The sequence below is a fragment of the Rhinoderma darwinii genome, chromosome 3 (assembly GCF_050947455.1).
Source record: "Rhinoderma darwinii isolate aRhiDar2 chromosome 3, aRhiDar2.hap1, whole genome shotgun sequence".
Classification (NCBI taxonomy): Eukaryota; Metazoa; Chordata; class Amphibia; order Anura; family Rhinodermatidae; genus Rhinoderma; species Rhinoderma darwinii.
The window spans coordinates 428,817,906-428,889,994 of record NC_134689.1 but is presented as its reverse complement, the minus strand read 5'-3'; the positions used below and the strand labels follow the sequence as shown (position 1 = coordinate 428,889,994).

General features: G+C 41.1%; 1 protein-coding gene across 1 annotated transcript; it reads left to right on the top strand.

Moving 5' to 3' along the window:
* The first annotated feature begins 48,739 nt into the window (after nt 1-48,739).
* Nucleotides 48,740-50,290, top strand: LOC142750749 (olfactory receptor 5G9-like). The gene is made up of 2 exons (XM_075859728.1): nt 48,740-48,748; nt 49,349-50,290. The coding sequence occupies exons 1-2, from the start codon at nt 48,740-48,742 to the stop codon at nt 50,288-50,290; spliced, it is 951 nt and encodes a 316-aa protein (XP_075715843.1).
* Nucleotides 50,291-72,089: the final 21,799 nt, after the last annotated feature.

Sequence of the window (72,089 nt, the reverse complement as noted above, 5' to 3'; positions counted from 1 at the left end):
ATCGTTTAACTTCTATACATTTTTATATTGGCAAAAACGTAAAAAAATAAAGTTCCGCTGCAGTTTTCTTTATTATTTTTTTACACCATACACCTATCATCATAAATATCATTATACATTTATTGCACAGGTTGTTATGGATGTGGGGATACCAAATATGCATATATTATTTCATGTTTTGGGATTTATATTTTGAAAAGTTTATTTATTATAAAAAATGTGTATCTCTGTGTATTTTTCTTACAAATTTTTTTTTTATTTAACAAAACTTTGTTTTTATTAATTGAACTTTTTCTTTTAATCCAATAGAGGGATATATAGATATCTATATGCCAGTACATTAGCCTGTATACTGATTGTACACAGGCAGTTGTTAGGACATACCTCAATATGTCCTAACAACAGGAATTATCCTCAGACAGCCCTGAGGTCCTTCAATGGATCCTGGGCTGTCTGCCCACACCAGGTATAGCCATTAATCGCGTTACAGGGATTTCCTGTGACGCGATCAAAGGGGAGACCCCCATCTCACTTTAGCATTGTATGCCACGATCAGCTTTGATTGCGACATTCAAGGGGTTAACGGCAGAGAGAAAAGGTTTCTCTTCTCTCCGCTGATAGAGCGGAGCTGTGGCTGTGTTTTACAGCCATTACAGCCGCTGCTCCACTCCTCGTCGCACGCGGAAACTGGCTGTCACACAAGACGAGAATACTCGTCCTAATGCGCCATGTACCCACCGCTCAGGTATTCTCGTCCTGTGTCAGAAACCAGTTAATTATGTAGGCAAGACCATTTTCCAATTCAGGTGACACATCCTTGACCATGTAGGGAATATTCTTAGGGAAGAGAATCGCCCCATAGCCAGACATGTGTGGCAATGCCATGGGGGGGGGGGGATCCTGGCTGTTTGAAATTGTAAGGTATAGAGAAGATGCGTCCTTCACACAGGGGGGCAATTTAGACAATCATCTGTTGCGCAAGGATGCCCAATGGACGTTCAGAATGAAATGTGTGAAGCCTTTAGGACTCAGATTTTTTATCATTCACCCATTTTACTGTGTAGCAAGGATACCCTTCTACTCATATAGTACTCCTGTTAGGGATATCCCCAGTTTGAAGTCCGGTCGAGTCGTTATTGAGCTTACGTTGTTTATTTGATAATTAATTGTCACACTATGATACCGATGTGCCAATTTTTGTGCCAATGGTGTTCATTTTATACTTAATTGTTACACTATGATATTGATGTATCACCTATATGTTAGGATGATATCTCACTAATCCACTTTTTATCAACTAGTTTCTTATCTAATGTCACCAGTGTAGAATCATTACTGGTGTTGATGCCAGTCCAAACTACAAGGGTGGAGGACAAGCGGGCGACGAGAGTTGAGTTGTTTTCTTTGCTATGACATCACTGCCTCAGTCTGATGCACTACGAGCCGGCAATGTTGTATAGGGAAGATGTTTCCGGCTATGCAGCGTCTTGCTGCCATAGTGACAGACGCATCACCAATTACCACGCCCACACGAGCGCGTCAGGCCTATCAGAAACGTGATGACGGGTACAGTGAGGTTGTACTGAGGAGTGTGGTCTAGTCTTTAAAGAGTTGGTGTCCTCGCCTCCGCGCGAGGCTTTACATCGAAGAGCTGAGTCCACAATCGGTGCTCAAGCTCAGCAATTTTAATTGCTCACCAATACAGCAGTCAAATTGCAGTCTTTACTGCTTTCATTGAAAATACTCTATCTTTACATTAAAAATACTCCCTTTCAAAACATGGGGGGGGGGACAGGTAGAGAAAAGAAAGCATGCTGCTCACCGAGCATAATATAGTGTTTCTTCAATGCAGTCAGCTGTATATAGGGATATAGCAATCCAATGAGTGTACCAGTCTATCTAGAGAAAGGGCGGTAGCTGTTCTGTATGGTGTTGTCTACACTCTACCTAATCCTGATGGACTGTCTGCCCTTATTTACCCTATTTATGAGGACATTAGTGTAGGCAATATCTTACAGCAGTTCAGTATTATTATTACATTGTGTATAATATCTAGGTGTGAGTAAAGGATATTTAAAAATATTGTAACGTGCAAGCCATTTAGACTGCCAGTGAATAAGTATACAGTATATCACTATAGTGCTGCAGTCTATTCAAACTAATAGGGATATAATTTACTCCCTGGACTACATAGACCCTTGTCTGTATCTTAGTGTTTCTGCTCATCATCACGTGTCATTGTTTGGTAATTGTGTAATATGCACGGTACATGAGCTATTAGTGTCTGAATATCAGTCACAGTTCATCATTTCGTGATTGAATATCAGTCATAGTCCATCGTGTTGCCACTACGTTTTATTATACATTTATTAAAAGTTACATTTACATTTTTACACAAATTTCTGTTTTTGTCTCTCTGCCTTTCAGCAGCCATAACTTTTTTATTTTTTCATTGACGTGGCTGTATGAGGCCTTGTTTTATGCGAGAGAAATAGTATTTTTTTCCCCCACAGCTTGGGGGTAAAAAAAAATTTCTTTACGGCGTGAATATAGGAATAAGCGATTCTCGGCCTAGTTGTTCTTGTTTATTTTTTATCCCGTTCTTGTTTCACGCTAAATAACCCATTCGATTAATTCTTCAGGTTATTACGGTTGTGTAGATACCTAATATGTATAAACATATGTCTCAACAGGGAAAATTACTATGTGGGCTAGGTCACCAGCGAGTGCGGAATTAGACCTCCCCAATGTCAGAATAGAAACTCCAAAATACATTAGAAAAACACAAAGAATAAGGAGTCATACACTATTAGAATATAATTTGCCAAAGGCATAGAAAAATAAATTTTATTAGACAATACAGGTTACATATAGATTAAAAAGTAGACTACAAATCAGACAACTGTATACCTCCAAATAACGTAGGAGAACAAAAAGGAACCACTCCTATATAGCACAAAAGAAGGAGGAAAAAACTTCCAATAGAAGATGTAATGTGAACTGTTTCTGAGAGGAAGATTTGATAGCAATGAATGACACAAAGCAGGAAACCAAGGTACGATATCTAAATAGATCGTATCACAAATACAGCCAAGCTCATAGTAATGTATAAAACAGAGTACGAGGTAAGTATCATCAATAGCACAAGCCATGCTTGCATGTATGCAAAGCGTCAAACAGTAAGTTCAAAATAACTAAGCCTAAGTAAGGCACACAAATCTTCCCAGAGTATAGTAATAAATATAAAAACGAGTGAATCAATATAGGGCACAGCAAGTAACGTTACTAACCCATGTGGTTCCTATGATCCGGTAACTTTCCATATGTGTAGAGACCCAACGCGCGTTTCGCGTGGATAGCTTTTTCAAGGAAATTATACAATTGCATTAATCTAAAATGATCTTCCTAAGAGGGTTTGATTTTGTCGATAAATTCTTCCAACTTCCCAACTTTTCTATTCTACCACTTATAAGAGAAATCTTCACATATGGAACACTTAACATAGAATCCCTTTTTTTTTTTTTTTTGATAGGCGTTACCATATATTTGCATCAATTTGCTTTTGACTTCCATTTTTTAAAAAAAGTAATCATTCATAGAGGTCCTATATTTTGCCAGGACAGCAGGCAGCATGGATGTTTTTAGGGGCAGTTTTTTGTTTCTTATTTTATCTAAAGCCAGAATTTGATTCAAAAGAGCGTAGAAGTAGAGGAAGGCCTTATATTTGTTATTTTTCTTTAGAATCCTCTCTGTATTTGTCTAAATACAAATTGCCTCAACACTATATTTGCATATCCGGCCTTATATTTATAGTGCATGAGAAAACTAAAAGATGTACAGAGACCCTGAGCAATTGATAAATATAAATTTCTGCTTGTGAGCGCACCCTACAGTAAATTTCATGTAGCTAAGAATAGAAGCATCAGAGTACATAAAAGTATAATTGCTGCAAATCTCTGCCTGAGGACCATAGGTTAGAGGTCCCTATGGTTGGGCCTGAATTTGTGGCCAAAATAGGGTTGCGCTTACTGGATATAACCTGGATAGGTCATTGTTCTACTTATCTTTAAGACAGAAGAAAAATAAATTAAATAAAAGTTAATTAAAAATTAATTTTGTCCAGGGATTATCAACAGGATTAGAAAATTAGATAAATTACAATAATCAATAATAGTCACTAAAACTATTTTCCTGTAAACATTTACTCAACAGAACTTACATCTGGTCCATCCTCTGAAGCAAACATTTCCTTATAGATGAAACATTTAATTGCAATTACACTTTTGAAAAAAAAAATATCCCAGGATGTAGCTGAGGACTGTTGAAGATCAGAAGCTTTCCAGTGTAATGAAGTCATGTGATATAATATATAGTGATCAGACACATGGTCATAGTAATAATGTATGAAGCATAAAGTGATGACTACCTGTATATATACACAGAATGAACACAGGTGACGTGTAGATCAACTCTACGGAGATGGTTTCTTTTGTTGTCTTCTTCATAATTAACTTTCACTTTACTTTTTTGATTCGCAGAACAATTAATTTCATCCTTATGGAAATATAGTTTAACATCAAGAGGAAAAAGTTTAGAAAGTAAAACACTAATTAGAATAGGAAACTTTTATTGAGTAAAAGTAAAACGTTTGAGCATTGTTGCACTAAAAAAATCCATATAGATTAACACTGTGAACAATTAATAATAAAAAAATATTTAAAATAATCATAAGCCTCATGTACACGGATAACAAGGCTCAAGATGTAAGGAGGCTCAATATGACATGAAAAGTATTCTATGGCTCGTCACTATACTTTTCGATGCCTTTGATCTCATACAAAGGTTTTCTGTTGGATTCAGGCATAAAAAAAACTTGTGTGACGTTACATCAGATGTTACATAGTTACATAGTTACATAGTTTGTACGGCTGAAAAAAGACACATGTCCATCAAGTTCAACCAAGGGACGGGAAAAGGGAAGGAAAAAATGTTCTACACATAGGAGCTAATATTTTTTTGTTCTAGGAAATTATCTAACCCTTTTTTAAAGCCATCTACTGTCCCTGCTGTGACGGCTCCTGCGGTGTCTACTGTCCCTGCTGTGACGGCTCCTGCGGTGACTATTCCATAGATTCACAGTTCTTACAGTAAAGAAGCCTTGTCGCCTCTGCAGGTTGAACCTTTTTTTCTCCAGACGGAGGGAGTGCCCCCTTGTTTTTTGAGGGGGTTTTACATGGAACAGGATTTCAACATATTTTTTGTATGTGCCATTCATATATTTATATAAATTAATCATGTCCCCCCTTAGTCGTCTTTTTTCAAGGCTAAATAGGATTAATTATTTTAATCTTTCCTCATAACTTAAATTCTCCATGCCCCTAATTAGCTTTGTTGCTCTTCTTTGTATTTTTTTCCAACTCCAGGGCATCCTTTCTATGAACTGGAGCCCAGAACTGAACTGCATATTCTAGATGAGGCCTCACTAATGCTTTGTAAAGTGGTAATATTACATCCCTGTCCCGCGAGTCCATGCCTCTTTTAATACACGACAATATCCTGCTGGCCTTTGAAGCAGCTGATTGACACTGCATGCTGTTATTGAGTTTATGATTTACAAGTACACCCAGATCCTTCTCAACAAGTGAATCCGCCAGTGTAGCGCCCCCTAGGACATATGATGCATGCAGGTTGTTGGTACCCAGATGCATAACTTTACATTTATCTAAATTAAAGTTCATCTGCCAAGTGGATGCCCAAATACTTAGTTTGTTTAAATCTGTCTGCAATTCACGAACATCTTCCATAGACTGAACTATATTACATAGCTTGGTGTCATCTGCAAAAATAGAAATAGTGCTATTAATCCCATCCTCTATATCATTAATAAATAAGTTGAATAATAGTGGTCCCAGCACTGAACCCTGGGGTACACCACTTATTACCGGAGACCATTCAGAGTAGGAATCATTGACCACAACTCTCTGGATACGGTCCTTGAGCCAATTCTCAATCCAATTACAAACTATATTTTCTGAACCTATAATCCTTAATTTACCCATTAGGCGTCTATGAGGGACAGTGTCAAATGCCTTTGCAAAGTCCAAAAACACTAAATCCACAGGGGCCCCTCTGTCTAGGCTTCTGCTCACCTCTTCATAAAAACAGATTAGGTTAGTTTGACAACTTCTGTCCTTAGTAAAACCGTGCTGGCTGTCACTTATAATACTATTTATTGTCACATAATCCTGTATATAGTCCCTTAATAGCCCCTCAAACATTTTCCCCACGATGGATGTTACTGGTCTATAATTACCCGGGGAAGACCTAGAGCCGTTTTTGAAAATAGGCGCCACATTTGCCCTGCGCCAGTCCCTTGGCACTATACCAGTCACTAGAGATTCTCTGAATATTATGAAAAGGGGGACAGAAATAACTGAACTAAGCTCTTTAAGAATTCTAGGTTGTAACCCATCTGGTTCCGGGCCTTGTGCACATTTATTTTATTTAATTTAGCTTGGACCATCTCTACATTCATCCAATACATTATATCAACTGATATATTAACAGCTCTGGCACCGGCTACATCAGCTTCTCCTTCTTCTGTTGTATATACAAAGCTAAAGAACCATTTAGTAACTCTGCCTTCTCTTGATCCCCTGTGACCAACTCCCCATTACCATTATCTAGGGGTCCTACATGTTCAGACCTTGGCTTTTTAGCATTTATATACTTGAAGAATTTTTGGGGATTTGTTTTACTATCCCTGGCCACCTGCCTTTTATTTTGTATTTTTGCTAATTTTATTACCTTTTTACAGATTTTATTAAGCTCTTTATATTTTACAAAGGCTGCAGATGTATCCTCAGATTTGTATTTTTTAAATGCCCTTTTTTTGTCATGTATTGCCCCTTTCACAGAAGGTGTAAGCCATGTGGGGTTTAATTTTAGTCGTTTATACTTGTTACCTATAGGAATAAATTTTGCACTATAATAACCCAAAGTAGATTTGAAAATCTCCCATTTATCATTTGTCCCATTATTTGACATTAGTTCTTCCCAGTCTATATCCTGAATTGCAGCCCTCATCCTGGGGAAATTGGCTTTCTTAAAATTAAATGATTTTGCCCTCCCAGCCTGCGTTTGTTTTTTACAGTATAGGTAAAATGTAACTATATTATGATCACTGTTACCGAGGTTTTCACGAACATTGACATTCCCAACAAGATCTGCATTATTAGAAATGACCAGATCCAACAGAGCTTCACCTCTAGTTGGGTCTTCCACAAACTGGCCCATAAAATTTTCCTGCAACATGTTGAAGAAATGTCTCCCCTTTATCCCGGAAATGAAAATCTCCCATCATCACTACAGTACCCGCCTGTGCAGCCCGCTCCATCTGTTTATATATCTGACCTTCCATCTCCTCAGTTATATTGGGGGGTCTATAGATTACACCAAAAGTAATTTTTTCAGTGTTTACCTCCCTTTCTAGTTCCACCCACAAGGTTTCAACCTCCTCACAGTGTTCACTCACTATTGTCTCTTTCACACTTGCCTTCATATCATTTCTCACATACAGACATACACCACCGCCTTTCCTATTTGTCCTGTCTTTCCGAAAAAGTGTAAAACCCTGTAGATTTACAGCCCAGTCATGTGAAGAGTCCAGCCATGTTTCAGCAACACCAACTATATCTATATTTTCCTCCAGTACAAGGCCTCCAGCTCCCCCATTTTGCTTGCTAGACTTCTGGCATTTGTGAACATACACTTTAACTTGCCTTTCAGTTTTTCCACTTTTATTATCAGAAATGTGATTTGACATTATTTGGGCATTTTTATTTTCACTGGTGTTTTGTAACAAAAGGATCTCCTTATCCTGTTGTCTAGTCCTCTCCCCACATTCTGTTTCTCCCCCCACCAATATAGTCTGACCCCTCTCTAACCTGGCTACCCCTTTTTTTTCTACATTGACCTCCCTCCTCAGCCCTAGTTTAAATACTCCACCACCCCAGCTAGAATTCTCTCCCCCAGCACAGCGGACCCCCTTCCATTTAGGTGCAAATCATCTGCAGAATACAGTTTGTACCCCAATGAAAAGTCAGCCCAGTGCTCTAGGAACCCAAAACCTTCTCCTCTACACCAAGACTTAAGCCATGCATTTAACTCCCTGAGTTCCCGCTGTCTTTCCTGTGATGCACATGGCACAGGCAGTATTCCTGAGAATACAACCTTGGAGGTCCTTCCCTTCAGCTTGTAGCCTAGTTCTTTAAAATTATTCTTAAGGCTCCTCCACCTACCATTTATTTTGTCGTTGGTACCGACATGGACCACGACAGCTTGATCATCGCCAGCCCCTCCCAGCAATTTGTCCACCCATTCCACCACATGCCGAACCCTGGCACCAGTGAGACAGCAAACCATTCGGCTGAGGTGGTCTTGGCGACAAATTATTCTATCCGTCTTCCTGATTATAGAATCCCTCACGACTATCAATTGCCTTGGCTTACCTGCATTACCATCCCGCCGACTACTAGCTGGGCTGTTCTCCCGGCTGTTAGGGAGATCAGTATCCACTAGGGCTGCCATTTCTGAGATTGACACCCTCGCATCATCACCCAACTTGGCAATTTTGCTTGGAATGTAAGAAACCGGATCGGCCTTCCTTTTCTTTGACCCCTTTCTACTGCCCCTAACTACATTAACCCAGCTACTTGCCTGATACTGCTCACTCATGTCTTCACCCTCCAGTTCTAACCCACTAACTGCATGCTCCGTGAGCAGCAAGCTCAGCTCAAGATTGTCTATCCTCCTCAGTGTTGCATTTTGCTCCTCCAGATCTCTAATGCGAGCTTCCAGGTGACCAACATGCTCACATCTGCCACAGAGATATTCACCCTGGAACTCAGGTTCCAGTCATGCATACATATGGCAAACTGTGCACTGAAGAAAACCTCCAATCTTGCTGGCCATTATCCCAGTTACAAAAAAACAGCGAACAGTTGTTAATGCAAAAAGAATAGAAGAGTACTTACTGGGGCTTTAATTCCTCTTTTGAACTCCGGTTTTTGTAACTCCACTTGATATACAAACCACTTGTTTTACAAGCCCACAGAGCAGGCTCTACAGAGCACTGAGGCCTAATTTATACCACCTGGGACCAGCTAACCCCTCCCCCTAGTCAGCTGCACAGCAGGAAGTAAGCTGCAAAGAAAAAATGGTTTTAAATGATGTCACTTTTGCTAACTTTTTAGCAAGCAAGCAATCAATACATATATCACATACAATGGCCCCCCAGTTTGTCACACACAACACAGTAAGTCAATCCGGTTTTTGTAACTCCACTTGATATAATATATATAGATGTAATATTGTGAGGCATTGCTTCTAGGATGAATAGCCTCGTAATATGGTGCCAAATGCAGGCAATCTACCATGGCATAAGCAGACATGGAGTGCCTATGGCTCTATATGGACTCCATACACGCAGCTCTGTGCATAAGACATGACCCCGGGTGACATCTGATGTTTTAAAATATTCATTGAGATTTAAGCTGCAATTTTCTCCTTGTAGTTGGATATTACAGATGTAGCATTCCTTATCTTGACTCTGATATCTTGCTGCAGTGTGATAACTTATCACTTAAGCCATTCAAAATCAATAAAAAGTTCAAGTTAAAGTTTCTTACCACTATGTCTAGAATGCATTAAAAGTCAAGTTAGATATTCATATGTACAGTTTATGAACTCGCTGTTAATGATGAGCTCATCCTGTTTGGTCAAGGGTCCTAAATGCTATAGTGAAGTTCTTATAGAGCAGTGCCGATTGTATTTCTACTATGGCAAATGACAAGGAACCGTTTACATAGTTTCAAGAATTCACTTGGACGATATAATCTACAGAATCCTTCAAATATCAGAAATTTGTTGGGTAAACCAGGTCTTACTATACCAAGAAGGTCCTGGGTTAGATTTTGTGGGTACAGAGCTCGCCGTATTAACGGAGGTTTATAGCAGAAGTTACGTTAGTGAGGTAGATTTAGGAGACAGGGGGAGGTTATGAATGAGATCCAGGGCTTGCAGGTGTTCATGTTCTTCCAGTCTGAATATGAAGTCCATTTTAGTTACCACATCTGCAGTGGGAACCTCTTGTTTGCTCATAATTAGAGGGATTAGTACATTAGCTTCGGCAATCATATGGGAAGCAAGGTCTCCCCATTAAGGTCAGAAGAAGTCTTTGGGGACCAACAGCAGAATTAGGCAGAGGTGAGTAAGACATTTGTGTCACAGTCTTTATAAATTATGCCGGATATGTTTCCCCAATACCGCTGAACTTATGGGCAGTCTCACCAAACGTCGGAGAAAGGCTCAGAACAAGCGCTGAACCTCCAGCAATTACCTGAATGGTTCAGGATTAGTTTGTAGTGCAGAACTTTCATACAGCAGATTTAGTTTGTAGACCACCTAGTGAGAGTTTTATAGGAGTTCTCCTGAATTTTTAACACCTGGAAAAGACGTGAGATTGTTAAGAAATAAAGGACACTTAGTCTCTGGAGAAAGACATCTTCAGTTCTCTTCCCTGAGTCGGAAAATAACAAGGTTTTTCTAGGGCTCTTCTCAGTAGTAGACCCATTTATTTTAGAGAAAAGTTTGGTAGGAGCACCAAGTATTAGCAGAAAGGCGTCTAGGCGTGAAGATTCTCGTACTGGGAGAAATTTGTACTTGAAGGTGCTTGTAGGTCTCTGCAAAGTTGTGTAGAAACAAAGAAAACCCCCTAAACATTTGTAAGTAGGGCTGGGTGCTCATGGCTACTATTGAACCCCCCTATGTAACTGATAGAAAAACTTCACCAGAGGTTTATTGCAAAACATAAGAAAAAGAAGAGTTAAAAACTATCATGTATCCCAAAAAATACCACATTCTATTAAATCACTTAGAAAACTGACAATATATACTATAAGACTAGAAAAGAGGACTCCAGTAAGAAAATCACATTGCTACACAAAATAAGTGGCTACAAATCAGCGTGTCCATACCATATCTATCTAAATCATATGTTAAGTGAAAAGGTATCATGGATACATCATGGAGGGGACACTAGGAAATGTATCAAGCATATTAGGTGGACTATACCAATAAGTGCACTACATCTAAGGCCACAAAGCACGTCTCTGCTATCAAGAAATGCTGCGTCTTTCCAGAACCCCACATAGAGCAAAGTGTTGCTTATCATTACTGGCACAAGACTCAAGAAGTAGTGCCAAGGCAGAGAAAGCCTGTGGTGGTGTAAAGTGTAAGGGAGAAGTCCCTAAGTTAAGGAGAACATTTTATTTTTCATATCCTTGTATTTTGGGCCCTCTGTGGCATTGTAAATATTAGGAAAGGATAATATTGCAGTGTAACCTTGAATGTGCATTTTCTGCTATTGTTACAGTTTGTGTAAAGGATTTGCTAGACACAGGTTCTGTGTCCACGCCCGTGGGCAATCAGTCTGCACCTGCTCCTATGTCTGTGAGACTGACTCCATCTTCCACCACTCAGGATGGCAGGCTTAGGAGTGGGAGAGCCTATCACAGCCTGGCCAGACGGAGCTAGTTCCCGCCCACTGTCTATTTATACCTGCCTTTCCTGTTCCTCCTTTGCCTGTGATTCTTCTATGCTTGTTTCCTGGCTTGCTGCTGCTGCTTGTACTACTGATCCTCTGCTTGTTATTGACCTTGGCTTTCTGACCACTCTCCTGCTCAGCGTTTTGTACCTCGCTCACTCCTGGTTTGACTCGGCTCGTTCACCACTCTTGTTGCTCACGGTGTCTCCGTGGGCAGCTGCCCCGTTTCCCTAGCTTCTGTGTACCCCTGTCTGTTTTGTCTGTCTTGCACTTACTGAGCGTAGGGACCGTCGCCCAGTTGTACCCCGTCGCTTAGGACGGGTCATTACAAGTAGGCAGGGACTGAGTGGCGGGTAAATTAGGGCTCACCTGTCTGTCTCCCTACCTTGTCATTACAGTTTGTTGGTGAGTCTGGGCACTGGGGTAACGGCGTCTGATTTCTCTGGCCAGTCTGACCTGTGTACATTGTGTTGCTGGACTATGTATACAGTATTTCACTGTTATTTTTACTATTGATCCTTTGCAGGTGGGGCAAAAAATGGTTGACTTGATTATTTTTTGTTTTTTCACAGTCGCATTCGAAGAGTCGTAACTTTTTTTTAATTCTGTCGACATAGCCGTATAAGGGCTTGTTTTTTGCGGGACGAGTTGTATTTTGTAATTGTACCATTTATATTTTTATAATATATTTATTAACTTTTATTAACTAGTTCCTGCGCAAACTAGCAGCTGCTGAGGACGGATATATCCGTCCTTCGGCGTTAAGGAGTTAATTTGTTTGATGCCGGGATCTACGACCCGGATGTAGTTTTGTTTATTTTCCCGACTCCATAACAGACTGGTGACATCAGCACGTGGCTATGCTTCATCAAAACCCTGGGGGTGACACATATTTAATTAACCCCTTAGTGACTACCATTACGCCTTTTCAAGGCAGACACTAACGCGCCTTAGGCTAGGCAGTCGCCTTTTCACAGCAGAACAGTTTAAGTTCTACACGGGTGTCCCATGCAGGCTGGAGCCAGGGCTCAACTGTCTAATGACAGCCGGGCTACTGCTCCAATGGCCACGATCGAAGTTTACTTCGATCGCAGCCGTTTAACCTGTTAAATGCCACGGTCAATAGCGACTGCGGCATTTAACTTATTTACAGAGGGAGGGAGCTCCCTCTCTCATCCATCGGTGGCCAGCAGATGCAATCACGGGCCTCCGATGGGGTACCATGGCAGCCGGGGGCCTGATAAGGTCTGCACTGGGCATATGCCTTTTTGGACGTGCCAGAGGACACGCCTATTAGGACTTGCCCATTGGGTCGCGGGTGAGCGCGCTCCAAACATCACACCCCGCACCCAGACGTAATGGCACGTCTGGGTGCGCGAAGGTGTTAAACGGCAGTGGGCTTGCCAAGCGATGTTCAGTGCTAGGAGGAAGTTGATGTGACCAGAGCACAACTGTGTTCTAGAGAGAAGGAGTTGAATGAGAGCTGCTGAGGAAGAGAGCTGTTGGGGAGAAGCTTCTGGAAGACGATGGTGTCTATCATTGGTCCTGTGTGGCAGGGGTTCTGAAGATCAAGCAGTGCATTGGGGCCAGTGTCTCCCTATTGTGTGGTGTCCGTTCATGAACAGTGGGGGGTGTGTGCAGAAATGTAGCTAAAGGCTTATGGGCCCTGATTGAAAAGGTTAGCCTGGGCACTCCTCCCCCATTGACAAACCCAAAATCTGGTATTAAACATAACATGTGTTACTATTAGCAGCAGGACTACTGCTAATCAATGATTTATGTTATCTCTGTGTTTGGGTGCAGCTAGGCAAAGCCTTTGGTCTAAGTCTGTATTTGGTCATCACTTAGTTTTGTCTGGTTAGTTAGGGTGGAGTGCTTATTGGTCTTATATAGATGTTAGGCCGGGATTGCTCAGGCGCTGGTTATAGTGTTTCTGACATTTGCTAAACTCTTTCCAAATTCTACTTGTTGTCTATAAGTTTATTTGTACTGTGGGGCCTGTTCATCCTCTTAGAGATCTAGTTTTTGTATAGTGGTTTTCTGTGTATCCTGGGATCAGTAGTTCCACTGGTTTATATGAATTTCCTTTGTGTTTGGTCTGCTGCCAAGCCATTCACTCATTTATGCATAGTCTCCAACTTCTACTACCTTCAGTAATCGGTTCCGCTCATCCATTGGTGAGTAACTTGTGCAATATGTTTTCTGTCAGTATTGATACCTGCTTTACGCATGTGTTAACGATTGTCAAATATTGCAGTCTTGAGCACTACTGGCGGCGTAACATTATAACCAGCCTCACCGGAAGCCACATCATGTTTGATCCTCATCTTGTGCAAAGTTTGACTGATCAAATTTAGACCTTGGGTTCTGTGTTGCAGAATGTTTTATCTCATTTGATTTCTCACTAACAATATGCAGGGGGTGATGTTACTCCTATAACTTGTCCTGAGCCTCATATAAATTTACCTAACCATTTTTCTGGTGATCGTTCTCATTTTAGAATTTTTTGTGAGAGTTGTAGATTTTATTTTCCTTTGCGGCCTAGATCTTCGGGGTCAGAGACCCAGAGAGTTGGAGTTATTAAGACTCTGTTTGCAAGGCGATCCACAATCTTGGGATTTTAGTCTTAGGTTCTATAGATCTTGCATTACTAAGTGTGGAAGCATTCCTATCAGCTTTGGGGTTTCTCTATGATGACCCGGATATAGCTACTTCAGTGGCTGCTCATCTTCAGGCTATAAAACAGGGTGACAGGACAGTTGAGGAATAATTAGTAGAATTTTGATGGTTGGTCACTCTTAGTGATTGGAATGATGCTGCCCTCCGTAGTCAGTATCATTTGGGCTTTTTTGGTTTAGTATGCCATCGTAGAATTTTGCATGTGTGATTTTCTCAATAGCCTTGTGTCTTTAGCCATCAATATTGACAGGCATATTAGGGAGAGAAGGTCAAAGTGGGAGACTGCTTTGTTTCATCTTGTTGATGTATCTTATCTTAAAGTGTCTGAGGAGGAACCAATGGTAATGGGTCCCATGAGGCTCTCTATGGCAGAGAAGTATAGGAGGAGATGCTTAGGTCATTGTTTGTATTGCAGTAAAGAAGGGTATTTTGCCCAAAAGTGTCCCATCATGTTGGGAAAAGTTCAGAGCCTAGAAGTCGATGGGGAAGAGTGTCAAGGTAGCAAATTGTCGGGTCATCCAGGTATCACTAAGATGTATAAGACCATGTCTCGATCTGTTTGGTGGCCAGATATCAGAAGACATGTGGAAAGGTTTGTTGGGAAATGTGACATCTGTGCTTGCAATAAGACATCAAGGGCATCACCTTTTGGTCAGTTAAAACCTTTGCCCACTCCCAGGAAACCATGGACACACATATCCATGGACTTTAATTTTGAGTTGCCAAGATCCGGGAGAGGGATACCATTTAGGCTGTTGTAGACAGGTTCAATAAATTGGCCCATTTTATACCCTTGTCTGGCTTGCCCTATGTTGATAAATTGGCTACTCACTCTGTTCAACAAGTGGTGAGACTTCATGGTATTCCTGAAATTATTGTATCTGACAGGGTTTCACATTTTGTGCAAATTTAGGTATTGATTTGGGTTTCTCCACTGCCTATCATCCATAGACCAATGTTCAGATTGAGAGAGTAAACCAGACATTAGAGCTTTATCTCCGGTATTATGTTTAATAACTACATGATGATTGGGTCCAGCTTCTGCTTATAACAACTTGTGTCATGAATCCACTAATGTCCCTCCGTTTTTCTGTAATTATGGTTTACACCCCAAGTCATCTTCATTTGCCGGCAGTGTGGGTTTTGACATTCTATTGCTCAGACTGAGGAGTAAGATGTTTAGTGTGGTGTAAGGGCCATTGGGCTTTGGGTTTGGGTTCAGCTGCCCTTTGTGCTAAACACAAGTTTGATCGCCACCACAGGCCACATAAATTCAAAGGGGAAGATAGAGTGTGGTTGTCCACCAAAAACATCAGTATAAAACAATCATGTGGCAAGTTGGGGCCTAGATTTATTTATCCTTTTAAGATTTTAAGAGAAATGAATACAATTTCCTTTTGTTGGATTTACCACAAAGCATGAGAATATCCACGACTTTTCAACAATGCTTCGTAATATGGCAACTGATGGAACATGAGAATTTTTTTTTTAACCGGAATACAACACAATAAATCCTCTGCACAAAATCAAGGGCATAAGGAGGTACATTAAAGGCCCTAATACACGGGCCAATGTTTAGGCAAACAAGCATTCATATGAACGCTCCTTCCCGATCATTGCCCTGTGTAATCAGGGCAACTATCAGCCGACGAGCGAGAAAACACTTATTCATCGGCTGATCTGCTCTTTTATGCAGAATTAAAAATCATCGTTGTCAGCATCACATCTCCCCGTGTAATCAGAGAGCTGCTCTGCCGACATGATGAAAATGTATGGGGACGAGCGATCGGAGTAACGAGTGTTCATCCCTATTTTTATCCAATCATTGCTCCATGTGAAAAGAGCAAACAAAAGCCAATCATCGAGTTGTCTCCTTGATCAGCGCTCGTTCACAAGGCCCATGTCGGTCCATGTAATAGTACTATAAGGCCCCATAGAATGCTAATGATGTCATAACATTGTTCTGTACAACTTGGTGGGTCTATAGGGCCGTACTATAGCCGTGGTACATGAGGCCTGTGATTATATTTTTTATATTTTCTTATTATGAACTATTTATGATGTTAATCTACGTGTGAAGTTTTCAATACAACATTTCTTAAACTTTTTACTTTATCAAATAAAAAGTTTCCTCTTCTAATCAGTGTTTTCCTGTCTGAACTTTTTCCCCTTGATGTTAAACTTTATTTCCATAAGGATGAAATTAATTGATCTGCGAATCAAGAAAGTAAAATAAAGGTTAATGATGAATAAGTTTATTTTTATTTTCTTGATGCAACAGAAGCTCAGGAGACAACGAAAAACCATCTCCATAGAGTTGATCTACACGTCGCCTGTGTTCATTCTGTGTATATATACAGGTAGTCATCACTTTATGCTTCATATATTATTACTATGATCATGTGTATGATCACTATATATTATATCACACAACTTCAATAAACTGGAAAGCCTCTGATCTTGAACAGTCCTCAGCTACATCCTGGGATCTTCTCTCTTAATATTGACAATAACTACAAGTCATTTTTTTTTATCTATAAGGAAATGTTCGTTTCAGAACATGGAAATGGACTTGACGTAAGTTCTGTTGAGTAAATGCTAATTTTAAGGAATATTCATGATTATTGTAATTTATCAAAATTTTAAAGGGTAAATAGTGTTAAAAGTCCTTGTACAATACATTTTTTGACAAACTTTAATGTATATGTGTCTTCCGTTTTGAAGACAAGTAGAATAATGACCTGTCCGGGTAGATGTAAGGGAAATCCCAACCCTAACGCCAGTTTCACATAAGCGTATGATTGCCGTAAATTCAGGATTAACCGAGATTTACAGCATTAATACTCTTAAAGAAATGCACCAATACTTATCTCACATAAAACTGGCCTTAGGGTGTGTGCAACATTTATGTCACATTATGAGGTTATAACCTTTGGAATGCTTTTACTTATCCTAGCAATTCTTAGCCTGTTTTCTTGTGAGACATTATACTTTATGTTAGAGGTACATTTTGGTCAATACATTTAATATTTATTTGTGAGTCACAAAGATTTATCAAAAATGTAGAAAATTTATCATTTTTCAAAATTCGGTTTTCTCTGGTTTTAAGACAGTTATATGACACACAATAGTTGCTAATTACCATTTCCCATGTGTCTACTTTTTACTGCCATCATTTTTTAAATATCTTTTTATTTTTTTAGAATGTCAGGAGATGTACAAATTTAGCAGTCATTTTTCCCATTTTTAACCTTTTTTTTTTTAGGGAGGAATTCAACTCTGAAGCATCTTTAAGGTTTCTATATGTTAGAGTCCCCATATAAATCACTCCATTTTAAAAACAGCAGCCCTTAAACCATTAGCGTACCATGACGTGCTGATACGTCATGCTGCGTGGGGAAAGTATGGAGCGGGCACACACGCTAAACCCGCTTCTTACATTGTGGGTGTCAGCTGTGTATTACAGATGACACCCTGCACTAATGACCAGAAACATAAAAAATGTCAATAGCGAATGCGGCATATAAGCTGTTAAAAAGAGGCGGACCACTCCGACAGCCCATTGGCCCTTCCACGATGCGATCGCTGGGAGCCGATGGTTGTCATGGCAGCCCGGGGGCCTAATGAAGGCCCCCAGAACTGCCTTCACTCTGCCTCTGTTAAACATTGCTTCTGGCAAGGCTTAACAGACGCCTGTAAAAATGACAATATACTGCAATACATTAGTATTGCAGTGTATTGAACCAGCAACCTGAAAATGGCCACTTCAAGTCCCCTAGTGGGACTAATAAACAGTGTAGAACAAAGTTAAATTAAGTTTTCAGTAGTGAAAAACATAAAAACAAATTAAAAAAACAAACGTTTCCCATTTTGTTCTGATGTCACGTAAGAAAATAAATAAATAATTGGTATAGTTTTGTCCGTAAAAGTCCAAACTACTACAATATAGTAGTACTTAACTTGCATGGTGAACGCCATAAAATGAAAAAATAATAAAACAACAGATTTCACAGTTTTTTGGTCAATTTAGCGTTAAAAATCATTTTTATTAAAAACTGATCAATAAGTCGTATCTACTAAATAATGGTACAAATAAAACCCACAGCTCGTCCCGCAAAAAATAAGCCCTCACATCGCTCAATCGACAAGAAAAAAAAAAGTTTTGGCTTTCGAAATATGGCAGCAAAAATTATGTTTTTTTTAACAAATAGATTTTTCTTTGTTAAACGAGTAAAACATAAAAAAAAAACGATACAAATCTGGTATCGCCGTAATCGTATTGACCAGCAGAATAAAGTAAATATGTCATTTATACCGCACGGTGAAAGACGTAAAAACCAAACGTAAAAGAAAATGGAGGAATCACAGATTCCAATTCCACCCCACACAGAATCTTTCCGTATTTCAGTACATTATATGGTACTTTAGACAGTGCCATAGAAACGACAGCTCCTCCCGCAAAAAAATAAGCCCTCACACCACTCTATTGATGGAAAAATAAAAAAAAAGTTATGGCTTCTAGAAGGGGAGGAGTGAAAAACAAAAATTACAAATTAAAATATGGTTTGCACTTCAAGGGGTTAAAGTATTCAAAACAGCGTTTTGGAGGTTTCTTAGGCGTTAGACAGAAATTAAAGGAAAGTGAATGTGAAATTTGAAAATGTCCTTTATTATTTTGCAGATATTCAATTCTAAGCCTTTATTTCTGTGTTTTTCTAAAAGGCAACTCAATATTTATTGCTCTGGTTCTGCAGTTTTTAGAAGTTTCCCATATGTGGCCCTAGTGTGCTACATGACGGAAAGACAGACCTCGGAAATGGAGGAGCACCTACTGGATTTTGAGGCCTCCTTTTTATTAGAATATATTTTAGGCACCATGTCAGGTTTGCAGAGGCCTTGAGGTGCCAAAACATAAGAAATACTCATAAAAATATATATTTTTTGAAAATTACATTCCCCAAGGAATTCAACTAGAGGTGTAGTATTCATTTCAACCCCACAGGTGTTTCAAAGATTTTATTAGCATTTGGCCGTGAAAATAAAATAATATGTATTTTTTTTCCAATAATATGTCAGTTTAGCTATAAAAAAAATTAATTACCACAAAAACTAAAGGTGAAAAAGTTCCCCAACTATTGCAAAGCAATTTCTCCCTAGTACACCCCATATGTAGTCATACTCTGCTGTTGGGCACACAACAGAGCTTAGATCGGAAAAAGCGCCACATGGCTTTTAGAGCTCAGATTTTGATGGATTCATTTTTTTTGGGTGCCACATTGCATTTACAGAGTGCCAATACCGTGGAAACTTCTAAAAAGTGACTCCATTTGGAAAACTACACCCCTTGCGGAATTCATCTAGGGCTGTAGTGAACATTTTATACTTAACAAATTTTTGCTGAATTTATTAGATTGGGGTCGTTAAGATAGGACATTTTATTTTTTTACAATAAGATGTCGTATTAGCTCCAGATTTTTTCATTTTCATAAGGTATAAATTAGAAAAACATTTGTAAAACTATTACTACTGAGTATGGCAATGTCCAATATGTTGTCATAAACTGATATTTGAGCACACGGCAGGGCTCAGAAGTGAAGGAGCGCCATTTGGCTTTTGAAACACAGATTTTGCTGGATTCGTTTCTGGGCGCCATGTTGCATTTGCAAAGTCCTGAGATACCAGAACAGTGAAAATCCCCCAAAGTGACCCCATATGAGTGACTTCCCCCCTTAAGGCAGGTATTAAGGTGTATTGTAAGCATTTTGACTCCAAAATTATATTGCAGAATTGAATGCGCTCCTGATGCTGCAAAGTGAAAATGTCAATTTTTCCACTGATATGCCATTTCTGTGTGTATCTTTTTTGTTCCCAGCTGTGCCACTTGAGACACAAATCCCATAAATTGCTAACTGGGTTTTGTCAGGTATGACAAGGCTATATAAGTGGACGTAAACTGCTGTTTGGGCACACAGCAGGTCTCTGAAGGAAAGGACCGTCCCTTGTTTTTTGGAGCTCGGATTTTACTTGGCAGTATTTTTGTTTGGGGTTTTACTGGTATTTCAGTTTATAATGTGGGGCCATATGTAATCTGTGCGGAGCATATCAGGGTATAATAAGGTGGTATAATAATAGGGTAACAAAAAAATTAAATAGAAGTTTGGTATGCTTTAAAGCAATTCTTTGTGCACAGGCCACATTTTCTGGGGCAGGTCACACTGATAAATGGTGTCCATTTTTATCTCCCTTTTGGAACACACTCTGCAGCTTTGTAGTTTGGGGAATTTCGCTGGAAAAGTTCTGCCCTGGTACAAAACGGTTGCCGTAGCTTCTAGCAGATGTGCTTGGGACCTTACCTTCCTGATTCCCAAATATTTGGGCCTTAATATACAGAAGAAATGTTCCCCTCTGGTCTGCACATCGGGATGTTTTTTTCATCCGTGACTTACGCGAGCCATAACTTTTTGTTGTTTTTTCATAGATGTAGTGATATGAGGGCTGTTTTTGGCTGGACAAGCTGCATTTTTTACATGTTCTTGTGGTACATGTAACTTTTTTTTATCACTTTTTATTCATTTTTTAGGAGGCAAGGTGATCAAAAATTACCAATTCCTGTATATTATTTTAGTTTTTTCTAAAGCAGCTGTTAAGGATCTGCCAGGCACAGCTTCTGTATCCACGCCCATAGGTAATCAGTCTGCACCTGCTTCTATGTCTGGGAGACTGACTCCATCTTCAACCACTCAGGATGGCAGGCTTAGGAGTGGGAGAGCCTATCATAGCCTGGCCAGACGGAGCTAGCTCCCGCCCTCTGTCTATTTATACCTGCCTTTCCTGTTCCTCCTTGCTTGTGATTCTTCTCATTTGGTTTCCTGGCCCTGCTGCAGCTTCTTGATCTATTTGACCCTGCTTCATATTGACCCTGGCTTACTGACTACTCTCCTGCTCTGCGTTTGGTACCTCGTACACTCCTGGTTTGACTCGGCTTGTTCACTACTCTCCTGCTCTGCGTTTGGCACCTCGTACACTCCTGGTTTGACTCGGCTCGTTCACCACTCTTGTTGCTCTCGGTGTTGCCGTGGGCAACTGCCCCTTTTCCCTTGCTTCTGTGTACCCTTGTCTGTTTGTCTGTCGTGCACATATTGAGCATAGGGACTGTCGCCCAGTTGTACCCCGTCGCCTAGGGCGGGTCGTTGCAAGTAGGCAGGGACTGAGTGGCGGATAGATTAGGGCTCACTTGTCTGTTTCCTTACCCCGTCATTACATAATCACAAGCCCTATACCTATTCTACCCTGGTCCCTCACACTACTATGGACCCCCTTGAGACCCTGGCTCAGCAAATGCAGGGTCTCTCCTTACAGGTCCAAGCCCTGGCTCAGAGGGTCAACCAGCCTGATGCTACCATGGTAGTGCCCCTCACCTCACCTTTTTAACCCCACCTCAAGTTGCCTGACCGGTTCTCAGGGGACCAGAAGACTTTTCTCTCCTTTCGGGAGAGTTGTAAGCTCTATTTTCGCTTAAAGCCTCACTCCTCAGGTTCTGAGAGCCAGCGGGTGGGTATAATTATGTCCCGGCTCCAGGAAGGGCCCCAAGAATGGGCCTTCTCCTTGGTTCCTGGCGCCCCTGAACTTTCCTCCGTTGATCTTTTCTTTTCCGCTCTCGGACTCATTTATGACGAGACTGACAGGACTGCCTTTTCCGAGAGTTAGCTGGTGACCTTACGTCAGGGTAAGAGACCTGTTGAGGAGTATTGCTCTGACTTTAGGAAGTGGTGCGTAGCTTCTCGGTGGAATGACCCTGCCTTAAGGTGCCAGTTTAGGTTGGGTCTGTCGAATGCCCTGAAAGACCTGCTAGATAGCTATCCCTCTTCTGACTCCCTAGACCAGGTTATGGCTTTAGCGGTACGACTTGACCGACGTCTCAGGGAATGACAACGTGAACGTTTTTGTGTTTTCTCCTCTGACTCCCCCATGATGCCTCCCGAGGTTCCGTTGCTTCATTCTTCCACGGAAGACTCGGAGGTACCTATGCAACTCGGAGCCTCCATTTCCCCCCAACAACGTAGAGAGTTCTGCAGGAAGAATGGTCTCTGCTTCTATTGTGGGAATGACAAGCATCAAGTGAACACCTGTCCTAGGCGGAAGAATAAGCAGCCGGAAAACTTCCACGCCTAAGTGATCATAGGGGAGGTCACTTGGGCGCACAGGTATTTCCCGTAAATATGAAACGTAATAAAATCTTGCTTCCCTTTCAGGTCTCTTTTGGTGGTAGGTCTGCTACCGGCAGTGCCTTCGTGGATTCAGGGTCGTCTGCTAATATCATGTCTGTGGAATTTGCTATGTCTCTAGCTATGCTTTTGATTGATTTGCCTAAACCTGTCCCGGTAGTGGGTATCGACTCCACTCCTCTTGCTAATGGTTATTTTACACAGCATACCCCTGTTTTTGAACTCCTTGTTGGCTCCATGCATTTGGAGCAGTGCTCTGTACTGTTGATGCAGGGATTATCGTCCAATTTGGTTTTAGGCCTTCCCTGGTTGCAGTTGCATAATCCCACATTTGACTGGAATACTGGGGATCTTACCAAATGGGGTAATGAATGCTTGACGTCATGTTTTTCTGTTAATTCTATTTCTCCCCCTGAGGAGGTGAACACGCTACCTGAGTTTGTTCAGGACTTCGCTGATGTTTTCTCGAAGGAGGCCTCAGAAGTGTTACCTCCTCATAGAGAATACGATTGTGCTATCGATTTGGTACCAGGAGCTAAGCTCCCTAAGGGTAGGATATTTAATCTCTCTTGTCCCGAACGTGAAGCCATGAGAGAGTATATCCAGGAATGCCTGGCCAAGGGTTACATTCGCCTCTCTACTTCTCCGGTAGGTGCTGGCTTCTTCTTCGTAGGGAAGAAGGATGGTGGTCTTAGGCCATGCATTGACTACCGTAACTTGAATAAGATCACTGTAAGGAACCAGTATCCCCTTCCTTTGATTCCTGATCTCTTTAATCAGGTTCAGGGGGCACAATGGTTCTCTAAGTTTGATCTACGGGGGGCGTATAACCTTATCCGCATCAAATAGGGGGATGAGTGGAAGACTGCGTTTAACACGCCCGAAGGTCATTTAGAATACCTCGTCATGCCCTTTGGGTTGTGTAATGCTCCCGCGGTCTTCCATAATTTCAGAAATGAGATTTTAAGAGGATACCTGGGGGTATTTCTTGTAGTGTACCTTGATGACATACTTGTGTTTTCCAAGTACTGGTCCGCCCACATTGAGCATGTCAGGAAGGTGCTCCAGGTCCTTCGGGAAAACAAACTGTTTGCGAAGACTGAAAAATGTGTGTTTGGGGTGCAGGAGATACCATTTTTGGGTCAAATCCTCACTCCTCATGATTTCCGCATGGACCCCGCCAAGGTCCAGCCTGTGGCGGAATGGGTCCAACCTGCCTCCCTGAAGGTGTTACAGTGCTTCTTGGGGTTCGCTAATTATTATAGGAGATGTATTGCTAACTTCTCGGTCATCGCTAAGCCTCTTACGGATCTCACTCGCAAGTGTGCTGATCTCCTTCGCTGGCCTCCTGAGGCTGTCCAGGCTTTTGAGGTCCTTAAGAAGTGCTTTATCTCGGCCCCGGTGTTGGTTCAGCCCAACCAAATGGAGCCATTTATCGTGGAGGTGGACGCGTCCGAGTTGAGAGTGGGGGCTGTCTTGTCCCAGGGTACCAGGTCTCTCACCCATCTCCGTCCCTGTGCCTACTTCTCCAGGAAGTTTTCGCCCACTGAGAGTAACTATGATATTGGCAACAGCGAACTCTTAGCCACTAAATGGGCATTTGAAGAGTGACGCCACTTCCTGGAGGGGGCTAGGCACCAGGTAACGGTCCTTACCGACCACAAGAATCTGGTTTTCCTAGAATCTGCCCGGAGGCTAAACCCGAGACAAGCTCGATGGGCGTTATTTTTTACCAGATTCAACTTTTTGGTTACCTATAGGGCTGGGTCTAAAAAAATTAAAGCTGATGCACTGTCGCGTAGCTTCATGGCCAGCCCTACTTTGGAGGAAGATCCTGCTTGTATTTTACCTCCAGGTATAATCATTTCCTCTATTGATTCTGATTTAGTTTCTGAAATTGCTGCTGATCAAGGTTCAGCTTCCGGGAACCTTCCTGAGAACAAGCTGTTTGTTCCCCTGCAATTCCGGCTAAGGGTACTTAGGGAAAATCATGACTCCGCTCTATCTGGTCATCCAGGCATCCTGGGTACCAAGCACCTCATTGCCAGAAACTATTGGTGGCCTGGGTTGCCTAAGGACGTTAAGGCCTACGTCGCCGCTTGTGAGGTTTGTGCTAGGTCCAAGACTCCCAGGTCCCGACCAGCGGGCTTACTACGTTCTTTGCCCATTCCCCAGAGACCTTGGACCCATATCTCCATGGATTTTATCACCGATTTGCCTCCATCTCAAGGCAAGTCGGTGGTGTGGGTTGTAGTAGACCGCTTCAGTAAGATGTGCCACTTTGTGCCCCTCAAAAAACTACCCAATGCTAAGACGTTACATAGTTACATAGTTACATAGTTAGTACGGCTGAAAAAAGACACATGTCCATCAAGTTCAGCCAAGGGACGGGAAAAGGAAAGAAAAAATTTCTACACATAGGAGCTAATACTTTTTTGTTCTAGGAAATTATCTAAGCCTTTTTTAAAGCCATCTACTGTCCCTGCTGTGACCAGCTCCTGCGGTAGGCTATTCCATAGATCCACAGTTCTCACGTTAAAGAAGGCTTGTGGCCTCTGCAGGTTGAACCTTTTTTTCTCCAGACGGAGGGAGTGCCCCTTGTTTTTTAAGGGGGTTTTACAAGGAATAGGATTTCACCATATTTTTTGTATGTGCCATTAATATATTTATATAAGTTAATCATGTCCCCCCTTAGTCGTCTTTTTTCAAGGCTAAATAGGTTTAATTCTTTTAATCTTTCCTCATATCTTAAATTCTCCATGCCCCTATTTAGCTTCGTTGCTCTTCTTTGTATTTTTTTCCAACTCCAGGGCATCCATTCTATGAACTGGAGCCCAGAACTAAACTGCATATTCTAGATGAGGCCTCACTAATGCTTTGTAAAGTGGCAATATTACATCCCTGTCCCGTGAGTCCATGCCTCTTTTAATACACGACAATATCCTGCTGGCCTTTGAAGCAGCTGATTGACACTGCATGCTGTTATTTAGTTTATGATTTACAAGTACACCCAGATCCTTCTCAACAAGTGAATCCGCCAGTGAAGCTCCCCCTAGGACATATGATGCATGCAGGTTGTTGGTACCCAGATGCATAACTTTACATTTATCTACATTAAACTTCATCTGCCAAGTGGACGCCCAAACACTTAGTTTGTTTAAATCTGACTGCAATTCATGAACATCTTCCATAGACTGAACTATATTACATAACTTGGTGTCATCTGCAAAAATAGAAATAGTGCTATTAATCCCATCCTCTATATCATTAATAAATAAGTTGAATAATAGTGGTCCCAGCACTGAACCCTGGGGTACACCACTTATAACCGGTGACCATTCAGAGTAGGAATCATTGACCACAACTCTCTGGATACGGTCCTTGAGCCAATTCTCAATCCAATTACAAACTATCTTTTCTAAACCTATAGTCCTTAATTTACCCATTAGGCGTCTATGGGGGACAGTGTCAAATGCCATTGCAAAGTCCAAAAACACTAAATCCACAGCGGCCCCTCTGTCTAGGCTTCTGCTCACCTCTTCATAAAAACAGATTAGGTTAGTTTGACAACTTCTGTCCTTAGTAAAACCGTGCTGGCTGTCACTTATAATACTATTTTTGTCACATAATCCTGTATATAGTCCCTTAATAGCACCTCAAACATTTTCCCCACGATGGATGTTAAGCTTACTGGTCTATAATTACCTGGGGAAGACCTAGAGCCCTTTTTGAAAATATGCACCACATTTGCGCTGCGCCAGTCCCTTGGCACTATCAGAGACACTAGAGATTCTCTGAATATTATGAAAAGGGGGACAGAAATAACTGAACTAAGCTCTTTAAGAATTCTAGGGTGTATCCCATCTGGTCCCGGGGCCTTGTGCACATTTATTTTATTTAATTTAGCTTGGACCATATCTACATTCATCCAATTCAGTATATCAACTGATATATTAACAGCACTGGCACTGGCTACATCAGCTGCTCTTTCTTCTGTTGTATATACAAAGCTAAAGAACCCATTTAGTAACTCTGCCTTCTCTTGATCCCCTGTGACCAACTCCCCATTACCATTATCTAGGGGTCCTACATGTTCAGACCTTGGCTTTTTAGCATTTATATACTTGAAGAATTTTTGGGGATTTGTTTTACTATCCTTGGCTACCTGCCATTCATTTTGTATTTTTGCTAATTTTATTACCTTTTTACAGATTTTATTAAGCTCTTTATATTTTACAAAGGCTGCAGATGTACCCTCAGATTTGTATTTATTAAATGCCCTTTTTTTTGTCATGTATTGCCCCTTTCACAGAAGGTGTAAGCCATGTGGGATTTAATTTGAGTCGTTTATACTTGTTACCTATAGGAATAAATTTTGCACTATAATAACTCAAATTAGATTTAAAAATCTCCCATTTATCATTTGTCCTATTATATGACATTAGTTCTTCCCAGTCTATATCCTGAATTGCAGCCCTCATCCTGGGGAATTTGGCTTTCTTAAAATTAAATGTTTTTGCCCTCCCAGCCTGCGTTTGTTTTTTACAGTATAGGTAAAATGTAACTATATTATCACTGTTACCGAGGTTTTCACGGACATTGACATTCCCAACAAGATCTGCATTATTAGAAATGACCAGATCCAACAGAGCTTCACCTCTAGTCGGGTCTTCCACAAACTGGCCCATAAAATTTTCCTGCAACAGGTTGAGGAAATGTCTCCCCTTTGCAGTTGAAGCTGAACCATGACACCAATTAATATCCCGGAAATTAAAATCTCCCATTATCACTACAGTACCCGCCTGTGCAGCCCGCTCCATCTGTTTATATAGCTGACCTTCCATCTCCTCAGTTATATTGGGGGGTCTGTAGATTACACCAAAAGTAATTTTTTCAGTGTTTACCTCCCTTTCTAGTTCCACTAACAAGGTTTCAACCTCCTCACAGTATTCACCCACTATTGTCTCTTTCACACTCGCCTTCATATCATTTCTCACATACAGACATACACCACCGCCTTTCCGAAAAAGTGTAAAACCCTGTAGATTTACAGCCCAGTCATGTGAAGAGTCCAGCCATGTTTCAGCAACACCAACTATATCTATATTTTCTTCCAGTATCAAGGCCTCCAGCTCCCCCATTTTGCTTGCTAGACTTCTGGCATTTGTGAACATACACTTTAACTTGCCTTTCAGTTTTTCACTTTTATTATCAGAAATGTGATTTGACATTATTTGGGCATTTTTATTTACACTGCTGTTTTGTAACGAAAGGATCTCCTTATCTTGTTGCCTAGTCCTCTCCCCACATTCCGTTTCTCCCCCCACCAATATAGTCTGACCCCTCTCTAACCTGGCTACCCCTTTTTTTTCTACATTGACCTCCCTCCTCAGCCCTAGTTTAAATACTCCACCACCCCAGCTAGAATTCTCTCCCCCAGCACAGCGGACCCCCTTCCATTTAGGTACAAATCATCTGCAGAATACAGTTTGTACCCCAATGAAAAGTCAGCCCAGTGCTCTAGGAACCCAAATCCTTCTCCTCTACACCAAGACTTAAGCCATGCATTTAACTCCCTAAGCTCCCGCTGTCTTTCCTGTGATGCGCATGGCACAGGCAGTATTCCTGAGAATACAACCTTGGAGGTCCTTCCTTTCAGCTTGTAGCCTAGTTCTTTAAAATTATTCTTAAGGCTCCTCCACCTACCATTTATTCTGTCATTGGTACCGACATGGACCACGACAGCTGGATCATCACCAGCCCCTCCCAGCAATTTGTCCACCCGTTCCACCACATGCCGAACCCTGGCACCAGGGAGACAGCAAACCATTCGGTTGAGGTGGTCTTGGCGACAAATTATTCTATCCATCTTCCTGATTATAGAATCCCCTACGACTATCAATTGTCTTGGCTTACCTGCATTACCATCCCGCCGACTATTAGATGGGCTGTTCTCCTGGCTGTTAGGGAGATCAGTATCCACTAGGGCTGCCATTTCTGAGACTGACACCCTCGCATCATCACCCAACTTGGCAATTTTGGTTGGAATGTCAGAAACCTGATCGGCCTTCCTTTTCTTTGACCCCTTTCTACTGCCCCTAACTACATTAACCCAGCTACTTACCTGATCCTGCTCACCCATGTCTTCACCCTCCAGTTCTAACCCACTAACTGCATGCTCCGTGAGCAGCATGCTTCGCTCAAGATTGTCTATCCTCCTCAGTGTTGCATTTTGCTCCTCCAGATCTCTAATACGAGCTTCCAGGTGACCAACATGCTCACATCTGCCACAGAGATATTCGCCCTGGAACTCCGGCTCCAGTCGTGTATATATATGGCAAACTGTGCACTGAAGAAAACCTCCAATCTTGCTATCCATTATCCCAGTTACAAAAAAACAGCGAACAGTTGTTAATGCAAAAAGAAAAAGAAGAAGAGTACTTACTGGGGCTTTAACTCCTCTTTTGAACTCCGGTTTTTGGAACTCCACTTGATATACAAACCAATTGTTTTTTCAAGCCCACAGAGCAGGCTCTACAGAGTACTGAGGCCTGATTTATACCACCTGGGACCAGCTAACCCCTCCTCCTAGTCAGCTGCTCAGCAGGAAGGAAGCTGCAAAGAAAAAATGGTTTTAAATTATGTCACTTTTGCAAACTTTTTAGCAAGCAAGCAATCAATACATATATCACATACAATGGCCCCCCCACTTTGTCACACACAACACAGTAAGTCAATCCGGTTTTTGGAACTCCACTTGATATACAAACCACTTGTCTTTTGTTAGCTACCTTGTTTGTCAAACATATCCTGCGTCTCCATGGGGTCCCTGTCAATATTGTTTCTGACAGAGGGGTACAATTTGTTTCCTTGTTTTGGAGAGCCTTCTGTAAATTTGGAGATTGATCTGTCCTTCTCCTCTGCCTTCCATCCTGAAACTAATGGCCAAACTGAGAGGACTAATCAGTCTCTAGAACAATATTTAAGGTGTTTTATCTCTGACTGTCACTATGATTGGGTCTCATTAATCCCCCTCGCCGAATTTTCCCTTAATAACCGGGTCAGTAACTCGTCAGGGGTCTCCCCCTTTTTCTGTAATTTTGGGTTTAATCCACGGTTCTCCTCCGTTTCACCTGGTAGTTCCAACAATCCCGAGGTAGAGGTCGTTCATCGGGAACTGTGCGCAGTCTGGGCCCAGGTTCAAAAGAACCTAGAGGCGTCCCAGAGCATACAAAAAACTCAGGCAGATAGAAGGCGTTCTGCTAACCCCTTGTTTATGGTCGGGGATCTGGTGTGGCTATCGTCTAAGAACTTGCGCCTTAAAGTCCCGTCCAAGAAGTTTGCTCCCCGGTTTATAGGGCCGTACAAGGTCATTGAAGTCCTCAATCCTGTCTCCTTCCGACTGGAGTTGCCCCCATCTTTTCAAGTACACGACGTGTTTCATACCTCCCTCCTTAAACGCTACTCTCCGTCCTTGGCTCCCTCGAGGAAACCTCCTGTCCCCGTTCTCACCCCTGAGGGGGTAGAATTCGAGGTGGCTAAGATTGTGGACAGCAAGATGGTCCAAGGCTCCCTCCAGTACCTGGTCCATTGGAGAGGATACGGGCCTGAGGAGAGGACTTGGGTACCCGCCCGGGATGTTCACGCTGGGGTATTGGTCAGGAGGTTCCACCTTCGTTTCCCCAATAAACCAGGTCCATCTAGAAAGGGTCCGGTGGCCCCTCATAAAAGGGGGGGTACTGTTAAGGATCTGCCAGGCACAGCTTCTGTATCCACGCCCATAGGTAATCAGTCTGCACCTGCTTCTATGTCTGGGAGACTGACTCCATCTTCCACCACTCAGGATGGCAGGCTTAGGAGTGGGAGAGCCTATCATAGCCTGGCCAGATGGAGCTAGCTCCCGCCCTCTGTCTATTTATACCTGCCTTTCCTGTTCCACCTTGCTTGTGATTCTTCTCATTTGGTTTCCTAGCCCTGCTGCAGCTTCTTGATCTATTTGACCCTGCTTCATATTGACCCTGGCTTACTGACTACTCTCCTGCTCTGCGTTTGGTACCTCGTACACTCCTGGTTTGACTCGGCTTGTTCACTACTCTCCTGCTCTGCGTTTGGCACCTCGTACACTCCTGGTTTGACTCGGCTCGTTCACCACTCTTGTTGCTCTCGGTGTTGCCGTGGGCAACTGCCCCTTTTCCCTTGCTTCTGTGTACCCTTGTCTGTTTGTCTGTCGTGCACATATTGAGCGTAGGGACTGTCACCCAGTTGTACCCCGTCGCCTAAGGCGGGTCGTTGCAAGTAGGCAGGTACTGAGTGGCGGGTAGATTAGGGCTCACTTGTCTGTTTCCTTACTCCCGTCATTACATAAGCACTCACCGTGCTGTAGAAATGCAATGCTAATTTTTTTCTGCGAGTCAGTACTATTCCGGTGATACCAAATGTTTTATTTTTATGTTTTACTACTTTTACTGAATAAAACCTTTTACTGAGGAGAGGCTTCTTTCTGGCCACTCTACCATAAAGTCCAGATTGGTGGAGTGCTGCAGTGAATGTTGTCCTTCTGGAAGTTTTTCCCATCTGCACACAGGATCTTTTCAGGTCAGCCAGACTGACCATTGGGTTGTAGATCACCTCTCTTACCAAGGCCCCCGATTACTTAGTTTGGTGGGGCGGCCAGCTCTAGAAAGAGACCTGGTTGTTCCAAACTTCTTCCAAGAATTATGGAGGCCACTGTGCTCTTAGGAACTTTCAGGACAGCATAATTTTTTTTGTAATCTTCTCCAGATCTGTGCCCCCACACTATTCTGTCTTTGAGCTCTACAGGCAGTTATTTCCTCCTCATGGTTTTTTGCTCTGATATGCATTGTCAGATGTGAAACCTTATATAGACAGGTGTGCGTCTTTCCAAATCATGTCCAATCAAATGAATTTACCACATGTGGACACTAGTCAAGGTGTAGAACTGATCAAGGATGATCTAGAGAAATTGGAGGGCCCCAGATCTAAGTTTCAAGTGTCAAAGCAAAGGGTTTTGAATACTTATGTCCATGCAAAACTTTGTTTTTTTTTTATTTTTATTTAAAAACATTTTGTTTTCACTTTGTCATTATGTAGTATTGAGTGCAGAATGATGGAGAAAAACTTGATTTTCTTTTTTTATTTTAACACAAGGCCACAACAAAATGGGAAAAAAAAGTGAAAGGGTCTGTCCTGCCCCCACTTCACGCACCCCCGGGGTCTATGTGGAGCTCGACAGGCAGCTAAACACCTTCCTACTAGCCAATAAATGAGACTGGTTGAAAGTCTGTAGCTTTATTAACTGGTCATAGGATTAGGGTAAAACTGAGGAACAAACAAGAATATACATGCCATTAGATTACAGCAATACATAAGAACAAGGCACATTGAATAAATGTACTACATATACAGGTAACAGGCTGACATATATTAAGCCTATATGCAAATAAACAGTAGAGATAACAGTTATAGTACAATATGAACAGTGTATGGCAATACAAATACAGTATAGGACCAGACATGGCCGACCATGAGGCTAGGCCGAGCTTCACAACTACACCAACTGATATATTACAGTCCCATGTAACAGAGTGAATACTGTCCTAACAGTATTCCTGTGGCTGCTGATAGCCAGTAATATAAACCATCTATCTGCTTACCGACTATACTTCGACAAGAGGGATGGAATGAATCAAAATGGTCCTCTCTCTGAGCAGACATAGATGAGACTACCCTTCTTCTTCCCAGAATGCTTTTCACCTTCTCATGGGTGGGGAAAACAAGAAATTACACAATGGAGGAAATTTACAACACTGGCCACTAGATGGCACCTAGAGCACTAATTACTTGCATAGAAAATAACATCACAAATCTCAGTCTATAACATTACGCCTATGAGCAGCACACTCCCCGTCTGGCGTCAATCGATGCCACCATCAGAGTCCCCAGATGAAAACAGTAAAATAACTTCTGTTACTGGTCTGAGAAATAGTTTTGTCTCCTTCTGATTATGAACCTTGACCTCAACTTTCTGGACGTTCCCGTCCTCTCCCGGGAATGTTTTAGTAACGAGACCTAGAGGCCACTCATTCCTATGTGCTTGGCAGTCTTTCAAAAGCACGACATCACCAGTTCTGATGTTGGGTTTGGTGTTCTGCCATTTATTCCTTGGTTGTAGCGTGGAGATGTATTGCTTTTTCCACCTATCCCAAAAGGTATTGGCAAGGCTTTGTACTTGTCTCCATTGACATTTGTAAAGGTCTTTGGTACTGAATTCTCCAGCGGGAGCATGAGCAGTGTAAGTCTTCTGAGTAAGCAGCATTACAGGAGTAAGGATTACTGGATCTTCAGGATCACTTGAGACTGGAGTTAAAGGTCTGGCATTAATGATGGCTGATACTTCTGCCATGAAAGTAGTCAAGCACTCATGGGTAAGCCTTGCTGTACCCACTTGCAGGAAGATGGAGTCCAGGATTCTACGTGCTATGCCTATCATTCTTTCCCAAGCTCCACCCATGTGAGAAGAATGGGGTGGGTTGAAAGTCCAAGTGCAACCTCGCTCACTTAGGTATCTTTCGACACTCATCGCATCCAGGTTCGCAGGAATTTGCAGCTCTTTGGCTGCACCAACAAAGTTAGTGTCTCTGTCGGAGCGAATATGTTTCACAGGCCCTCTGATAGCAATGAAGCGCCTAAGGGAATTTATGAAGCTTGAAGTGTCCATGGATTCAATTACCACTATGTGGACGGCTCGGATGGACATACAAGTAAACATGACTGCCCAGCGTTTGCTGTTTGCATGGCTTCCCCTGGTGTATCGGGTAGCTACAGACCAGGGACCAAATACATCAAGACCAACCATGGTGAAAGGAGGATCTGTACTAAGCCTGTCTGATGGAAGATTGGTCATCTTCTGTGTTTGGAAAATACCCCGGAGTTTGCGGCAGATAACACATTTGAAAATGAATTTGCTCACACATCTCTTTGCTCCAACTATCCACAGTCCAGCAGCTTGTAGAGCCCCTTCTGTAAACAGCCGACTCTGATGTTTCACCTGATCATGGTAATGCTGCACAAGCAAAGAAGAAATGTGGTGATGACCAGGGATTAATACGGGATGTTTCTCTATAAAGTCTATTCTTGCTTCCTTGAGGTGACCCCCAACTCTTAACAGGCCATCTTCAGCAATAAATGGATCAAGCTTCTTTAAAACACTGTCTTTAGGGATAGGTCTCTGATAGACGATGCTGTAAATTTCCTTAGCATAGACTTCTTGTTGCACAGTCCAAATTATCACATTTTTTGACTGATCTAGTTCAGTCACTGTGTAGACATTTTTACAGCGGTGCCAGCCTTTGCAGTCATTGACATGAGCAGCCTGGTTATCTTTGAAAGAACGAGCCACGTGGGCCAAGCAGGTGAAAGCACGAACAAGTGATTTCCAGGTCGAGAACCTACTGAACCGGCAAGATTTAAGGCAACTGTCTGAAGTCACCGTCTGCAGCGTTGACACCTGAGGGCGGATTTCTGTATCTATGTCTGCATCTACAAGTCCAATTCATCAGGATCCTTAGTGTTGGGTTCTGAATTGTACAAAAAAACAGGGCATGTAAACCATATTGTGTCCTTAAGGCGGCAAGCAGCAACAGATCTAGTTGCTTGGTCTGCAGGATTGTGGTCAGTAGGTACGAAATGCCATTGTTTTGGGCAGGTTGACCTCCTGATTCTTAGTACCCGGTTATTGACATACACATAGCAACGCCTGATTTCATTGTAAATATAGCCCAAGACTACTTTGCTGTCTGTGTAGAACTCAGTGTCTTTGATCTCAATGTTCATCTCAGTTGTGATCAGCTCAGCTAGCTCCACTGCTAACACTGCAGCACAAAGTTCTAGTCTGGGTATTGTGTGCTCAGGGAGTGGTGCAAGTTTTGCTTTGCCCATGACAAATCCTATATGGCATTGTCCTTGGATGTCCACTGTTTTAAGATAGGCTACAGCAGCAATGGCTTTAACAGAAGCATCAGAAAACACACACAGTCTTTGTATTTGAACTTCTGTAGATGGCACATGGGCATATGGACGTGCAACATGTAGACTAGATAGAGTGGCTAGAGAGTTCCTCCACTCTACCCACAGACCTCTCTTTTCAGTGGGAAGTGGATCATCCCAGTCGGAAGTATCACAAGTTAAATCTCTGAGTATTGCTTTACCTTGTATAGTGACAGGAGCTGCAAATCCTAAAGGGTCATACAAGCTGTTTATAGCAGACAGGACTCCCCTCCGAGTAAAGGGTTTTTCCTCCCTGCTGACTTGGAAGGTAAAGGTGTCAAACTTTAAGTCCCAGTGTAGCCCAAGACTATGTTGCATGGGAAGAGTGTCAGTTCCCAAATCTAAGTCCCTTAAATCATTTGAGCGGTCATGCGAAGGAAAGGTTTCCATCAATTCTTTACTGTTGGAGGCGATTTTGTGGAGTCTCAAGTTTGAACTGGCGAGCATTTCCTGAGCTCTTTTAAGAAGACTGATTGCACACTCATTTGTAGGCAGGGATTTTAAACAGTCATCCACATAAAAGTATTTTTCTACGAAGTGTCTAACATCTGACCCATATTCTTTCTCACCCTCCTTAACTGAATGTTTGAGTCCATAAATTGCCACAGCAGGGGAAGGACTGTTACCAAAGATGTGTACTCACATGCGGTACTCTATGGGGTCTTTGGAAGGATTGTTCTCCTTGAATCAAAAGAACCTTAAGAAGTTCCTGTGTTCTTCTTTAACAAGGAAGCAATGGAACATTTGTTGGATGTCAGCCATGAATGCAACCGAGTCTCTGCGAAAGCGGAGAAGTACTCCTAGGAGTCGGTTGTTGAGGTCTGGACCTGACAGGAGGACATCGTTTAAGGAGACACCCTCATATTTGGCACTAGAGTCAAATACCATTCTTATCTGACCTGGTTTCTTTGGGTGGTATACACCGAATATGGGTAGGTACCAGCACTCCTCTGTGTCCTTTAACCCCTTCAGGACCCAGTCTGTTTTGGCCTTCAGGACCCAGCCGATTTTTTCAAATCTGACATGTGTTACTTTATGTGGTAATAACGTTGGAATGCTTTCACCTATCCGAGCGATTTTGAGAATGTTTTCTCGTGACATGTTGTACTTTATGTTAGTGAAAAAAATTTGTTGATAATTTTGGTATTTATTTCTGAAAAACACCACAATTTAGAAAAAATTAGCAAAAATTAGCATTTTTCTAAATTTAAACGTATCTGCTTGTAAAACAGATAGTAATACCACACAAAATAGTTACTAGTTAACATTTCCCATATGTCTACTTTATGTTTGCATCGTTTTTTGAACGTCCTTTTATTTTTCTAGGATGTTACAAGGCTTAGAACTTTAGCAGCAATTTCTCATATTTTAAAGAAAATGTCAAAAGGCTATTTTTTCAGGGACCAGTTCAGTCTGAGGTGGCTTTGAGGGCCTTATATATTAGAAAATCCCCAGAAGTCACCCCATTTTGAAAACTGCACCCCTCAAGGTATTCGAATCAGCATTCACAAAGTGTTTTAACCCTTTAGGCGTTTCACAGGAATTAAAGCAAAGTAGAGGTGAAATTTACAAATTGTATTTTTTTTGCAGAAATTAATTCCTAATACATTTTTTTTTTGTAACACAGAAGGTTTTACCAGAGAAATGCAACTCAATATTTATTGCCCAGATTCTGCAGTTTTTAGAAATATCCCACATGTGGCCCTAGTGTGATAATGGACTGAAGCACCGGCCTCAGAAGCAAAGGAGCACCTAGTGGATTTTGGGCCTCCTTTTTTTTAGAATATATTTTAGGCACCTTGTCAGGTTTGAAGAGGTCTTGTGGTGCCAAAACAGTGGAAACACCCCAAAAGTTACCCCATTTTGGAAACTACACCCCTCAAGGAATTTATCTAGGTGTATAGTTAGCATTTTGACCGGACAGGTTTTTCGCTAAATTTATTAGAATTAGTCTGTAAAAATGAAAATCTACTTTTTTCTGAAAAAACATAGAAATTTTTAATATTTACAAGAAATAATAAAGAAAATGCACCCCAACATATGTAAAGCAATGTCTCCCGATTACGGTAATATCCCATATGTGGTAATAAACTGCTGATTGGACCCACAGCAAGGCTCAGAAGGGAAGGAGCGCCATTTGGATTTTGGAGCACGGATCTTGGTGGATTGGTTTTCGGTTCCATGTCACGTTTGCAACCCCCTGGAGGGACGAAAAAAGAGGGAAAAACCCTCCAAAAGTGACCCCATTTTGGAAACTACACCTATCAAGGAATTTTTCTAGGGGTATAGTTAGCATTTTGACCACACAGGTTTTTCACTAAATATATTGGAATTAGTCTGTAAAAATTAAAATCTACTTTTTTTCTGAAAAAACATAGAAATTTTTAATATTTACGAGGAATAATGAAGAAAATCACCCCAACATTTGTAAAGCAATGTCTCCTGATTACAGCAACGCCCTGGAGAGACCAAAACAGGGGAAACCCCCCAAAAGTGACCCCATTTTGGAAACGACACCTCTCAAGGAATTTATCTAGGGGTATAGTTAGCATTTTGACCACACAGGTTTTTTGCAGAATTTAGTGGAATTAGGCCGTGAAAATGAAAATCAACATTTTTTCTGAAAAAGCATAGAAATTTTAAATTTTTACAAGGAATAAAGGAAAAAAAGAACCACAACATTTGTAAACATTTTCTCCTGATTACGGCAATACCCCATATGTGGTAATAAACTGCTGATTGGAGCCATGGCAGCGCTCAGAAGGGAAGTAGCGCCATTTGGATTTTGGAGCACGGATTTTGCTGGAATGGTTTTCGGTGCCATGCCGCCTTTGCAACGCCCTGGAGAGACCAAAACAGTGGAAGCCCCCAAGTTACCCCATTTTGGAAACAACCCTCAAGGAATTTTTCTAGGGGTATAGTGAGAATATAGACTCCACGGGTCTTTTGAAGAATTTATTAGAATTAGGCGGAGAAAATTAATATCACAATTTTTTTCCACTAAAATGTTGAATTTTCTCATTTTCACAAGGGATAAAGGAGAAATAAACAACCAATTTTTATAAAGCAATTTCTCCCGAGTACGGAAATACCCCACATGTGGTCATGCATTTTTTTCATTAGAAATGAATTAACCCTTTCAGGACTGATCCATTTTTTGCTTTCTTATTTTCGTTTTTTCACTACCCGCCTTCCAAGAGCCATAACTTTTTTATTTTTCCGTCAGTAGAGCGGTGTGCGGGCTTATTTCTTGCGGGAGGAATTGTAGTTTCTATTGATACCATTTAAAGTGAAATAAAAAGTACTGGGAAACTGAAAGAAAATAGGAAAATATAGTAATATAGGAAAAAAATCTGATTCCATTTTTTGGGGTTTTCGTTTTTACAGCTTTCGCCGTGCGGTAAAAGCGAAAACTACAGCGATTTTGGCGGTTTAAATTATTTAAGTTTTTTACGGTGTTCACCGTGCGAGTTAAATAATGGCATATTGTAATAGTTCAGCCTTTTACGGACGTAGCAATATCAATTCTGTTTATTTTTTTACATTAATTTTGAAGAAAAATGGGAAAAGGTTTTTTTTTTTTACTTTTTTTTCTTTCTCACTACTAATAACTTGAATTCTTCTACACATTTTATTAGTCCCCTTAGGGGACTTGTACCAGCGATCATTGGATCGCGGGTACAATATGCTGCGATACTAATGTATTGCAGTATATTGTTGTTTTTACAGGCTTCTGTAACCGCACGATCGCTGTTCCTGTCCGTTAATCCTGGGTGTCAGCTCTAATACACAGCCGACGCCTGCAGCGTATGGAGCGGGCTCAGCACGTGATCATAGGGGTTAATGCACAGCGGATGGTGTGAATATTACAATTTTGCACTGATGGGCCATTTTAGTGCATAATATGTTGTGCCCAGTTTGTGCCACTGAAGACAAATACCTCATAAAACGTTAAGCGGGTTCTCCCGGGTATGGTGATGCCATATATGTGGGCGCAAACTGCTGCTTGGGCACGCTACAGGGCTCAGAAGGGAGGGACGCCATTTTGCTTTTGGAGCGCAGATTTTGCTTGGTAGTTTTTCTGTTTTGGGTTTCGCTGGTATTTCAGTTTATAATGTGGGGGCACATGTAGGCTGGGCAGAGAACATCAGGGTATATGTAATCTGTGCGGAGAACATCAGGGCATAATAAGAGGGTATAAAAATGCGGTAAATAAATAATAATTGATAGATATGTGGCCGGTGTCGCACTGATAAATGGCGCCCGATCTTATCCGCTTTTAGAACGCTCTGCACATTTTGCATCGCCATATTCCTGAGAGCCAGAACTTCTTTATTTTTTCACCACCGGAGCTGCATGAGGGCTTATTTGTTGCGGCACAATCTGTACTTTTCATTGGTACCATTTTGGGGTACATGTGATTTTTTTATCACTTTTTATTAAAATTTTTTGCAAGCCGGGTGACCAAAAACAAGCACTTCTGACAATGTTTTTTAGTTTCTTTTTTGCGGCGTTCACCGTGCACTATAAATGACCATTATATTTTAATCTGCAGGTCGGTACGATTACGGTGATACCAGATGTATATAGGGTTTTTTTCATGTTTTGCAGCGTTTGCGCAATAAAATCACTTTTTTATAAAATAATTTATTTTCTGTGTCACCATATTCTGAGAGCCGTAACTTTTTTATTTTTCAGTCAAAAAAGCTGTGCAAGGGCTTGTTTTTTGCGGGACGGGTTGTAGTTTTTATCGGTATTATTTTCGGGTACATGCGACTTTTTGATCACTTTTTATTCTCTATTTTGGGAGGGGTGGTGACCAAAAAATAGCAATTCTGGTGTCGTTTTTTATTGATTTTTTTTGGGGTGTTCATCGTGCGGGAAAAATAACATTATAGTTTTATAGTTGGGGTCGTTACGAACGCGGTGATACCAGATATGTGTACTTTTTTTAACGTGTTCATTTTTTAGGAAAAAAATGAAGTGTTTGTTTATATAACTTATAACTTTTATTTTTACACTTTTTTAAAACATTTTTATTATCTTTTTTTTTTATTTTTTCACTTGTCCCACTAAGGGACACTTAGACTTGCAGCTTTGATCGCTGCTGGAATGCATTACACTACACACGTAGTGTAATGCACTCCAACTGTCATTGTGACGTAACTGTCACACTGACAGGAAGCCTCGGAGGAGCGTCAGGAGGCTGCTCCTCCGAGGCTTCCGTACATGGCAACCCGGAGGTCATTATCTGATCTCCGATTGCCACGACAAGCATCGGTAGCCCACACGATCACTTCGTGGGGGCTGCCGATGAGCTTCAAACCACTTAAATGCGGCGACGGCAATCCGTCGCCGCATTTATGGGGTTAATTGCCAAAATCAGCGGCGATGGTCCGCTGACCGGCAAGGCTGGAGTGTCAGCTGTCAGGGACAGCTGACCTCCCGGTTCCCAGACACTGTCCGTTAGGACAGTGTGCGCCGGGAACTACTCCGCAATAGTACGTCTGGATGCGGGAACTAACCCCTCTGCAGGACGTACTATTGCGGAGCAGCGCGGGAAGAGGTTAAGATAGGAGCTATCTCTGCATGATCATTCTCAAATATTTTTTCCATGAATGCAAAGAAGTGGTCTCTCATATCTGGCTTTTTCTGCAAATTACGTCTAAGGGAAGTGAAGCGTTTATAGACTTGTTCTCGGTTGTTAGGCAAGCGTAGTCTCTTGGACCTGAAGAGAAGTGGTGAAACCCAGCTATTTGATTTATCTTTGACTATTTCCTGCTCCATTATTGATAAGAACAGTCTATCCTCATGTGACATTGCCACCTGATTGTCTTCCTTTGTTCTCTGGAAGACTGTGCATCCTAAGTGGTATTGGTCCCTGTCACAGGCATGGTTGTCACAGGAGTTGCCTATGAAGGGACAGGGCAGATGGATGCTGTGAGGTAGCTCTTTTATGAGGAAATTGCTTTGACATTGTTGGAAAAGAGAAGGGCGTCCATTCTCTAGTGTGCTAGTAAGCATGTTGCTTACTGAGGGTGGTTTGTGCACACTTCCTAGACAAACATCTCCTATAATCACCCATCCTAGGTCAAGTCTCTGGGCATGTGGAGCATTGTGAGGACCATTGGTTTGATCTCTAGCTTTGTGAACTCGTAAAATATCTCTCCCAAGAAGCAGGATTATCTGAGCCTGTGGATCTAATTCTGGTATGAGATAACTTATATGTCTCAAATGGGGTTGGTGTTTTTCAGCATCCGGTGTAGGGATTTCAGACCTGTTATCAGGGATCTGGTTACACTTAATTATAGTTGGTAAAGGCAAGGATGTGTAACCATCTATAGACTCGACTTGGTAACCAGTAGCTCCCCTCCCCGCCGTCTCAACAGTGCCGGCACAAGTCTTTAGGGAGTAGGGAGAGCTGGGTCCTTTCATTTTTAAAATTTCAAAGAAGGTAGATCTGGCTAGAGACTTGTTACTCTGGTCATCGAGAATTGCATAGACTTTAATAGCTTTGTCTTTGTGGCATGTTGGGTAAACTCTGACTAGGCAGATTTTTGCCACCTATAAGTCCTTTGCAGACCTCAGTACATTGAGAAGTAACTGCTGGTGTCTCTGTATCAGTGTTCCTTTCCTCTCCACCCTGCTCCTGGGCACTTATTGCATGTGTCCATGGTGGTGGCCCAGGGTGTAAAGCTGTGTTGTGATCTGTGCTGTCACATTCTGTACATTTTACACTGACCTTACAGTCCTTGGCGAAATGTGATGTCGCTAAGCAGCATTTGTAGCAGATCTTGTTTTCTCTGAGGAAGGCTTTGCGGTCTTCTATGGACTTCTCCCTGAAGGCTCTGCATTTCAGTAGCGAATGTGGCTTCCTGTGCAGGGGACACTGCTTACTGGGATCCTGGAATCGGTCCTCTTGGTGAGAGGAGCTTGAAGACCTGTAGGGATAACCTTTAAGAGAAACATCAGTTTTGTGAACTGCCACTGGTGTTTTATGCTGCTTGAAACCAGAAGGAGTGGCACAGGATAGCGTAAGATCGAAGCTAGGATCATTCCTAATTCTTGCTTGCTGTGTAATAAATTCCACAAACACACTAAAAGGAGGGAATGGTACATTGTGAATTTGCTTGTACCTAGAGCCATGTGTGACCCACTTCTCCTGCAGGTTGTAGGGAAGTTTTTGGATTATAGGGTTGACACCTCTGGCTGTGTCAAGGAATGCAAGTCCCAATAAAACTCCTTCTGCCTTGGTGACCTGTAGTTCCATTAAAAGGTCACTAAGTTCCCTAAGTTTTTGGTAGCCCTTACTAGCTATTTTAGGGAAGTCATCAATTCTTTTGAATAATGCACTTTCTATCACCTCTGCCGAGCCATAACACTCATCAAGTCTGTCCCAGATCATGTTAAGACCTGTTTCTGGGTAGTTTATGTTGATGGCCCTGATCCTTAGCATGCTCAGCAGATTCATTTCCAAGCCATTTCACTAGGAGATCTAGCTCTTCTCTGCATGACAAGTCTAGGTCTCTGATAACATTCTGGAAAGAGGATCGCCAAGCTCTATAGTTCTCAGGACTATCGCTGAACTTTACAAGTCCCTTGGTGACTAACTCACGTCAAGCAAGGAACTTAGCAAAGTCTATTGTGGCTTGGTTAGTACTGAGACAGGTTGGCGGAGTATTGCCATGGTGAGAGTGTGGTGTGTGGTCATACCTGTTAGGAGTCTCTGCTTCAGGCTTGCCCGTGCCATACCGTTTCGGGGTGAAGAAACTTCCTGTATACTGGAATGGAGGTTGGGTACTTTGGTGAGCAGGGAAGTTGACTTGAGCTGTGTCATTCTCTTGCTTGCAGAACTGTGGTCTGAGGTCAGGTTCCTGACGCAAGGTCTGGTGTGTTTGACTTGGCTCTCTGATGATCTCTTTTGTTTCTTGTGCAGTCTGAGAGTTACTGATGGAGTGTTGAAGGACATATTGTGAAGTGTGCTGTAGTGCATCTTTTGGATCCTGTTCTAGGCCCAGTACATTACTATGTCTGCTGTGCTCACTGTCAGGGTATGCGGCTGCTTCTAAGACTTCTGCTTCAGCTATGGCAGCTGCTGCTTCCTTTTCAATGGTGAGCTTTGCAAGTGTCACTTCCAGGCGCGCCCTTTCCAGGTCTAGCGAGGCTTGTTGTTGCGCTTTCTCTGCTTCCAAGGATGCTTGTTGTTCCCTCTCTGCTTGTTGTAATTTCAGTTGCATCTCTTGCTCAGCAAAGGTGGCCCCTGTCTTTGCTGCTTCAGCCTTTGCGCGGGCGATGGCGGCTGCATTGCCAACAGATGATGCCTTGGAGGAACTGACATGTGATCTTGTCTTGAGAGAAGATGTCTGGCTTCGTGACATAGTTTGACCATAGAGATCGCCGTGTTGCCTGTTTTCAGGTGACTGCGTAGACAGTAGCAGAACTCAGTGTAGTCTTAATCTTTTCCTTCTTGATTCCAGCAGTCGTTTTACTGTCCTGCCCCCACTTCACGCACCCCCGGGGTCTATGTAGAGCTCGACAGGCAGCTAAACACCTTCCTAATAGTCAATAAATGAGACTGGTTGAAAGTCTGTAGCTTTATTAACTGGTCATAGGATTAGGGTAAAACTGAGGAACAAACAAGAATATACATGCCAATAGATTACAGCAATACATAAGAACAAGGCACATTGAATAAATGTACTACATATACAGGTAACAGGCTGATATATATTAAGCCTATATACTAATAAACAGTAGAAATAACAGTTATAGTACAATATGAAGTGTATGGCAGTACAAATACAGTATAGGACCATACATGGCTGACCATGAGGCTAAGCCGAGCTTCACAACTACACCAACTGATATATTATAGTCCCATGTAACAGAGTGAATACTGTCCTAACAGTATTCCTGTGGCTGCTGATAGCCAGTAATATAAACCATCTATCTGCTTACCGACTATACTTGGACGAGAGGGATGGAATGAATCAAAATGATTCTCTCTCTGAGCAGACATATAAGAGACTGCCCTTCTTCTTCCCAGAATGCTTTTCACTTTCTCATGGGTGGGGAAAACAAGAAATTACACAAAGGAGGAAACTACCAACACTGGCCACTAGATGGCACCTGGAGCACTAATTACTTGCATAGAAAATAACGTCACAAATGTCAGTCTATAACATTACGCCTATGAGCAGCACAGCGTCTGAAGACGTTCCAAATGCAATGTACATGTAACTACTTGGAATGTTAAGTAAATTAACTAACCCCCAAAACAGACTACGACATGCAAATCCTCAGGTCCCACAGTACTGAAATAGCAATATTACAGGTGACATTTTTTTGTCACGGGTAAAATTCCCAACCTTTCCACCTCCATCTACTGTAAATTATATCACTCCAGTTATCATTCATCTAAAAAGTGATGAATAGCCATTGCATTTAAAGACATCTCCTAGAATACCTTCCAAGTACTTCCAAGGTCTCATCACTTCAATCATTCAAAAGCCTAAAAAAATTACCTAGAACTCTCTCCGACGTGGATCTTAGAGATTGTCTGGAGAGAAAACACCAGCTGTTCAGATCCACACAAATCCTATCAAAGATTGCATTTTCTGTTGGTCACCTCACAACATTTCTAGCTGGATCACATAAAGAACCGATAGTGGTCTCTGACCATGTACCGGTACATATGAAGATTAATATACCCACTCTCACCAGCAGGACAAACACATGGAGACCTAACAAAACACTTCTGAAAAACAATTAACACAAACCATGTATATCAAATACCCTAAAATTTATTTCCAAGGAAACTGACAATCTCAAACTCCCCAACCGATATCTGGAAAGTGTCGTGAGTTCATATCTCTTATGTTAAAAAAAAAAAATTGAAATAAGAAAATAAATGATGAAACTCTACCAAAAATCATGAATTAAACTTCAAGGGAACCTCATACAATCCCTAGGCATAGGGGAACTGACTGAATTAATAATACAGAGAGCAAACTTGAAACAGCTACTGAACTAAGAATTGGATAAAGCTTATTGTACAGTATATACAGCACTAGATGTTCAGTACAAGTACATACATGGAGACAAGGCTTCTAAACTTATGGGTGTAATAGAAAAAAAAAAGCCAAGAACAATCATATATCAAATGTCCTCTGACATACACTCACAAACACACAAGACATTGCAGAGCAATTTAGGAGTTATTATGACTCACTATACAATCTGAGGAGCTGAGGATCTGGTGAAAATATTGTCAACAGGAAGATGCGCATTAGGGACTTTCTCCAGGGTCTCAATCTACCGACCATAAAGTAATCCCAACAGGAGTCCCAATCTAAGCCGTTAACCATAAAATTATTGGAAGAAGCGCCCAGATGGCCTTCCAGCTATCTATTTAGCATTGTTATCAGAGGGCATTGAAAAAGCATTCGACCGGGGGGACTGAATTTACATGAATACGGTCCTGCAAATATTTGGAGTTCTGTATATCGCTGTAAGCTCAAATTATTCCCTATAGACACTGCACGCCCTTTCTACGCAAATCCAAGTAAATGGCACTCTGTTTCCCCACATTAATATCTCAAACGGGACTAGACAGGGTTGTCCCTTGTCTCCCATTCTCTGTGTCCTAACATTTGAGAGGCTGATCCAACTTATTCATAAATACCCCCAAATTCAGGGCATTTAGATTAGACACCAGATACACTACGCTGCCGCTTTAGTAGATGATCTCCTTATAATTACGTCAAACGATGGTGTATTTCTTCCTACACTTTCCACTATATTTGATCACTTCCAAGAAATGTCCAACTTTAAAATTAATCCAACTAAGTCAACAGTGTTTAATTTTATTTGCCCAGTGAAAATGATTCTAGAGACTGCAGTAAAATTCCAATTTAAATAGTCTACGAGATGGATAATATAACTGGGCTTACAGACCTCCTCTTCACCAGATTCTTGGCTTTCTCAAAACTACTGTATGAGCCCTTGCTGGCCCAAATAGATAAAATCCTGACATCTCTGAAAATTCCATTTGTATCTTGGATAGGAAGAAGTAAATTACTTAAAATGTTGGATGTTCCCCCAAAAAATCTTACCTGATGCAAACCATGTGTTACGAGCAACCGGTCTATCACTACACGACCGTCATCTCCTGCCTATTAAGGAGTAAATGCTGCACCGCTAATTCATTAATGAAGGTCAGGTGATCACATCAAGGTCAGTCACTGGGGATCATTTAGAGACAAACAACCTGATTGGTCTGCCTCTCTTCAAGTTGTTCTGGCCTCAGCATTGCAGCTTCCAACTTTGTGCGAACAGTTTGGGGTTCGGCCCTTTTCTGTTTCAGTATGACTGCGCCCCAGTGCACAAGGTCCATAAAGACATGGTTGGGGGAGTTTGGTGTGGGAGAACTTGACTGGCCCGCAAAGAGCCCTGGCCTCAACCCAAAATGTGAGTATGCCCCCCAAATTCCTTGTGAGGGCTCAGAACTCTGCTGTGAGTCCACCCCATCAATGGTGCATCAGTGTTTTTATTTTTAACCACACAGTGTGTGTATAGTGCCTATGTATATAGGAGATGTATGCTAATTTGTTTTTAACCGATTCAGGACCATTTGAGCAACCCTTAGTTAAACAGCTATAACTTTTTTATTTGTTGGCTAGCGACGTGATTTTTGCAATGTTTTTTTATGATCATTGCAGATTTCTTTATCATTTTTATACAGATAATTTTTGTTTTTTTTTATCAATTTTAGGCTTATCACTTAAAAATAATAGGGAAAAATATGCTTTCTTACATCATACCTAATTTGTTATTGTTATAATATAGTGTTACTCTACAAAAAAAAAAAATTTTTATTTGTGATCGTACATTTTGCAATGATACACCTCTATTTTAGGGCAATTGTGTCAGGGCTATCGTTACGACAATGATTGGCGGGGGAAGCATTTTTGGGGGTTTATTTTATGTATATTTTTTATTGTTTATGAGTACAGAGATGACAAAAGTGGTGAAAACTGCTCCTGTCTCCTTTCCAGGGTCCCAGACAGTGTTTGACTGCCGGGCACTCAACATTCAGCCAATCGCTCAGGCAGCAAGCTTAAACCTGTGCCGTATTTATATAGGGTGCAGTTTCTGATTAAACCAATGAAATATAACTTCAACTTTATACCGTATGTATAAATATATATATGACCCTATCGTAAACACTTATTTTTAAATGTTCCACCGGCCTCTGTAAAAACTAAGGTGGATGGGTCTATACTATGTACTAATTTACTAATTACAGTTAATTGTGAGAATATATTACAATATATATATACTGTATATATATATATACACACACACACACAATGTAGATTTGCATATACAGTGAAGAAAATAAGTATTTGATCCCTTGCTGATTTTGTAAGTTTGCCCACTGTCAAAGACATGAACAGTCTAGAATTTTTAGGCTAGGTTAATTTTACCAGTGAGAGATAGATTATATAAAAAAAGAAAAAACAGAAAATCACATAGTCAAAATTATATATATTTATTTGCATTGTGCACAGAGAAATAAGTATTTGATCCTCTACCAACCATTAAGAGTTCAGCCTCCTCCAGACCAGTTACACGCTCCAAATCAACTTGGTGCCTGCATTATAGACAGCTCTTACATGGTCACCTGTATAAAAGACTCCTGTCCACAGACTCAATTAATCAGTCTGACTCTAACCTCTACAACATGGGCAAGACCAAAGAGCTTTCTAAGGATGTCAGGACAAGATCATAGACCTGCACAAGGCTGGAATGGGCTACAAAACCATAAGTAAGACGCTGGGTGAGAAGGAGACAACTGTTGGTGCAATAGTAAGAAAATGGAAGACATACAAAATGACTGTCAATCGACATCGATCTGGGGCTCCATGCAAAATCTCACCTCGTGGGGTATCCTTGATCCTGAGGAAGGTGAGAGCTCAGCCGAAAACTACACGGGGGGAACTTGTTAATGATCTCAAGGCAGCTGGGACCACAGTCACCAAGAAAACCATTGGTAACACATTACGCCGTAATGGATTAAAATCCTGCAGTGCCCGCAAGGTCCCCCTGCTCAAGAAGGCACATGTACAGGCCCGTCTGAAGTTTGCAAATGAACATCTGGATGATTCTGAGAGTGATTGGGAGAAGGTGCTGTGGTCAGATGAGACTAAAATTGAGCCCTTTGGCATTAACTCAACTCGACGTGTTTGGAGGAAGAGAAATGCTGCCTATGACCCAAAGAACACCATCCCCACTGTCAACCATGGAGGTGGAAACATTATGTTTTGGGGGTGTTTCTCTGCTAAGGGCACAGGACTACTTCACCGCTTCAATGGGAGAATGGATGGAGAAATGTACCATCAAATCCTGAGTGACAACCTCCTTCCCTCCACCAGGACATTAAAAATGGCTCGTGGCTGGGTCTTCCAGCACGACAATGACCCGAAACATACAGCCAAGGCAACAAAGGAGTGGCTCAAAAAGAAGCACATTAAGGTCATGGAGTGGCCTAGCCAGTCTCCAGACCTTAATCCCATCGAAATCTGTTGGAGGGAGCTGAAGATCCGAGTTGCCAAGCGACAGCCTCGAAATCTTAATGATTTACAGATGATCTGCAAAGAGGAGTGGGCCAAAATTCCATCTAACATGTGTGCAAACCTCATCATCAACTACAAAAAAAGTCTGATCGCTGTGCTTGCCAACAAGGGTTTTGCCACCAAGTATTAAGTCTCGTTTGCGAAAGGGATCAAATACTTATTTCTCTGTGCACAATGCAAATAAATATATATAATTTTGACAATGTGATTTTCAGTTTTTTTTTAAATATAATCTATCTCTCACTGGTAAAATTAACCTAGCCTAAAAATTCTAGACTGTTCATGTCTTTGACAGTGGGAAAACTTTTTTTCACAGTAATAAAGCTGCTGTAACAGTCAGTCTCCTTCCCTCTCCTCAGATAATATCGCTGTGACAGGAGAGTGAAGGGGCTGAAAGTTCAGCAGCTGGTCAGAAGTTTGTTTACAAACAAACTTCTCTGTGCTCATCATAATTGGATAAATCATGATGATCACATGGCTGCAAAGTGGACCGATTGGTTCAGTTATCACTGGGGATGTCCGGCAGCATGAGGGGGGTGAGAGGAGAGCTGGCTGCGGGAAATCGCGTCTCTCCATACTTTACTATCGGATCATCATGATTGGTTAAATCATGATGATCTCATAGCTGATAACGGAACACATTGGTTTCATTATCATAGGAGAGGTCCTGAGGATGCCGGCAGCAGTGGGGAGCTGTTCCTGGGAGCGTGCACGGAGGCATGCGTCAGGAACAGAAGGGTGACTTAAATTAACGTGGCTACAGCATAAGGCATATGCTGCAGCGACGTTAAAAGGCAGAACAGCGGTTAATAGAGGCAATGGATATCCGCCTTAACTCCATACCTTAAATATACATTAGTGTGGTTTTAAGGACCAGGACCACCCGTCATGCTTTATTATTATTATTATAATTATAATTATTATTATTATTATTACTATTATTATTACTATTATTATTATTATTATTATTATTATTCTTAGTTTTATTATATAAGTTATGTTAAGATATATTATAACATTTACTGTATGTCTAGAACATTAATTTGGACCGGTCCAGCTCTTAAAAATTAAAGAAAAATAAACGTTTTTGTTATTTTTGTTAATTGTAGCATAACTACTATTTGTTGTACTTGTAGGAGAATAATCTGACGTTGGTCAGTGAGTTTTTCCTCTTAGGATTCCAAGTCAGCCATGGTATAAGAATTTCACTGTTCTGCCTTTTCTTTATGGTTTATTGTGGGACAATATATGGAAATCTCCTGATCATCATTCTGGTGTCCATCAGCAAGAACCTCCACACTCCAATGTATTTCTTCATCTCACAACTGTCCATCAGTGACATCTCTGTAACCACAGATATTGTCCCCACAATGCTCGACATTCTACTGAATAACGGGGGGACCATCACTTTTATTATCTGTTTTACTCAGTTTTATTTTTTCAGCGCCTCTGAAGCATTTGAATGTCTTCTTCTCGCAGTGATGTCCTATGACAGATATGTGGCCATCTGTAACCCCCTCCGTTACACTTCTATCATGACCAGTGGACATTGTGTGATATTGACCGTCATCTGCTGGTTGCTTGGATTTTTCTTTAGTTTGATTTACATCATTACAACAACAAGGCTATTTTTTTGTGGACCAAATATCATTGACCATTTCTTCTGTGACATTGTCCCATTACTGGAACTTGCCTGTTCTGATAACTTCATTGTTCACTTGGAAATGTATGTAGTCGGCATTCCAGTTGTCTTTATTCCGACCACAATCATTGTAATGTCTTATACTTACATCATTCTAGCAATCTTAAGGATTCCGTCCAGCATTGGTAGACAGAAAGCTTTCTCCACCTGTAGCTCCCACCTCATTGTGGTCTCCATATTCTACTGGACTATGTTCAGTGTTTATGTTTTCCCAACTAAAGGACAAACAGTCACCATCAGTAAGATCCTATCCCTGCTCTACACTGTGATTACTCCTTTAATCAACCCCATTATATACAGTCTGAGAAATAAAGACATCTTGAAAGCTGTGCAGGAAACACGTCATAAGTTCGATCTGGTGAATTGGGAGTTATAGTATATACATCCATGAGTGTCTACCTGAAGTTACTACAGACATCAGCTTAGTTATAGTCATCTACTTTATCTTGTAAGGCTCTAATATATATTGTATAGGTCTAAGACATGAGTAGTACAGAAATGATTTATATCCTAATGAACAGAATTAAAAAGGTGTTTGTATATATTAAATGTGTTATATGTTCGTAGAATGTCATGTATATTTAAAATCCGTGCAAACCGATTGGTCATAACATTAAAATCGCCTGCCTAATATTGTGTAGGTTGCACTGAGACCCCCACCAATCACTCAAACAAAGTGGTAGAAGCGCTCTTGTGAGTACTTAGCCGCATCGTGTCTGTTCGACTTTTTTCCGGAAATCAATGTTTTAGAGTACGGGCTCAATAGAAATTCTGGAAAAAGCGGAACAGAAAAAATCGGCTGAGCGCTCACACGAGTGCTTCTGCCGCTTTGAGCGATTAGTGGGGGTCTCAGTGCTCGGACCCCCCACCAATCAAAACTTCTGACAAATCACTATGACATATCAGAAGTTTGTCAAACGTTTAGTTACACTTTAAGTCTTATAAGATGCAATGTGGGGGCTCCATGAATCAGACTTGTTTTCCAGCACATTCCACAGATACTCGATTGGTTTGAAATCTGTGGAATTGGAGGCCAAGTGAACACCTTGATACCTTTATCATGTTCCTCTAACCGTTCCTGAACAATTTTTGCATTGTGACAGGGGGCATTATCCTGCCATTAGAAAATACCATTGCCCTGAAGGGGTGTACTTGGTCTGTAACAATGTTTACGTAGGTGGTACATGTCCAACTAAAATCCACAAAGGAAAATGAAATGTCATGTGAAATGCAGAGAAATAAAGTAAATTTGCCATTAAATGCCACCTGGAATATTAATTAATAGTATACTTAACTGTAGCAACCAGTGTCAGTCAGCTGTGGTCAACCACAGATGCGTTGATGGCCCAGATGGCACTTTACACACACTGTGTGGTTAAAAATTAAAACACTGATGCATTACTGATGTGGCACACTCACAGCAGTGTTCTGAGCCTTCACATGGAATTTGGGGGGAATACTCACATTTTGTGGTGACCGCCCCAAAATGTCAAAATTGCACTGTGGGTGCTATGTAAGCACTATGGCTTTACAGTGAGGGGGTAGAGAAAGTACATTGATGTTTGATGGTTACAGGATGAAAGTTCTGAAGCACTGAAACCGGCAGTTCCATTAGTAACTGCCAGGTTCACTCATGGATCTCAGGCGATTGACATAGAGCTTACAGTACAATTGCACATAAAGGTACTTACTGGTGAGGTACTCACAGCAGTGTTCTGAGCCCTTGCAGGAAACTTGCACTCTGGGTGCTATATGTGCCCAGGGGCTTTAAATATCTTTCTCATGTGATTATACCATGTCAAATCTGTTTTCAGATGGATCTGTGAAAAAACACTGAAATCGATACTGCACTTATTTTATATTCATCGGTGGATTTTCATGAAAAACTGGTCATTCAGTGTTGACTTGCCTGATGAAGACGCCAGTCCGGCGTTGAAACGCGTAGCATCTGTGCTATGACTACTCAATAAATTATTTTAATATTTAAATATATCCAAGCAGCGCCTTTTTAATCCCGTTTTTATCCCTACTAAGCACTACTTTTGGCAACTCCTCCGGGTGTTTGCGTTTGGGATTGGCAGCAGCTTTCCACCGTATTGCATATACCCACCAGTATTTTGCAACCACAAGGTGAGCATTTATCATAATTTTGCTCTTGCATATGACAAATTGATTTGCACGATTTGGCACCGTGTCCTTTTTACTCTGTTTTAGTAAGCCCTGTTATGGGATACACTCAAAGAAGTGTTACAAACCCTCATATGAGACTAGGGGGGGGACTGACTCACATTTTGCGGTCACTACCGCAGCATAAAAGGAAATGCACTCTGGGTGCTATATGTGCCATGGGGCTTTATATAGCTTTCTTGTGTGATAATACGGTGTCAAATCTGTTTTCAGATGGATCTTTGAAAAAACACTGTGCAATCGATACTGCACTTATCTTACATTCATCGGCGGTGTTTCACAAAAAAAACGTCTAAATGTGCGTAAAAACAGGCGTTGCTGATGAGGCTTCTGTGGGCCAAGCACGCATCATAGAACCTTGAATTTTTTTAGGATATGTCAGAGTGTCAAGGGCTACATGTGTAATAAATATAAGGTCCTCTTTAAGTTAGTGGAAAGGTTAAAAGTACAGTAGATGTTTAAGGTGGAAGACCTTATGCCTAATGACGGAGCCTATATGATGTCATGCAGATATGAGTCCCTACAGTTACCTACTAGGAGGCCTTAGCCACTCCATTTGCATTGTATGGCATCAGTGTATGACATCATATTCCAGAAGCATTGTTCTTAGGGGAGAATACCTTTATAAAATAGCACCCAATGGTGCCTGACAGTTTTTTTTCCCGTATTCTGTGTATGTTCAAAAATTTTCTTGAGAGAAAATTGGAGACATACAGAGGTACAGTGTGGCTCCATACATTACTTGGCTGCTGAACTACAGTTCTGTACAATTCAGAACTACTCAGTCAACTATTATTGAATTATTAAGCTTCCTTACTATGTATACCTGTAGTCATTATGCCGACCATCATAATCATTATCTCTTATGGTAAAATTGCATCTGTCATCTTAAGGATTCCACCCGGTATAGGTAGGCAGAAAGCCTTCTCCACCTGTAGCTCCCACCTCACTGTGGTCTCCATATTTTACTGCTCTCTGTTCACTGCTTATGTCACTGCTTATGGGCATTGCTAGAAGCATCCCAGCCTCTAACAAGCATTTTAGGGTTCAAGTGGCGAAAAAATTCCAAGCGCGCTAGAGTGGGTTTTAGAGTTTATTTTACCTTTTGAGACCGAAACTTTTGTATGGACGGACGTGGTCCGTTATGGACTTTCGCCATCACCACCAGTGGTGAAAAGTCAAAAATGAAATCTTCAGGGAAGTTTCTGACTCCGGAAGTTTACCACTAAAGGTCTAAGCAAGAAATTTGTACAGTTTTGTGGCGGTGGCATGCACGGTTTACGTTCAACAAAAACTTTCGAAGCGCATAGTAGAAAATTTTAACAGAGTCGAAAACTAAACCGTGACCCGATTGACCCGAGCTAGGTGTCCATTCGTTCACCTTGCAAAGCCAAACAATACGACGCCTGACTCGGTCGTCTTTTCTAAAAGGGGACTCCTCTCTTGTCCCATAAACATGGTGGAATTTCCTTTCTTAGAGCTTAACCCGTTAGTGACCGGCCCATAGTGTTTCTACGTCGGTCACTAACGGGCCTTATTCCGATGCCATAGACTTTTTACGTCGCGACATCGGAATAAGTAAACAGAGCAGGGAGCTGTCAAATCTCCCTGCTCTCAGCTGCCAGAGGTAGCTGAGGGCTGGGGGCGTCCCTGCTCTGCCGGGTGAGATCGATATAAGTATCGATCTCACCTGTTTAACCCCTCAGATGCGGTGCACAATAGTGTGCACTGCATCTGAGTGGTTTTGGAGAGAGGGAGGGAGCTCCCTCTCATCCAACTGACACCCGGCGATAAGATGGCCGAGTGTTTGTTTCTCTGATGGCAGCCGGGGGCCTAATAAAGGCCCCCAGGTCTGCCTGTGGTGTATCCCTGCTAGGTCATGCCGCTGGCATGACCTAGCAGATGCCTGTCCGTTTTACACGGACAGGCATAATACACTGCAATACAGAAGTATTGCAGTGTATTATAAATGTGATCGGACCATCGCATAGTGAAGTCCCCTAGTGGGACTAGTAAAAAAGTGGAAAAAAAAATGAAAAACCCACTTTTCCCCCTTACAAACTGTTTTATTATTAACAAACAATATAAAGTAAAAAAGTTACACATATTATGTATCACCGCTTCCGTAACGACCCCAACTATAAACTTATTACATCATTTAACCCGCACGGTGATTGTCGTAAAAAATAAAATAATAAAACCTGTAAAAATTGCTGTTTTCTTTGAATCCAGACTTAAATAAAATGTGATAGAAAGTGATCAAAAAGTCGCATCTACTCCAAAATGGTACCAATAAAAACTACAAGTCGTCCCGCAAAAAAAAAGCCCTCCTACAATTGCATCGGCGAAAAAATAAAAACGTTACGGCTCTTCAAATATGGAGACACAAAAACAAATAATTTTGAAAAAAAAGTGTTTTCACTGTGTAAAAGTAGTAAAACATACAAAAACTATACAAATTTGGTATTGTTGCAATCACAACAACCCGCTGAATAAAGTTATTGTGTTATTTATACCACACGGTAAACGGCGTAAATTTATAACGCAAAAAAGTGTGGCAAAATTTCAGATTTTTTTCTATTCCCCCCAAAAAAAAAGTTTATAAAAGTTAATCAATAAATTCTATGTACCCCAAAATGGTGCTATTAAAAAATACAACTTGTCCCACAAAAAAACAAGACCTTATACAGCTATGTCGATGCAAAAATAAAAAAGTTATAGCTCATTGAATGAGACGATGGAAAAACGTAAAAAATGGCTTGGTCATTAACGTCTAAAATAGGCTGGTCATTAAGGGGTTAATATTGATAGATTTACCAAAATGTTTCCATAACCCCTCAATGTGGAGTTACGAGCCCCTGATTTTTTTAGGGTGTAGATAAGAGTGTCAAAGGCTACAAGTATATAAAATGTTATGGCTTTTGGACGATTAGTTTCTCAGATATTGTTTCTTTATTAGATATTGTTTCTTTTTTGTAAACGAGCCTAAAATACAGCCGTCGTGACAAGGTTTTTCTGGGCGAACCGCACAACGCAGGTTCATGAGTTGTGGTAGACATACTCAGGACATGGTGATGCATGAACGTTCCAGGGCTCGGAACTTCACAATAAACAGTTACGGAAATATTTTGCTAAAACCGCTCAAATTTAGCTATAAATGAAGGAACTGCGCCATGTTTCGGGGGCAAGAGAGGGTTCCCCATTTACAGCAAATGACCGAGTCAGGTATCTTATTATTTGTCTGTGTAAATCGAACGAATGGACGCCTAGGTCGATTCCATCAGAGCCGTGGTTTGTTGCTTGTTGTGAAATGCTCTGGGACAGCATTGTGGAAAATGATTATTTATACCCATTTCAGTGAAAAAGGCATAATTTGTATGGCCCGCGCGGGCTACATCTGTCCTGCTGGCCTGAGTTTTTATATGGTAGGTCAGAGCGTCAAAGGCACTACTATTGTTTATGATATCGCTTATTTATTAGAATTAAATTGTAAATTACGCACTCTGTGCGTAAAACAGGAGCAGCTAAAGAGGCTTTTTGGGGGCTAAGAATGCGACGCAGACCCTTGAGATTTTCTGTGGTAGGTCAGAGTGTCAACTGCTACAGGTGTGAGAAGTTTGAGGGCATTGAGGCGATTCGCTTTTAAGACATTATTTTTTCATTAGAACTATATTGTAAACGTGCATAAAAATAGCCGTTGCTCACAAGGCTTTTGTGGGACAAGCGCGCGTCACAGAACCTTGAATTTTTTTAGGATAAGTCAGAGTGTCAAGGGCTACATATGTAACAAATATTAGGTATATTCAACAGCTAGTTTTTAAGATATTAATTTTTTTATAAAAATAAATTGAAGCTGTGTGTAGAAACAGGCGTCACTAACGAGGAGTTTCCTTGCTAACGTCACGAGTCTTGGCGTACATACTCAGGACATGGTGACGTATAATAGTTTCGGGACTCATAACTCCACATTGTGCGGTTACGGAAATAGTTTGGTAAAACTGTCAATATTAAGCTCTAAATAAGGGAATTCCGCCATATTTATGGTGCAAAAGTGGAGTCCCATTTTAGAAAAGACGACCAAGTCAGGTGTCGTATTCTTCGGCTTTGCAAGGCAAACAAATGTACAGCTAGTTCAGGCCCATTAGGTCACAGTTCAGTTTTCGACTCTGTCAAGTTTTCGACTACGCATTTCGAGCATTTTTGTTGGGCATAAACCGAGCATGCCACCGCCACGAAACTGTACATATTTTTTTGTGAGACCTTTAGTGGTAAACTTCCGGAGTCAGAAACGACGCTGGTCGCTTCCCTGAAGATTTCATTTTTGACTTTGCACCACCGGTGAAATACTCGACTTCTCACAGCAGCTAAACTGCTCATTCCACTAAATTCGAAATCTACTGAAGCCCCTTCAATAGCCATGTGGATTTACAACATCGAACAATTCTTCAGATTCAAAGAACTTGCCAGTTAGGAAATAGGCATTCATGAGAAATTTCTTACGATCTAGAAACCTTGAGAGAAATTTCCGCTCTTCAACTCTGAACTCTAAGCTCGGATTGCTTCTCACCCGCCTTAGACAACTGTTGTACCATCTTCTCTCCCCTGTATTATTACTCCTCATCTGACTGATAACTTGCCATATTTACTGATCTGCACTGTCCCTATGGTTCTTAACGTCACATATACGACCTTACTACCTGCCCCATATACCCCCTTTCCCACCTGCCCTATATTTTCCTTATGATTCTCCAATGTGTTTAATATGATGTTTTATGCTTTCTGCTGATAATGTTTTTACACATGTTATATTGTATTGCAGATTACTGGTCTATGTGTCAGAAGGATTTTCACTTTCCATTGTCACATTGTTTTCCCTGCTTTTTCCTTTTTCCATAAATAAAAAGATATTTGATAAGATTATCTCTCAGTAGAATAGAATTACACAGGAGCTCAGGGAATAGTTATCAGTCTCTGTGGACTCATCAGGTATAAGACGTTCTATAAAAGCAGCAATAAAATCACCGGATTTAGATACATTATAAAATGCTGGTTATACTGTCTGGACTCGTCTTCAGTTTTATTACTATATTCATGTGTACATTGCCTTTTTCTAATATTATAAAACTGACTTTACACAATAACTTCACTATTTCAAATAGACACAAATATGGAGATCCTACAAGAAAAGACTGAGGTGAGAATTATTTTTAGATAAATTGTTACTGAAGAAAAATAATTGGATATTTCCATGATATTTCATTGTTCAGTGGGATGAGGGGTTAATAATATTCTTTTATATCAACCATTTATTATATTAATTTTTACATTTAGCTGATTTAAAATTTATAAATAACTTACAAAGATAATTGCAATATTAAATCAAATCTTAATAAAAGACTTTATGAGTTTAGCAGGTAAAACCTTTATAATAGGAGGGGGAGAAAATGAAGGAACTTTTAAAGAAAATATATAATAATAATAATAATAATAATAATAATAAACAAACTGATAAAAAAGGAAATTTGACTAATTAAGTATTTTATTTTAATTTTTTTATCAGTTTAGTGAACATTTCCACTATAGACAATGACTATTTTCCACAATAGATAACTTAATTGTTGTACTATTTATTTTCTCCAGGTAATACTTACAAATAATGTCACCTCAGTTAATCTTTTGGGTTTCCCAAATCTTCAAATCTTTAAAATCCCGTTCTTCTCACTACTGGTTATTATATACTGTGCGACCGTTTCAGGAAACCTTCTTATCATGTCCTTGTATTTAGTGAGTAGAAACCTCCAGTCTCCCATGTACTTCTTCATTACACAGCTATCATTGTGTGACATCCTGCTGACTACTGATATTGTCCCCATCCTGCTTCACACTGTACTGTATGGAGGGAGTACTATGACTCTCATCGGCTGCATCATCCAGTTTTCTGTCTTTGTCACCTCGGAGTGCTCGGAATGTCTTCTACTGTCAGTGATGTCTTATGATCGATATCTGGCCATCTGTAACCCCCTCCGTTATAACTCCATCATGAATCATACGTTTTGTGTGACATCATTAATTGTGATTTGGTTGGTTGGTTTTATGGTGATGTTGATCGATGTAATTTCTGTGTATAATCTGCATTTCTGTGGACCACACATTATTGACCATTTTTACTGCGACTTTGAACCTATATTGCAGCTCTCCTGCTCTGATACATCAATAATTCATAAACAGATTTTTATAATTGGGGTTTTAAATGGATTTTTCCCGTTTATAATAATTGTGACATCCTATGTGTACATTGTCATCACCATCCTGAAGATCCCATCCAATACCGGAAGACATAAAGCCTTCTCCACCTGTAGCTCCCACCTTATTGTGGTTTCTATACTTTATGGGACATTAATCATTGTTTATATGTTTCCAACAAGAGGACAATCCCTGGTCCTGAGTAAGGTCTTGTCTCTGATGTATACTGTGGTGACCCCACTGCTTAATCCTATTATATACACTCTGAGGAACAATGACTTCAAAGAAGCTTTCCATAGACTTAAACTTGTCTAGTTTGGAAGAGAGAAAGGAACTAGATCAACTAAGACCAGGGGCATAGGTAAAGTTTTTTTGGCCTTGATACAAATGTTCACCTTGGGCCCCCTTTAATCCCCATAACAATAAATGTTTAATAATAATAATAAAAAAATGTTGTGAAGCTTGGCCAGGAGTGAGACACTCTGGCCTAGACCACGGGATGATGAAGGATCAGTCTTATAGGTCCCTTGAGCCGGATAATGTGGTTAAGCTATAGGTAGGAGAAGTATATGTTGGTTTTGGAGGACCCATAGGCTTTCAAAACTCTACCACAGAAGGCTGGATCAGCTGGTGACTAGTAACTAGTCTAGTGGCAGCAGTGTTACTTGTGATCTCACCATCGGTAGTCAAGGGGGGAGCTAAGGGGCCAAAATGGCCACATGGTGAGGTGGGCAATGTAATTGCACCACTTTTTTTGTTTTGTTTTTAGATGTAGCAGTTGGTGGGTGCAAAAATTTCCTTCTTCGCACCATCCGATCTATGTCTCTCTCACAGATTTGGAATAAACACTATCATTCCAGGCACTATCAAACTAATGTGGTAGGGGGGGGGGCTGAGGAAGCAGTCACACTCTGGCTCTGCTGCCTGAAGCTCCAAAGTGCCCCTCTTCTCCATAGGAATACACCAGTATTATACATGGCACATGGTAGGTGGGGTCCCTGTGAAATATTTTGTGTTGGGGCCTAGGTGCTACCAGTTATGCCTCACTCTTTCCATTTCATTAACCCTTTTTTCTGCTTTTTTCTGTTCTGTTTTGATTTACTCATTCACTTCATCCTCATTTCCTTGCTCTTATACTATGTCCATGTTATGCTTCTCTGTGTTCTGTGAGCTGAAAGTTATGGCCGCCATCTTTTTAACTTTTTTAAGACTTTTCTTAAACACACAGACAAATTACCTGACTTTTTTAACAGCTTAAATTACTGTTCAGTCAATAGATCTGCCATATGCAGAGACAACTAAAAATATATATATATGGGACTGTAATAAAAAAATTATCATACCTGTATATAACTAGTCACAATATAGTTAATTTCTAGAATAAAGGAAATATGCCCTTTAAAGTGTCTAGAAAAGTTTATTGCATGTTGTCTGGGGCAATATTTAATGGATAGCAGAACTAAAGCTGTGGGGTTATTAGTTGGAGAAACGGAGTGAGACTTTTGACACATTAGGTCCAGACATCAAAGGTGGGCATATGGAAACCTGTTTATCAAAACTGAACATCTCCATCTCCTACAATGAGTGAAATAAAGGGGATTTCTGAGTTTGGCAAAAAATATTTCTATGGTGGTAAATGCTATAAAACAATTCAAGAGCCATTACCACCTGACAAATCCCCCGGTGTTCCAGTGTAGCTGATCTAGTTGTACTTTGTTGACAGCGCTGCAGCAACAACATGCCCGTATACCCACGTGACTGCAGCACTGGCCTCAGGTGTATATGGCATGGGACCAGCATGTCATCTAAACAAAGAGAGATGGGGAGCCCCAGACGGCTATGCTGGAACACCAGGGGATTTGTCAAGTGAGTAATACATCCTTTAATGTTATATGGCATTTCCCACCCTTGGCAAGATTTTTGTCAAACTCAGAAAACACTTTTAAGGGCCGATAAAAAAATTTAATGTTCATGATACTTCCCAACTTTTCACCTCACTGTCCAATCACCAACATCACATTTGTCAAATAAGTTACTGGACGACTCTATAAACCTGATCCCAGGACTCACAATATAAAAGATATGACTGGTACCATACAAATGTTCCCATGTTGGGGGTCAGATCTATATGAGTGTGTATCCATTGTTTCCTTACCCTCAAGCAAACAAGCAGAAGACTCTACAGATTGTAAGCTTTTAGGTTTTTATGTCACTGTTATTTTTTAACAGTTTTGTATGTTTTTATGTCATCTTATTTAGTCGCTTTTTTGTGTTTTGGTCCTTGTATGCTCTGAAGAGTCCCATAGTTTTGTGTGTCAACTTTTTGACTGCCGAAGAGCAGTGTAATGTGAATATTGGGACTTATCACCCATATTCGAGAGGTGGTGGAATAATTGGTGTATCTAGGGGTGTGTGAACTGTGTTGTGGTGTCATTTATGCTCAATTTGCAACCTGAATGGAAGGTGAGTGTAATTTTGAGTAAGTGTAGATAGATTAACCCTTAAAGGGGTTTTCCAATCCTTTTTTTTTTTTTTTAAATCAATGCAATGTTCCTCTATTAATATATTAGTGCACTCTGACTAGCTTTTTCTTGATAATAAATGGTTTTAGTAACATTACTCCCTATTGTTTACCTTGAGAGGTTTGTTTTGCTCAGTAAGTTCATTCCTCTTCTCTTCCTGTGTTTCTCCTCCCTGCATGCACTGCTCTAGTCCCAGCATGCAATGTGCATGCAGCAGTGCACTTGCTCCGCCTACTACACCCAGCTCTACTAACTTCTGCAATCTCAGTCTTCATTTTGGTGCTCTCATTCTATTACTGATAGCACAAGCTGAAATCACTGGATATCTGCGTTTTTAACCTCTTAACGCCGAAGGGCGGATATATCAGTCCTCTGCAGCTGCTAGTTCGCGCAGGAGGAGGGATATATCCGTCCTGTAATCATGCGGGTACTGTCACTGTACCCACGCGATCAGCGGCAGGAACACGGCTGTTATACACAGCCTGGCTCCTGCTGCAACTGCCGGAATCGAAGCGCGCTCCAATTCCGGCAGTTTAACCCATTAAATGCCGCTGTCAATAGTGACAGCGGCATCTAATGTGTTTGACAGAGGGAGGGAGCTCCCTCTGTTTTACACTGACAGGCAATAATGCTTTGGTATACGAAGTATACCAAAGCATTATATATGCGATCGGCACATCGCATAGTGAAGTCCCATGGTGGGACTAAAAAAAAATGTCAATCCGTTAAATAAAGTTGGTGAAAAAACAAAAAAAAAATTACAGTGAAATACTTTTTTAAAGTAAAAGTGTCAAAACAAATCACACATACACATATATGGTATCCCCGCGATCGTAACCACTTGAACAATAACATTAACACATTAATTAAACCGCTGGATGAACGGCGTCCAAAAAAATAACGGCAAAATTCGCTCTTTTCTCCCATTCCCACCATAAAAAATTAAATAAAAATTAATCTAAGTCCTATGTACCCCAAAATAGTACTAATGAAAACTACACATTGTCCCGCAAAAATCAAGCCCACGTACGGCCACATCGACGGAAAAATAAAACCGTTACGGCTCTTGGAATGCGGTGATGCAAAAACAAGTAATTTTTTTCTAAAAGGGTTTTTATTGTGCAAACGTAGAAAAATATATAAAACCTTTACATATTTGGTATCCCCGTAATCGTGCCGAGCCATAGAATAAAGTGAACATGTTATTTACGCTGCATAGTAAACGGCGTAAATTTATAACGTGAAAATCAATGCTGGAATAGCTGCTTATTTTCAATTCTCTCCTAAAATAAAGTTAATAAAAGTTAATCGATATATTATAAGCATCTAAAAATGGTACAATTACAAAATACAACTCGTCCCGCAAAAAACAAGCCCTTATACGGCTATGCCGACGGAATAAAAAAAAAGTTACGACTCTTGGAATGCGACCGTGAAAAAACAAAAAATAATCCTTGGTCATTAACGTGCAAAATGGCCTGGTCATTAAGGGGTTAAACGGTTTGAAGAGGTCTTGTGGTACCAAAACAGTGGAAACCCCCAAAAGGTGACCCCATTTTGGAAACTAGACCCCTTGAGGAATTCATTGTAGTTTTCTTGGGGTGCATGCGGCTTTTTGATCAGTTTTTATTCTATTTTTAGGTGGCGTGGTGACTAAAAAAACAGCAATTCTACTATTGTTTTTTTATTCTATTTTTGTTACAGCGTTCACCGTGCGCTATAAGTGACATATTCACTTTATTCTGCGGGGCGATACGATTAGGGCTCATTTACACGAGCGTGTTATACGTCCGTGCAACGCGCGTCGCAGGGACCTATGTTAGTCTATGGGGCCGTGCAGACAGGTGCGTGATTTTCACGCAGTGTATGTGCGCTCCGTGAAACGCACGACGTCCTATATTTGTGCGCTGTTCGCGCATCACGCACCCATTGAAGTCAATGGGTGGGTGAAAACCACGCATGTCGCACGGAAGCAATTCCGTGGGACGCGCGTGATTCGCGCAACAGCACTGTAAAGGATGAATGAAAACAGAAAAGCACCACGTTCTTTTCTGTTTACAAACATCCAAACGGAGTGTCATAATGATGGCGGCTGCGCGAAAACCAGGCAGCCGCGCCTCATAAAGGGTTCACACACGGAGCTGTTGCCTTTTGCGCACACAAAACGCCGCACTTTTTGCTTGCACAAAATGCACACGCTCATGTAAACCCGGCCTTACGGTGACACCAGATGTTTATAGTTCTTTTGTCTTATGGCGTTTGCACAATAAAATACGTTTTGTAAACAATCATTCACTTTTTGTGTTACCTTATTCTAAGAGCCAGAACTTTATTATTTTTCCATCAATAAAGCCGTGCGAGGACTTATTTTTTGCGTAACGAACTGTAGTTTCCATCAGGACCATTTTTCGGTACATGCGACTTTTTGATCTCTTTTTATTCCATTTTTTGGGAGGTGAAGTGACCAAACAATTGTGATTTTGGTATGGTTTATTATTATTTTATTTTACGGCGTTCACCGTGCGGGATAAATAACAAAATAATTTTGTAGTTCAGGCCGTTACGGACGCGGCGATACCAATTATGTATAGTTTATTTATTTATATATTTTTATTAATAAAAAAGGACTGATAAGGGGAAAAAAGGGGATTTTTTTTAACTTTTATTTTCTTATTTTTACACATCTTTTTTTTTTACTTTATTACTTTGTCCCACAAGGGGACTTGAGGGCAGGAGGCCCTGATCGCTATTCTAATACTCTGCACTACATGCGTAGTGCAGTGTATTAGAACTGTCAGCTATTCACTGACAGCAAGCATAGTGGGTCCTGACTTTGTCAGGACCCATTAGGCTTCCGTCGATGGCATAGCCGGACGCCATTGTTTGGTGTCCGGTTGCCATAGTAACCATCGCCGGCCGCTATCGTGTAGCAGGCCGGCGATGGTAACTTAACCCCTAAAAAGCCGCGATCTCTATTGAACGCGGCTTTTAAGGGGTTAGACAGCGGGGACACAGCGATCGGTCCCCGCTGTAGGAGCTGCGGCAGCTGCTGTACGAGACAGCAGCTGTCACAGCTCCTGCACCTGTCGGGAAGACGGCCGAAACGGCCGTTATTCCCGCAACTTCGTATTCCGTCGGTAATTTATAAGGGGTTATAATTTCACAGAGCATGCGCGGTGGAGTGTGTTAACCACGCATGCTCTGAGATAAAGAAGCACGTGGTACGGTTACGTCATTTGTGACGTAACCGTACAGTGTGAAAGCCGGAAACCGGAAGCAAGGCAGAAGACTAAATGGACGGGTCTGCACAGGAAGTGCAGATTTTGCTTCACTAAGGGGACGGCGACGGAGGAGGATATACAACGCTACAGCCATCTGATGAAACGTAAGTACATTGTAAAGTTATATCATTTTCATTGTTTTATTTAAATAAATGTAATTTTTTAGTTCCGGAATACCCCTTTAATCATTGACATTTGGGTTTTATGTTTTGGTGTTTCAATCGTTGTCGCCATAACACCATCAAAGCTGGTCTTCTGTGGACCAAATGTCATTGACCATTTCTTCTGTCATCTTGTTCCCTTAGTGGACATTGCCTGTTCTGATACCTTCATTGTCCACCTTGAGATGTATTTACTGAGCATTCCTCTAATTATTGTTCCTACCTTAATAATTATAGAATGTTATATTAATATTATCGTGAACATCTTAACCCCTTAATGACCGGGCATGTTTGTACCTTAATGACCAAGCCAGATTTGTCAAATCTGGTATGTCTGACTTTATCAGAGAATAACTCTGTGAAAGTTTTGAATATCCAAGTAATTCTGACATTGTTTTTTCATCACATGTTGTACTTTATTTTAGTGGTAAAAGTAGACTGATACGATTTGCGGAAATTAATTAAAAAATAGAAAAATGGAAGAAATTTTGTAAAAATTACCATTTTCCCCTATTTTTAACTGCGATATGTCACACATGTACACACATACTGTACAATTTTTTTAATTAAATATATATTTCTATCTCTTTACTCTATTTTGGCAGCACTTTTAAAAAAATAAAATACATTTTCAGCAATTTAGAGGACTTACAAATTGAATAATAATTTTATAAATTTTGAAGTACATTTTGTTTTCCTGCACCAAGCCAGGTTTTCAGAGGCTCATAGGTCTCAGAGTGATGAAAACCCCCACAAATGACCCCATTTAGAAAACTAGACCCCTTAAGGTATTTACCTAAGGGTATAGTAAGTATTTTGACCCCACAGTTTTTTGCTAAATTTAATACATAGCAGGTGAAAAAAAAAATATTTCACTTTTTTTCATAAAAGTATCAGTTTGAAGACCAATTTCTTTGTAAAGCGACCATGAGAATGAAGAAACACACCACAAAATCTATCACCCTGTTTCTCCTGTTTTCAAAAATACCACCATTGTGGCCCTAATGCGCTGCCTGGACACACGGCAGGACCCAAAAGGAAGGGAGCACCCGGAGGCTTTCAGGACTCATATTTTGCTTGAAAATGTTTTAGGCCCCACTGTACATTTGGAGAGGTTTTGAGCTGCCAGAACGATAGAAACTCCCCATAAACGACCCCATTTAGAAAACTAGACCCCATAACGTAATTATTTAGGTGTATAGTAAGTGTTTTGACGCCACAGTTCTTTGCTAAATTTAATGCATATCAGGTGAAAAAAAAAAAAATTTCACTTTTTTCATAAAAGTATTAGTTTGAAGACCGATTTCTTTGTAAAGCGAACATGAAAATGAAGAAACACACCCCAAAATCTATCACCCTCTTTCTCCTGTTTTCAAAAATACCCACATTGTGGCCCTAATGCGCTGCCTGGACACACGGCAGGACCCAAAAGGAAGGGAACACCCGGAGGCTTTCAGGACTCATATTTTGCTTGAAAATGTTTTAGGCCCCAATGTACATTTGGAGAAACTTTGAGCTGCCAGAATGATAGAAACTCCCCATAAACGACCCCATTTCGAAAACTAGACCCCTTAAGGTATTTATCTAGGGGTATAGTTAGCATTTTGACCACACAGGTTTTTTGCTAAATATATTGGAATTAGTCTGTAAAAATTAAAATGTACTTTTTTTCTGAAACAACATAGAAATTTTTATTATTTACAAGGAATAACGAAGAAAATGCACCCCAACATTTGTAAAGCAATGTCTCCCGATTACGACAATACCCCATATGTGGTAATAAACTGCTGTTTGGACCCACAGCAGGGCTCAGAAGGGAAGGAGCGCCATTTGGATTTATGATTTTGCTGGAATGGTTTTCGGTGCCATGTCGCATTTGCAATGCACTGGAGGGACCAAAACAGTGGAAACCCCCCAAAAGTGACCCCATTTTGGAAAAACCTTCAAGGAATTTTTCTAGGGGTATAGTGCGAATTTACACCCCACGGGTCTTTTGCAGAGTTTACTGGAATTAGGGCGCGAAAATTAATAACATTTTTTTCCACTAAAATGTTGCATTTTCTCATTTTCACAAGGGATAAAGGAGGAAAAAAACAACCAATTTTTATAAAGCAATTTCTCCCGAGTACGGAAATACCCCACATGTGGTCATATGTATTTTTATTAGAAATGAATTAACCCTTTCAGGACTGATCCATTTTTTGCCTTCTTATTTTAGATTTTCACTCCCCGATTTCCAAGAGCCATAACTTCTTTATTTTTCCATCAATAGAGTGGTGTGAAGGCTTATTTCTTGCGGGACAATCTGTCGTTTTCATTGGTACCATTTTGGGGTACATGCGATTTTTTTTGATCACTTTTTATTCAATTTTTTTGCAATCCTGAGCAAAAAACAGGAATTCTGACACCGTTTTTTTAGGTTTTCTTTTTGCAGCGCTCACCGTACGCAATAAATGACATTTTTACCTTATTCTGCGGGTTGGTACGATTACGGCGATACCATATGTATATAGGTTTGGTCCTTTTTTTTTGCGTTTGCACAATAAAATGACTTATTTATAAAAAAAAAAAATTCTGTGTCGCCATATTCTGAGAGGCGTAATTTTTTAATTTTTTAGTCAAAAAAGCTGTGTAAGGGCTTGTTTTTTGCGGGACGGATAGAAGTTTTTATTGGTACTATTTTCGGCTACATGCGACTTTTTGATCACTTTTTATTCTTTATTTAGGGAGCGGTGGTGACAAAAAAAATTGCGATTCTGTCGTAGTTTTTTATTGATTTTTTTTGGGGTGTTCATCGTGCGGGAAAAATAACATTATAGTTTTATAGCTGGGGTCGTTACGAACGCGGTGATACCAAATATGTGTACTTTTTTAACGTGTTCATTTTTTTTCTATAATAAAAGTCTTATTATAGGGAAAAAAAACATTTTGTGTTTATAGAACTTATAACTTTTATTTTTACACTTTTTTTAAAACATTTTTATTACTTTTTTTAACCTTTTTAACTTGTCCCACTAGGGGACACTTAGTCTTGCAGCTTTGATCGCTGCTAGAGTACATTACACTACACACGTAGTGTAATGTACTCTAAGGGTGTGTTCACACGAGGGCGTCCGTTACGGCTGAAATTACGGGGATGTTTCAGCCTGAAAACATCCCCGTAATTTCAGCCGTACCGGCATGTGCAGGCGCTTGAACGCCGCGTCCATTACGGCCGTAATTAGCGCTGCTATTCATTGGAGTCAATGAATAACGGCTCCAATTACGGCCAAAGAAGTGACAGGTCACTTCTTTGACGCGGGCGTCTATTTACGCGCCGTCATTTGACAGCGGCGCGTAAATATACGCCTCGTGTGAACAGACAAACGTCTGCCCATTGCTTTCAATGGGCAGATGTTTGTCAGCGCTATTGAGGCGCTATTTTCAGACGTAATTCGGGGCCAAAATGCCCGAATTACGTCCGTAAATAGGCCGTGTGAACATACCCTAAGGGTATGTGCACACACACTATTTACGTCCGTAATTGACGGACGTATTTCGGCCGCAAGTCCCGGACCGAACACAGTGCAGGGAGCCGGGCTCCTAGCATCATAGTTATATACGATGCTAGGAGTCCCTGCCTCGCTGCAGGACAACTGTCCCGTACTGTAATCATGTTTTCAGTACGTGACAGTTGTCCTGCAGCGAGGCAGGGACTCCTAGCATCGTATATAACTATGATGCTAGGAGCCCGGCTCCCTGCACTGTGTTCGGTCCGGGACTTGCGGCCGAAATACGTCCGTCAACTACGGACGTAATTAGTGTGTGTGCACATACCCTAACTGTCATTGTGACGTGACTGTCACACTGACAGGAAGCAGAGGAGGAACGGCCGGAGGCTGTTCCTCCGAGGCTTCCGTGCATGGCAACCCGGAGGTCATTATCTGACCTCCGATTGCCGTGACAAGCATCAGTAGCCCCCACGATCACTTCGTGGGGGCTGCCGATGTGCTTCAAACCACTTAAATGCGGTGACGGCAATCCGTCGCCGCACTTAAGGGGTTAACTGCCGAGAGCAGCGGCGATGGTCCGCTGTCCGGCGAGACTGATGTCTCAGCTGTCTAGGACAGCTGTCAGCGCGGGTCTGTCACTCTGTGTTTACACAGAGTGACAGTTTGAAATGCGGACGAAAATGAACGTCATGGTGCGGGAACTAGCAGCCAACCAGGACGTTCATTTTCGTCCTTGGTCGTTAAGGGGTTAAGGATCCCATCCAGTACTGGAAGACAGAAAGCTTTCCCTACCTGTAGCTCCCACCTCATTGTGGTCTCCATATTCTACTGGACTATATTCAGTGTTTATGTTTTTACAACAAGAGGACAATCATGGACCATCAGTAAGATCCTATCTCTGCTCTACACTGTATTTACTCCGTTGATTAACCCCATTATGTACAGTTTAAGAAATAAAGATATTCAGAAATCTGTACAAGAAACACTTCATAAATATCTAACGAGATAAACTTTGATGGACCTAAATATCTACTATGTGGAAGTATATTCAGAAGCAGCACCCACATTACCCACATTACAATATACTTTTTCTTTTTAAAGAGTCATGCTGGGTAATATAATTCTGTTAATATATTTTGGAAGTAGGGAGAAAGGAAAAGAGTTGTGGTTCCTATTGAAAATTGAAAAAAATAATAAATTTTATTAATATATTTAATTTAAAATATTCCTAAAATGTTTATTTCTCAATGTAGGTCAATTATTCAGCAGTGCAGAGGACCCCTTGTCCTGCACTTAAAGAACAGAATTTGTCTTTTATGCTACTATCATACAACAATATAGTTGGACTTGGTTAATAGCTGAGGTAAGTATAAATCCGATCCCATAGGCATATTGTATGCTCTGTGTGAATCAGTGTTAGCTGTCAATCATTAAACATTGTATCAGTTTTGTATGCACTGACATTTGTAATGTTTTCTATTTGTAAATAGACTTTGTATCAATTCAATTGCTGTGCAACACGTACTTTATCTATTTCTTTTGTGCTTTGCACTGATTGTTATAAACCTGCTATTGCTGTCTGCTTTCTGTAAACCAGCAAACAGCAGCAGATTGCAATTTGTTGCATATGTCAGTGTTAGCTGTTGATTCGTATTTTTAGGATAATTTGCAACAGTCAATGTTGGTATTGAATTTTAATTTTTATTATTTATTTTAAAGGTATTGTTGTCTATCATACAATTTTTCAGCAGTCCACATTTTGTTATAACACGCTGGCTTCCTCTGACAGAAGTAGTAACAGTGCGGTAGCTTGTATGAGTGAGCACTATAGAGAATGCTATGATTGTAATGTGCTCTAATTTAGTTCCCTCCTTGAATTTGTAAGAGGCTATTCACAGTGGCACTATGCGGTATTTGAGCTGGTTAGCTTGTGTGTTATATAGAGCTTGCAACAACGATCCTCTGTATTGGGATCAGCAGCAAATTTAGCCGCTTGTTTCTCTTTTATTATGGACTAATTGCTGTCTGTTTTCTGTGAAAAGCAGCAAACAGCAGCAGATTACAATTATATAACAGGCTGCTTGTATATATCGACGTGCTATGTTCTGACCAGGCCACTTTTATATATCCTCATGTTTTATAAGCATTGTATTTTCAGTTAGGATTACGCTTAATAGTGTGCTTTCTTAGGGCATGACCACACGTGGCGGATTTCCTCCGCAACTGTCCGCATCAATGCCGCACAGAATCTGCGTTGCAGATTCTGCTGCGGATCTGCACAAAATGTGCAGAAAATTGATGCGGACTAGCTGCTGCGGACTGCGGGAAAAGTGCTTCCCTTCTCCCTATCAGTTCAGGATAGAGAGAAGGGACAGCACTTTCCCTAGGGAAAGTAAAAGAATTTCATACTTACCGGCCGTTGTCTTGGTGACGCGTCCCTCTTTCGGCATCCAGCCCGACCTCCCTGGATGACGCACCAGTCCATGTGACCGCTGCAGCCTGTTATTAGCCTGTGATTGGCTGCAGCCGTCACTTACACTGAAACGTCATCCTGGGAGGCCGGACTGGAGACAGACGCAGGGAGTTCTCGGTAAGTATGAACTTATATATTTTTTAACAGATACATGTATATTGAGATCGGTAGTCACTGTCCCGGGTGCAGAAACAGTTACTGCCGATCGCTTAACTCTTTCAGCACCCTGGACAGTGACTATTTACAGACGTCTCCTAGCAACGCTCCCGTCATTACGGGAGCCCCATTGACTTCCTCAGTCTGGCTGTAGACCTAGAAATACATAGGTCCAGCCAGAATGAAGAAATGTCATGGTAGTAAAAACAATACGCTCCGCAGCACACATAAGATCTGCGGACTTCATTGCGGAATTTTGACTCTCCATTGAAGTCAATGGAGAAATTCCGCCATGAGTCCGCCACTGCTCCGCAACAGACAGAGCATGCTGCGGACACCAAATTCCGCTCCGCAGCCTATGCTCCGCAGCGGAATTTTACGCCTCGTCTAAACGAACACTGCTAAATTAAAGTGTAAGTCAATGGACAAACGGCACCGCTGCGGATTAACGCTGCGGAGTGTCCGCAGCGGAATTTAAGTGAAATTCCGCCACGTGTGAACCCGCCCTTAGAAAGCTACTTGCTTCTTTATTTCCTTATATCTCAGTTTTTACAGAAAAGGCCGTCAGTGGCAGCATTACTGGTGGTCTGATTAACTTGCTCTGCAAGTCAGCTGTCTTTGTACGCGCTGTCAGGGATTCAACCTGCAGCGCTTGTCAAAATTCAAAAATTCTTAATTCACGTCCCGCTCTCCTACAGGGAGCAGTGCTTTTATAAGTGAGTCTTTGCAGACTTATAGTTCTTAAATTGTTGTTGGTAGCAGCATTGAATTAGGCTAAGACCTTATGCATTGAGTTCATTAATATGACTGGACACCCGACGCGCGTTTCGCCGGCATTCCGGCTTCCTCTTGGGGTCACATACAAGCAGCCTGTTATATAATTGTAATCTGCTGCTGTTTGCGGCTTTTCACAGAAAACAGACAGCAATTAGTCCATAATAAAAGAGAAACAAGCGGCTAAATTTGCTGCTGATCCCAATACAGAGGATCGGTGTTGCAAGCTCTATATAACACACAAGCTAACCAGCTCAAATACCGCATAGTGCCACTGTGAATAGCCTCTTACAAATTCAAGGAGGGAACTAAATTAGAGCACACTACAATCATAGCAATCTCTATAGTGCTCACTCATACAAGCTACCGCACTGTTACTACTTCTGTCAGAGGAAGCCAGCGTGTTATAACAAAATGTGGACTGCTGAAAAATTGTATGATAGACAACAATACCTTTAAAATAAATAATAAAAATTAAAATTCAATACCAACATTGACTGTTGCAAATTATCCTAAAAATACGAATCAACAGCTAACACTGATATATGCAACAAATTGCAATCTGCTGCTGTTTGCTGGTTTACAGAAAGCAGACAGCAATAGCAGGTTTATAACAATCAGTGCAAAGCACAAAAGAAATAGATAAAGTACGTGTTGCACAGCAATTGAATTGATACAAAGTCTATTTACAAATAGAAAACATTACAAATGTCAGTGCATACAAAACTGATACAATGTTTAATGATTGACAGCTAACACTGATTCACACAGAGCATACAATATGCCTATGGGATCGGATTTATACTTACCTCAGCTATTAACCAAGTCCAACTATATTGTTGTATGATAGTAGCATAAAAGACAAATTCTGTTCTTTAAGTGCAGGA